This window comes from Agelaius tricolor, unplaced genomic scaffold, assembly GCF_023055355.1.
Source record: "Agelaius tricolor isolate 1412-34295 unplaced genomic scaffold, bAgeTri1.0.p SCAF_1, whole genome shotgun sequence".
Lineage (NCBI taxonomy): Eukaryota > Metazoa > Chordata > Aves > Passeriformes > Icteridae > Agelaius > Agelaius tricolor.
Genome location: NW_027269261.1, coordinates 91,895,871 through 91,967,959, shown reverse-complemented (window position 1 = coordinate 91,967,959; position 72,089 = coordinate 91,895,871). Strand labels below are relative to the sequence as shown.

General features: G+C 42.4%; 1 protein-coding gene across 1 annotated transcript; it reads right to left on the bottom strand.

The window, feature by feature from the left end:
• Nucleotides 1-32,368: 32,368 nt before the first annotated feature.
• TBX18 (T-box transcription factor 18) lies at nucleotides 32,369-56,412 on the bottom strand. Its single transcript, XM_071443682.1, has 8 exons — nucleotides 55,605-56,412; nucleotides 54,635-54,818; nucleotides 53,023-53,124; nucleotides 49,850-50,021; nucleotides 43,348-43,515; nucleotides 42,084-42,148; nucleotides 38,410-38,504; nucleotides 32,369-35,884 (listed from the first exon to the last, which is right to left on the bottom strand). The coding sequence occupies exons 1-8, from the start codon at nucleotides 56,308-56,310 to the stop codon at nucleotides 35,160-35,162; spliced, it is 2,217 nt and encodes a 738-aa protein (XP_071299783.1). The 5' UTR covers nucleotides 56,311-56,412; the 3' UTR covers nucleotides 32,369-35,159.
• Nucleotides 56,413-72,089: the final 15,677 nt, after the last annotated feature.

Genomic DNA, 72,089 nt, shown 5'->3' with positions numbered 1-72,089 from the left:
CTGTGAAAATGTTTTTCCTGGTTTGATTTTTGTAGAAAATAAAGAAATAATAATTTTTCTGACTTGTATGCAATACTTCCTTTAATTTCCTTGCATGAACCTGAGATTTTGTTTGGCTTAAACTGTTTTATTCAATGTAGGTTTTTTTTTTCAATTTCCTTTTGAGAAAAAAATACTAAATATTAGCAAGAATACAATTTCCCATTTGTTTACATAGCCTTAATCATTACATCCTAAGTGCTTGCCAGATTGGAGCCCACCTAAGCGAATGAAATGATCCAAGTGTCATTATGTCTTAAGTTCTCACTTCCCAGCCAAGGTGCCCAGCAGGTCTGTGGGTCTTTTGATTATTCATATGCTCTGAGACAGAGGGAGAGTACTGTTAGTCCAAATTTCATACTGGTTATGGTTTCCTGATTACAGTTAAGAAGCTTTGTATTTTCTGAAAACCAGCCCTAGAAATTATTTGCTTTAAGGATACTCATATCTGCTCCAGATGCAAAGTTTAAGATAGTCTGTTTTCTTGTTCTGCTCTCAGATTCTTCCGTATTACAAAATAAATCTGCAAAATATGAAAGATATACAGTCACTGCTAAATACTGTTTATTTTTAACTTCCTTTTTTTTTTTTTACAGTTTCCTCATCTCTGTTTAGAAGTATTCTTTCACTTCTTGCCTACTTTTCTAGTCTGTGAAGATTTTTCTCATCTTGAGAAATCACTGAAGCTGATTTAAAACATAAAATAGAAATGGACTCTGATTTTTGTTAAGTGTTTGGTCCTTAGCCTGTCAACAGATTCCTCAGACATAACAGCTTCTCAATGCATCAGTAACCATTTTATATTCTTGATGAACATCCTGTACTGGCCACAGAAAACCTGCAAGATACCAGGGGAGCAGATTGTCAAATATATTTAAAGGTAAGAAGTCATGTAAGGCAGTCCTAAGTTTAGTCTGTTTTGGAGATAATGTCTTCCACTAGATTGATTACATACAGCCTGAAAAGTGTGCTCATGCATCCACTCTTGCTGTGTGCTGAAAGATAAAAATCCCATTTGCTGTATTTTATATTGGTGGTCTTTCACACTGGTAATGGAGATCTGTATGTTCCTTGTAAATCACATATATAATGACTGCCAGATAACAATCCACTTAACTGCTGAATGAAGTGTTTCTTAGCTGGAAACTGAGCTGTGCCATGTTCGTGATCCAGCAGCTTACAGCACAAAGCACTGGGTGAGTCACTGGTTTGTCTCCCCACTAAAACAGCACATGCAGAACTCTCTGTAGGATGATGCTGTGGTCGTGATCCAGCACCACTTGTTAGCCAAGCCTCTGTACTGTACTTCAGCTGAATTTGTTTGTTTGCTCATGTTCCTGTATCACCACCCTCAGCGTGGTAACCAAGTACTCTGTGTACATCCAAGACAAGTTATAACACTTGCTTTGAGTTCAGAGAAAAGCACGAGATGCCTTTCCTCTCAGAGTTTCCTGTTCAGTAGCTAGGGTTGCCATCAAACCAGGAGTGTAGCCACTTCTGAGCCCACACTTGTTACTGCTTGTTGTTCAAGGAGTAGTCATTAAACTGCAGCAACAGTACTGCCAGGGCTTCTCTGCCAGCTTCCCTCTGCTCTCCTTCATAAACTATTTTGGTACCTAAATACTCTGATCTAAGGGTGGTAGAACACTGGAACAGATAGAGTCCCCATCCCCAGAATATTCAAGGACAGGCTGAATAGGTCTCTCAGCAACCTGATCTAGTTGAAGATGTCCCTGATCATTCCAAAGGGATTGGATTAGGTGACCTTTAGAGGTCCCTTCCAATTTACACTGTTCTATAATTCTATGCAATTTTATGACTCTGTAAAACCTAGGTTTTATTATCAGGTATGCTTGGAACGCTAACATGCACAAGGCTCTAAATTAATTTTTTTCATTCTGAAATCTGATTATTTTAACCAAGAAATATTCAACCCCGCTACATCTGCAGTGCTCACACCTAGGCTCCCATCCTTCCTGAAGCCCTCACACCACTCTTGCTAGTCAGGGAGCTGGTAGTCTCCAGCAGAGACATGGTTGTCACTATGTAGTCCGCTGCAATGGACTTGTTAACTTTGGGATAAAGAGGAGAATGAGAGGCTTTCCAGGTGATCAAGGTTCAGAAAATGTTTGTTTTTGCCCTTTCCTGGAGAACTGCATGTCCTTTTCTAAGCAGACAACGAGTGCCCCTCAAAAAAATTCCTGTTCATGAACATCCTTCTCCCCAGTTGCCCTGGTGGCCATTCCCTCACCAAGTGGTTACTCAGCTTCTCTTCTTCTTCTCCATGAACCTGCTGGTCCCAGTAAGAGGCCTAAACAAGGATGTCTCCTCAGAGAGGCTCACATGCAGCCACATCCCCAGAGGGGCCAGATGTGGCTGTGTCCCCAGCAAGGCCCTTGTGTGGCCACCTCCACATGGACAAACAGACACATCAGTCTCCCAGCATGGCCTGCACAGGTGGCCAGGGTGCCTCTGATTCGTGCTGGGTGCAATGGCATGGCTGGGCACAGGGCACAGCAGCCATCTGGCAGAACTTGCAGCCAGCCCCGACTCCGCACGCCTGCGCTTTCCGCAGGCTTATCTGAGACTTTGCTTAACGCGGCCCACGTGGGCCCATGTGGGGCTTGGCCTGGTGGCTCATGTAACACACAGCCCTCCATCTGCTGCCTCCCTGAAAAGAGCTTACTCACATGTCTGCTGGGCACTGCTGCCCAGAGGCTGCCTATTAGAAACAGAGCTGTAACTTATTGACAGGGACAACAAACCAGGAAAATCTGAACCTCCCTTTTTTTCTGGCTGCTGAGCCTATTGCCATTACAGGGAGGAGGGTACCCCAGGCAGTCAGGGTAATAAAGCCTGTCTAAATGGGTTTCTTTGTACATCTTTATCTGCCAACAGTATTGCTTGTTATAGATGTATAATGAGATGATTGGCTCTTGCAATTAAAAGATAACTATTGTGCGAATATTAATAAAGCTTTAGTGATGTATAGTTATGTTATTGTAGTTTAGATGTCCTCTGTTCTCCCCATAGTTCCCTTTTCCTCCCTGTATTGTGACCATCAAACAGCCGGGGTTGTCTAGGACAGGTACAAAGAAGGCTGCACATGTGTCCCTTGCACGGGGCAGTTGGGAATGGAAAAGCTTCTTGCTTAGGGGATGCAGCATGGCAACACCTGATCTCCAAACAAGTTACAAGAAAGCAGATTACACCAATAAATGGCAAAGAAGAGCTGACTGACAGACTTTGGGAGGGGCCAGGGTTGGCTGATGCAACTCCCCCTGGGGTATAAAAGAGTGAGCATCCATCTTGAAGATGAACTGGCCATGTAGTATGCACTAGGGGCAGTTCCCAGTGCTGCAGCTTTTTCCTTATGTATCCTTTGTGGTATTTTTGTTAAGGTTTTATAAACCTTTTTAAATTTCAAAGTGAGCAGTTGTTTCTCACAAGCTCAAAATGAAAGCAGGGACTTAGCAGGCCAGGCCTATCCACAGTCCCTCACAAAGGGGATCCAAGACAGGGCCTTTCATCTGAGATTCTCCTGAACTGCGTGGCCACGTTGAGAAAGCCCACGGCCATGGATGGGGCCATTGGCGCTGCCCTCTCCTGCTCCTCTGTGCTCCCTGCCTTGCCAAACTCCGAACACAAAATGGACAAATATTTATTTGCCTTAGATCCTATGGCAGGAGTGTTTAAGCCCAGAAGGTGACAGACATGCAAGTTTGTGTTTTTAAAACACCAAGGAGTTTACAGAACAAATACAGCTCCTCATCTTAAGCTGAATATTTTTAAACAAGGCTGTCATAACGTCACATTTGCCAGCACTTTGCGGCTAAGGCAGCATTGGGGAAAAATGGCTATAGTGCTGTTCCAATAATGGGAACAGCTTAATGTAAACAGAGTTTTTCGTCAGTGTTACACCAAGAACTGCAATAATAAATAGAGCTAGGGGGTAGTCCCACACTTCAAATAATTTGTGGAAACCAACTTCCACAAACTCAGCCCATTTCGTATTTGTGCAGTTGCTGACCATAAGGATGGCAATAACCCTTGCTGTGTCTTGGACAAGTGCCGTGCTAATCACTCCTCACATCATCCCCAGCCTCAGGAACTGAGATCACTTGACACTGCACAAGTGTCCAAACTAATGAATTTCTTCAGCTTTCAGGACAGCCCATTCAGTTTGACTGGCAGGTCAGCACAGCAACTGGCTGCCTGGGTGGCAAAGAGGAGCTTATTTCTGTACCTTCTGGAAGTGCCATTACCCAGACAAAACATGGTCATTTCAGATTTTTATGCAAAGATAAAATCATAAAAATATACCAAACTGGGGCTCCATTCAGCAGCAGTTTAAAACTTTATATTGGAACGTACAGACCTAAAGGACAGAAAATCAACACTACTACAAAAATCAGGCTGCTAAAATTATTAATGCTGTCTCTGAAGATGTCTGATTACTCATTTATTTTCTCATGTTTACAACAGGATTCACCATTAACTCTGAAAGCACAAGTATGACCATGATATTTAACACCAAAACCCCCACAAGTAATAGTGCTTAGTGTAGAAAGAATCAGCACGTTCAGTAAATTTTCTCTAATTTACTTAGGGTTTTCACACTGGATATTGTTTCACAAGGATGTGTGTGAATTTCTTTTCCACTTAACTGCCAATCTCAAAAATAGCATGAGCCAAATAATTTTCTGGTGAAATTTGGCTTGCTTTGACTGTAGCCAGGAATAGCTGCTTTGCTAGCTTTGGAACCAGTCACAGAGTAACTAAAAGTTATGTTGCAAATTCCACAGGAAGGATTTTTTTTCAAGTTTTCACTCCAACAGGATTTCCTCTCTAAGATTTCTCATCTTTGACAAGGGTAAAACATTTATTCCCTGTTTTTACTGCCCAGAAAAGTATGCACAAGCTTGGCAGATTTCAGGGATTTCTTGCAAGGTCGTGTCCATACACATGGAGGTCACCTGTGGTTTTGCAAGAGCCCATACTCCTGGTGCCTGGCAGTGCCACACATGTTCCCAAAAACTCATCTCTGAGAATCTCGTGTTGTTTCACAGTGAATTTGGGCAGCAGAAGTGAGACACATTTTACAAAGAAACTATGTAAGTTATATTTAAAAGGGAAAAAAGCCACATGACAGATGTTGTCCAGGGTGCATTTTTACTCCTGACCCCACATCTAGCCTGCCTTTTTCCCCTACTTTGCTCCTATTATAAGCTAATGACCAATTTAAACAGTGGCAATTAGTAGCAGCATCTAATAGAAACAACAGCGAGTTACAAGCTTTTGGCACGTTCCTGAGACAGCTCTTAAAGATTTGGAGAATTCAGCCCCGTTTGAGACCCCAGCCCAAGTACAGAAAATCCAGGAAAGTAATATTATCTTGCCATGTGTCACTTAGGAACTAAAAATGAATATCCCAAAGAGTTTGATTCCTGGCACTTAGTAGATGGTAAATATTATTATTATTTTTAAACCAATGTTATTATTGGAAAGACATTAATAATTTGAAAATAAGATTAGTGTTGAAAAGACTTCTTTAGTTTTGGCATTTTATAACCTTTAAATCTGGGTAGACTATTCCTGGACAAGAATTTCAGCTGGAATTTTATTTTCATTTTTTCTCTATTTACTCAGTGATCTATTCCAATATACACAGTGCAGCATTGACTTTGCCTTGGGATATCATCTATTTTTTTTTTTTTTATTTAAATGGTTTCAGAGAAATATATTTATTAAGCTCTAACCACAGAAATAAACTAGGCTGATATACCATTCTTTGAGAAGCTCATACATATTCCAGTGGCTGTGGCCATCATATTCAACAGATCTGTGGAAAGGGTGTAATAAATACCTGAATAATTCCATGGATTACTCTGTATTTCTTGGACATAAATGGTTTAAAAACATTATTTTCTTATTTTCTTTGGGGTTTTTCATTTTGTTTTGTTTTGTTTTGTTTTGTTTTGTTTTGTTTTGCCTTGTTTTTTGGGGTGTGTTTTTTTTTTAACTAGGGCGAGTTTGAGATACCAGATCAACACTTCATAGAATATCCCTATGCATCTTTATGGTCAGTTCCTAGTTCTTTACTTAAGAAGGAGCTCATTCTTGATGAGCAACAACAGCAATCAACTACAGAGTAATGAGAACTAATTTCAGGGTGTTTCACTGGCTTTTTACAATTAAAAAAAAAAAATTCACACAATAACCTATAATATGCAATGGATCCCAGATCTGAATGGCAAAAGTAGATAAGACTTCTGCAAACAAAACCAAGCAGAATAGAATGTGCTACATACATACATGCTTGTGTATTAACCACAGCCTGGAACTACATAAAGAGCACACAGAAAATCAATCTGCCATTGCCAGGATGTTCAGAAGAAGGAAGAATTACTAGGAAGAAGCCAGTGATCCCTTTTTCTTCCAATCTTTAGGAGACGGGAGCAGATAAACACTCTGATAAAGTGTCACAGGCATGAAATCATGCAGCAAGTATCTTCAGTGAAGCAGCCACTTTCCCAACAAATGAAATGAGAAGGAGGCATTTGGACAGGAGGAAGCAGATCCACTGTGCACCATCCAGCAGTCCCCACAGCCTGCTTGGCAACCTCAGAAGTGCATTGCCCTTAACAACCTTTTTCCAATACTGACTTAACATAGTTGGCTTGCATCAGGCCTATAATGTGCTGGGTATGTTCTAAAAATAGGACCACATGGGCCTTGCCCCAAGCAGCTCAATATCTAAGATGTCAAGCCCTAGATTAAGGGAGGGGAAGAGGGATAAAACCTTTTAAAAAAATAGTATCAGCTACTTTGGCATGTTATCTAACCACTATTATCTGGGAATTTCTTGCTCAGAGGCATGTTCAGTGTGAGAGAGAGCCAAGCTCCAGGCACCCAGAGGGCAGCACAATCAGAGTTTGAACAGCTGCACAATCGACTGTGAGCGGCAATTCATCCTGACATCTCACAGGGACAGAAGTAATTTTGTGGGAGGTCCCTGAAGAGCTGCTCTGCCTGTCCTCCTTGCCTCAATCTGACCCCAGATACTCAAGCAGCATCCCCATATGGCCAGCAATGTGCATGGGCCCTTGCTGGGTAGGGGACTCCAGGTTCTTCTCTCCCCTCTCCTTCAAAGATTTATGAATTGTGACCAGAGTCAAGCAGATTAAGGTCCAGAATCTCCATTCCTGTCATTCAGAAGCTGTTCACATTTATACAGCACCTCCCTATTTGTGATTAAGATGCTTTCCTGGGAAATGGAAATTCGAGCTCATCAAGACTGAGCAGGGCACTGATACCTCCCATTCAATTCTCTGCCTCCTGGCCAAGGGCTGCAATACTGGAACACTACCAAAAGATAGGCAGGGCTGGCAGAAGCTGCCTGTTTTCTCAGGTCCTGGGTTTGGGGGACTGTCTGTGTGAGTGGATGCCAGGTGTGCAGGTGGCCATCAGTGACTCCTTGCAGCCCCAGCCAGGTGTAACCACTGAGCACTGCAGCCTCTCTCTCCCACTGCACAATGATGGAAATTTCTGCACCTAACTATGGAGACTGAATTCCTCTCTCAAGTCTGACACCTAATCCATAAGCATCTAAATACTTTATCTCATCTAGTTCTTAAATAGAATCATAGAATCATAGATGGATTTGAGTCTGAAGGGACCTTTAAAGGTCATCTAGTCCAACACCCCTCCAATTAGCAAGAACTTCTTCAACTAGATCAAATTGCTCAGACCCCCATCCAACCAAATGGAATAGAACTTTTTCAGGATTGACTGAAGGTATTGCAAAGTGCAAGCATAAATTGCAAAAAAATTCCATTCCATTTATCCCTTAAATATATTCAAGTATTCCCTTCCTTCCCCTCACCAACTTCCAGGAAGTTTTACTGCTTTTCTCTAACAAACTATACCCTCCAGGCTATGTCTCTTGAACACAGCTCCTGTCCTGCAGTGGAAGGTGCCCTGTGCCTGTAAGAAGTTCCCAGTGCTGACTCTTGCTGTGCAGCACTCAGGGTGGGTGCCTGGAACCAGGCCATGGAGCACATGCTCCTGCCAGAGCACCTGAGCCAATATGATCACAATTTCCATAGGCATGGGTGATGCTGTCCAAAGCTGACAATTTCAGAAGAACCTGCATGATATAGCCAACTTCCTAACTTATTTCTGAATATATCTATCTAACTCACTTTTCTTCAGATCTCTCTTGATGAAAAAATAGTATTCTGCAAAGTAAATCTTGCTCAACTGTTTTTTAGTCTAGTCATTTCCAGTCTGAAGCAGATGGGGAACATTTTGAGTTTTAAGTGTTACTTTTTTAAAGAGAAAAGTTTAAAAAAAACCCTCTCTTTTGGCCAAGACTACATGGAAATAATCTGTGGGTAGCTAGAAGTGTTTCTGTTCTTACTATTATTATGATTATTATTACTGAAAATCTGAGAAAATAAAACAGAAAATTAAAACATGGCAATGCAGTAGAGAAAGGTATAATATGGTATAGCCAGTGTTTTCCAATTTCTGGAGTCCTCTAGTCTTCAGAAACAGCAGATGAACTCCAAGTATAAGATTTCAGGTTTTTAAGGAGAAGGATTGAAGGATCAATAGAACTAAAAGAGTGATGCCTCGTAAACATGCCATAGGATGAAGTCTGTCAGTCTCCATGTTAGTTGTTTTTTTTTTCTTGGCTGGCAGCATGAATGACAATGAAATGCATTGTGAATTTATGATCTGTAGATTCAGCTGATAGACATGCCTGAACCTTTTTTTCTTATCCTTTCCTAGGTTTCCATCCTCATGGGCATGGGTGTTAAATGTTTCAAATGTTATGAAATTTTACACAGACTGGTGGTTAATGAATTTTAGAAGTTGTGAAGCTCAACGGTGTTGTATTCCTAAGTTCTCTTAAAAGCCTCATTTACCCCCTACAGTCAGTGATGTTGTGGTAGGGAGCCAAAGGAAAACAATATGAGTTCTGATATGTGCTACTTAAAAAGAGTGTATCCATACTGGCATATTAACATGCAAATTCTATATGTGGGTCTGCCAAAAAATATAAGTGTTCCATCCAATATATATAAATACAGTCTACTTCTCTGAAGAGGCATCATTTTAATCAAAAGTATATTTGGAGCATTTCTCACTAAGAATTTATACTCCTCTTTTCAGTGTTTATATTAATATGAAACAGATTGCCAAGTTTTAATAGAAAGGCAGTTATCTTCTTTTGCTAGTGGATTAAACACAGGACATTTGAATTTCAGTGTTTAATCCAAGAGCATAGGTGGCCCAAGTGTTTTTGTCCTATTTCAATGTCCAGTTATAACACCACGTAGACAGAAACACATTTCTGTCCATACATAAAACAGCTGGTGTTCACAGAGGGGATCAGGAGGAGATAAAGAGTTTATTAACTTCTGTCCACATCAGAGTGCAACACCTCTTCAGAGTACCTATCAAGAAATAAGTCTGCCTCTCAGAGTTGACAGTTCCTCATTATTTCAAGGAGGTCTGAAGATTTAACAGCAAAGCAAAACATAACTTGATGCTTGCGCTTATCAAATTTGTATTTTGACTCATACTAAACAAAATGATTTTGTATTTGAACATCCCTACTTTGCCAGTACAGAAGAGGTGATGTGGGTCAATTATTTAGCGCTTTGAACATCCTAATTTTTCCATGTAGTTTGCTTTGCTGACTAAAGCAATCACATGGCTCTATGTGAGGTGGAAGGCTGACATGTGGAAAAAACCTGGGATGAATATGATGAGTGGGGCTTACCATTATTTTCATGCTGGGATTTGTCCAGATTTAAGAGTCTTCCCAAAATCTGCTGTAACAGTTTCAAGCAAAGGCTTTTGTTGAGCTGTTGGTGCTTGCTCCTTTTTATTTAGCACTGCAAAATTGATGAAACTTCATTAGATACAGCAAAAAAATCCCAAACTGGGAGTGGGTGTCAGGGAACAGTGTGAGCTTCTGGCTGCTCTGTGGATTTACTAATTGCACATATCCCCCTGAACCCCTTATCTTGTCTTTTATCTGAGCTCTTCCTGAGTTCAGGTGACAGGGTTTTGTCCTTTAATTGGGCAGACCCTGAGGTAGCAGGGCAGTGCACTAAGCCTCCTTTCCTATGATCTGAGAAGCTTGCTTTCTTCCTACCAACTTTTCCAAGCCTAGTACAAATGGGAAAATGCCTGACCCTCCTTAAAGGTGCTGGACCTGCCATCTGAGCTGACACAAATGCACGGCCATCCATCACAGAGTGTTGTTGGGGAAAGCTTAGCTCCCTGCTGATGCACAAGAAAGCCCACATTGTTTGAGGGTTTAAATAACTGTTTAATACATTCAAGCTTGGTTTTGCTGTTGTTGTTGGGATCTGTTTGTTCTTTTCAAAAAAGCTAGGGTTAACTTTCAGAAGAGTGAACTCTAACTTTGTGAAGAGCTGCAGACAAATATACTGGGGCTGTGTTTGGACTGTGTTTGGAAGCATGTTCAGGCAGTTTTCTTTGTCTGAGGGACCGTGCTGTACTTTGAAAACAATTCTTTGCATGCATGTGAAAACATATTTATGTGTATCAAAGGGTTTTATGACATAAGGCAAACTGAAACACTAGAAATGGAAACCTGATGGCAATTCCTTTCTATATTTCTTCTTCAAAAGCTGAAAATTTGGCAAATGGACTAAACCCACACTTAGTAATGAGGGAACTATAGCAAATAATTGCAGGTGAAAATGATCCCCTGGTCATGCATGTGCATACACAATGAAAGCTGGCTTTTAGGTATATGTGTAGCTGTTAAATGATAACACTCTATGTGCTGGGGAATCACAAAGATGTTTATTAAATGATTTTACTTTCTGGTAGAAAAGGCAAAGTAGTGCCACCATATTGAATAACTTTTTAGGACAACAGCTGATGACCTAAAGAGGATAAAAACTGAATGGCTTGCAGAACAAATCACTCTACTCACACAGCTAACTGTAAATTGCAGGTTTTTATGATCTGACCTCTGAGTTTAATTCCTATAAAGTAAAACTGATTCTTAGGATAGATCCCTACCCAGAAACTCTTTTAGAAAATTAAGTTAAAATAAAAAAGAAGTTTTGGGTGGGTTAATTTTTTTCCCTTTGTTCCCCAGCTGATGCTCACAAAGGGCTCCCAGCCCTATCCATCCTCTGATATGTGGTGCTCTCAGGCCAGTCAGAGCTGCTTTTCTCTTCTTCATCAATAGATGTCAATAGCAAGCTTCCTTCTCCCAGAGACTTCAGCCATTTCAGGGCTCTCACCACAACATTAAGGGGGAAATAGTCACTCCCTCCCCAGCAAGAGTTCTGCTGTTGGGACAAACTTTCAGTTTGTCCTTAGAGGCTCATTCTTAATAGGACCAGGCATACTTCCATATTTTACGCTCTGAGGCTCTGAAGCTGAGCCAATGTTTATGAGCTTCAGTCATCTAATGACCCATAGAATCCCAAATTTTGATGCAGATTCAGTGAATTCAACAACATTTTTCAGATTTGCGGGAACACGACTCAAAGTCAGCCCTTTCCTTGATGAGTGCTAAAGAAAGCACAAGTTAAAAAAGCTGGGCAGGGCACATCTTTTTTGTTTCTTCTCTCTTTCCTTGGTTTTGGTTTTTGATTTCCACACATGAAAAGTTCTGTCCAAGAATGGCAGTTACACGCAAAATAACCTTGTAAACAAATGACTACATTCTCCAGCCACGTACACTGAAGGTGAATGAAATTTAAATGCATTTTGCTTATCCATTAGCGTAGCACTGCAGAGAATCAAAATCTGGTGATGATGCTTCTGATATCCTCTGACTTCCCTTCATTTCCTTCCTTCCTCCCTTCCTCCCTTCCTCCCTCCCTCCCTCCCTTCCTCCCTTCCTCCCTTCCTTCCTTCCTTCCTTCCTTCCGCTGCAAGGTAGCAATCCGCAAGTGGTACTGAGCATGACAAACTCCAAGAAAGAGTCTGGTAGCAAACTATATCTCAATCTGCTGTGTCACTTGCTTTGCCACTTTCCTCTCAGTTCCAGCTAAAAATAAATAACTAAGAAGGTGGTGGTAGCAGCAGCCAAGAGGGCAGAAATGGCAATACTCTGTCTCTCTTATATCAGCCAGGCATTTGGATTGCTAGGGCAGGCGCCTACCAGCTGAGTGCACTGCCTGCATTTTCCTGCCGTTCTCCTGCCCAAAGAGCAGATCACAAATCATGCCAGTTGTTCACAGAGGCACCAGCAAATGTCAGCGTGCCTTGAGTGCAACAGCCAGCAGCCCTGCTGAAGCTAGCACATAGCTGTGATGGCAGCAGAAGCTGGCACATAGCTGTGGTGGCAGGAAGTCTGTGTCATAATCTTCTTCTGAACAGCTTCTATTTTATTATTATGTTTTTAGATGGTAAGTGGAAGAGTGAACTCCAAAGAGTTATGGAGGATTCAGCTACTGATAAATGCTGAAGTAAAAAGAGTTAGTGTCTGAAAATCCAAGGACCTCACATCAGAACAGCTTTATGGCATCTCCTATTGCCCTCAGATATATTTGCTTTCAATGTTTTGCCTTTCAAGACAAGAATTTTCCAAAATATTCCCAATTTCCTTATCATGAAGATTTCTTTACAAAGATGCAAGGAGATAAGATATCTAAAAGAAATTGCAGGGGTTTATTCTAATCAGGTATTTAGAACCATATATAAATCGCTATTGTCCCCCATTTGGTCTTGCAATGCAAAATTTGTTATAATGGTAAATCTATTACATATTATTCTCTGATGTTGCTATGTGGCAAAACAGAGACCTTCCAGGAGCCAAAGTAGGTTCTTAGGCTACTCACATTGGCATCTTGCTAAATGCATCCTTTCACACAAGACATTGTCCTTTCTCTGCTAGGTTAGGAACTGACTAAAAGCATCAACAGCTGGAATGTAAGGAAGAACCCAAGAACACGATGCTGCTGGAATAAGAAGAAGCCCTCAAGGAGAACAAGCTTAGATTTGTTACAAATCCCATCTCATCACCTTGATTCTCTTACAGAAATCCTGCCTTCTTCAGGAAGGAGGATCAGAGCTCCCATTTCCTATGACTTCAGGAAGTTCTTCATTTCAGCTTGATTAAGCTGATGTCTGGGTGTGCAGAGAAGGCTGCCTTTGTGGTGTCCGAGCAAGAGATCAGATGTTGTCAGGGTGAGCTGGTCTCCAAAATGGAAAAGAATTTCCACCAACCTGGAATTCCTTATTTGCAATGAGAGTACTTGAGCTGCCACCAAAGGCTTTTGAAAGCGTTGACTTCAGATTGCTGTTCACACAGCCTGAGACCCCTGAGCATGTGCTCAAAGTGATCCCTCCCCAAAAAGCCCATGGAATAGCTGATTCTGCTAGACTGGCTGCCAATCCTCAGTCACAGGTGGGATGCACTTTAGTGGGGCCTACCTTTGCCTATAAAGGGGACACATTGCTCTTGAGGCCCTCAGTAATACAGGACTTTCCTGATTGAATTCTTACTTGCAAGTCAAAAGCTGGCATTGAATCAGATGTGCTCTATATAAATACCCAGCCTTCAATTAAAATTTCCCGGAAGAAAACCTTTATCACCTCGGTTATTTCAATTGCCAATTAGGTTTCTGTCTTCCAGATTGGTTTTTTTTGAGTCATTGAAAGATATTGCATATTTATGTCTCTTACCAGAGTTATATTCCCTATAAGTTATAATTAGGGGCCCTGTAAATTCTTTCTGACAAGCTAGAGAGACAGAGTTGTAGGGAAGTCTGAGTTGGCACATTTTCTGGATCTTAAATAATTATTGTTAGAACTAAGGAGGAAGTAATTACGGGTGGTAAAGTCTTTATTTTCTTTCTCTCTGTCTCTTTCTCTTATAATGAAAAATACTGAAATCTTCAAATTACTTTCTCTACTTAAGACAGAAGGAAAAATCAAAATAACTTTTTTTTCTCCAAGCAACAACTCAAAGAAAATGGCATTGGATTATTTTTTGCTACAACAAAAGACATTTGCATCTGAAAAACAAACAAAAAAAATACAAATGTCTCACATTGATTAAAATGAAATTAATAAGTGGTCGAGAAAAGTTTCATAAACCATGATTTCCTAAAAACTTTTGAATTTTTCTGTGATTGACAGCACATTCAGAAATGTTGAACAGAGATTTTGCTGCAACAGGCAACTTTGACCAGGGCGAGTTCAAGTACAGGCGTCACAGTGGCACAAGGCTGTGCTGCTTTTTAAAATTTCCACCCCTGATGCTGATTTCTGCCACAAGTTCTGTCTTTCATTCCTGTTTTGCATCACACTCTTCCTTTGCAGGCACTTTGGCCAACAGGCATCCCCTGACTCAAAGAAGTTCTGCAGGGATGTGTTCTGTCTGCCTGCCAGCTGAGCACTCCTTATCATCGCAGCCTGTCAAAGATTCCCTTGTGTTTAGCAGCAGTTGCTCTTGCTGCTCCTCTTTCTGGTTGGTAGCATTGTTATCTCCTCTGCAAGAACAGTATTCATGTCTGTCATTTCAACAACTCTGAATTTCTTATTTTTGTTGGGATGGATGGCAGTGCTGCTATTCCTGTTTGTTGTACACCCTCCAGGACTGACATGATGACTCATTCTGGTGTGCTCTGTGATTGCCAGGTCAAGTTCTTTTCATGCAGGGGAGAGGCTTGTAGAAAGATTGGATAAGGAATGTTGCCCAACTAATGCCCTAATAATTTAGCTTTCCATGATGTGACTGAACAATACATCTCAAAAGTTTGACATATAAGATGATTTTATTTGAGTAAAAAAATGAGCAAATGGAAAGAAACAGAAGTTTTTACAGTGGCTTATGGAAGTATTCCTGTGGCTTTTCCAACAGTAGCATTGGAAACACTGTGGTGATTTGATGCAGAAGAGAAATATGAAGGTGAGTTTGTTGAGCATGGAAGGAAGGATTCACACCAGTCACCCTCGGTTTTCCATGTAAAATTCAAATGGCCAAGGAAACGTTTGTGACCATCAAACTATTTTCTGATTGGAAATTGTTATTCAGCTGAAGTTATACAAGAATTGACCAAAAAAACTTGGGGGATTTTTGGCTTGGGGAGGTGGGGAACATTTTTACTTTTCCTAATTAAAGGTTCATTTTTCCACCAAAGTGTAAACAAGCTAACACAGATCTTGAGTCATAAATACAGGAATCTAAGTGTAGTTTGGCTAGTCCATACCAGAGATCCATCCAGATGAGTGTCCTTTCTCCAAGAGTGTCTGTAGCAGATGTCTAGGGAAGGCAGCAAGAACTTTGCACGTCTGCAATAATATTTCCTCAAAACACAACCTCAGTCTCACAGTAGTTGTAGCTTAGGGAGTGTTCTAGTCTGGAACTGCTTTTTTGTCTACTGTTTTCTGCTAATCACCAGTAAGCATCCAAATCAAGGTGTTCCACAGCTTACCACTGACTTATGGAAGAAATAGACCCGTTTTTTCTTTTACACCCATTAGTTCCATAGAAGGTCTCATTGTTCTGTTTTGACTGCTTTTGTGTTGCAAGAAACAGTGGATATCTATTTCCTATTTGTCTTCTACAGCAGAAGCATGATTTTAGAGAGCAGTACTGTATCTCTTGTCAGATGTATCTTGTGCTCTCCTCAGTTACTCCTTACAGAAGCTGTGCCCTGCTTTGACAGCTCTTTGCCAGCTTTTTCCCAGCTCTGTTACACTTGTGAATGCAGAGGCCAGAACTGTATGCACTGCTCCAGGCAGCACTACCACAGGCTCTTTGGCAGTGTAATCATAAGTGGCTGCCCTCTGTTTTCAGCCAGTGCCTAACAAATATTTATTTTTTCATGGTTTCTGCAAATTGAGATGGTGTCTCCATGGAAGTGTGTACTGTAACACAAAGATCTCGTTTGTGCAAGGCTGTGGCAACAGACCTTGAGACCCACCATGAACAGGTAAAACTAGAATTGCTTTTTCTTTAATGCATTATTTTACATTTACCTACATCAAAGATCTTCTGTTTACTCAGTTACTTTATCTTGTCAGGTCCTTCTTCAACCATGAAGAGGCCCTTGTCCTTACCACCCTAAATAACTGACTATCATCAGTGTACCTTGTCACCTCATTATTCACTCCTTTTTCCATATCACTTATGAACATGTTGAACAGCACAGGCCAGTACACAGATCCTGCAGGATTTCACTCTTGACTTCTCTCCACCTTTCATTCCTAACCTTTTCTTTCCTGTCTTTTAATCAGATGAGACATGTCAGAGTTTTGGTTCTCATCCCATGGCAGCTTAGTGTTTGTAGCAGGCATTGGTGAGGAAACCTTGCTGAAAGCTTTCTGGATTTTCAGGAAGGAGAATACAGCTTCACCTTCCCTGATCTGTGTGCTTCAAAGAACTAATATGAAAGCTTGTAACTGTAAGCACTGAATAAGTGGAACAAAACCTTAGACATTTTTTTAAAATTGAGATCACTCTACACATACTTCTCCTTGCAGCAATCAGCTCTGCCATGTCTGCCATGTCTACTTAGCTGACAGAAGACAGTGATGCTTATTCAGCCTCAGCAATATCCTTTCTGCTAATCCATACAGCATTACAAGACTGAGTGTTGTTTTAAGCTGTGACATTTTTTGCTCCACAGTATAAGGCAATTGATTGTACAATTGACCAAAGGCCAAGAAGTGTGTGGTTTGGTTGTTTGAATGATACCTCCTGGAAAATAATCATCTTTTCTGCTCATTATTTTGGACCTAAAACACACCCTGGATAAAAATCCTCACTGAAGTCTGCTTTGAAAACACACATACCACATTACGAGCATGTACTAGGCAAAAATATTTTTGACATGTATATACACTCAGAAGATTATTAAAAAATATTCAGTTTGATATTATTTGAAATGAGGGAAACACTGAGGCATGGATATCAGGAGTTTTAATCAAAATTCCATTGGGACTTCAATTTGGGATTGAAGCTATACAAAATATTTGCATCTGAAGCAAAATCCACCAATATTTGGATTTTCATCAGTTCTGCTTGGATGAAAAACTGTCAGGCTCTGCAGTTTTGGCAGTCAAAAATTGCTTTTCCTAAATGTTAACTGTGTTTCCCACCCACTGGAAAAATTGCAGAAGACCCAGGGGGGCTTCTAGCTTGTATAAAGCCAAGTGCCAAAGAAAAGAACTTCCTCAGGGGTTCCTTGTTTCTCCTCAGGGGTAGTCTGTCACCTCCAAACCTATGCTTCATTTCCATGGAGGAATAATCCCTTATGGCAATTTTCCATGATTCTGCCTTGGAACAGGGCAAGTCCCAGCAGCCACGGATGCTGCAGTTTTACAACTTTGTTTAAACATCTGCTTAGATTAAGAAAATATTAGCACAATACTGGGCACAATGGTCTTTCCATAAAAGGGCTGTAAAATGTCTCTGCTCACAATGTATTGTTTTCCCCAGTATGCAAGGGAGGGAACCAATGGCAGGTGTAAAATTTCATGGTGTGTGTGTATTTTCCCAAAATCCTTTGAGGAAAATGTCACAGCTTGTGCCATAACTTCAGAGATGCAAGAATCTAATTCCTGATGATTAGTGTTCTGAAACCTTATTGCATGACAGAAATACTGTCTCATTCTCCTTTCTCAGCTTAGAATTCTCACATATAAATCTACCAACAAAGTTGTCAACTTTTATGTTGTTTTATTAGCTCAAAATATCTTTTTTTTTTATAACAATAAATTCTTTAGAGAAGAGTGTTAAGCAATTACCAGGGGAAAATCCAGCCACTTTTTCTCTTTCTGTTTTTCATCTTTCTAAGACCAACTTTGTTAATACACACTTTATGTTTCTAGATATTTAGAGAGTACATCCCAATTATAAGTAAAGTTTAGAAATTAATTTTTAATTCATCACTGATCCCTTCACCAAATGTAAATGAACTATGTTGTGAGACTTGCTCATGCTGGCCATGTGCTGTGGCTACTATTGCAAGATGGGTTTTCATTGAAACCTTGGGGTCTGTGACTGACTAAAATAGGAAGCATTGCTGCCTCCTGCCTGAGGAGATGACTCCTGAAAGTGCAGAGCTGTTTCCAAGATAACTGTTCAGGAACTTGGGGCAGTTATGTGTGCATTAGCACCCCTCCTTCTCACGGACACACTCACATGGGAAAGGAGGGAGGGCACAGAAGGAAACCATGCCAACTTCTGTATCTAAAGAGAGGCTTCTGCTAGTGCATAGATGAGTTATTGCACACCAATCTCTGCCCTGCAATTTCAATAGAAGGATAAAGTAGTGGTGTTGTGCAGTGGACGATACACATAAAGAAAAAAACATATACATCCTTCCCATATACACAGATGAAGGCAAAACCAAAATTGTTGCACTGAATTGAGCAAGATTTAATTTTTGCCAATATACAGACCTCATTCCTTTTTTTATTTTTTTTTCTTTTAGGGACTACTCAGCCATGGGAAGTTTTTGTGTGGAAATTCAAACCTTATTCTCCCCTGTATTTTAACTATAAGACTGTCCTGCCTGCTAAAAATAAGTTGACTCCAGCCTGAGCAAAGTATTGGACTGAGCTTTGTGTTAGTAATGAAATCTTATAGCCCATAAAGTTTTAAGTTTCATTGTGAACCTTTCACTCTGTTCTAACTTCATAATTCCTTGAGAGCCTTATGCTGAAATATTTTTCCTTATCAGTTTATGTGTCTGTGTATGTACGTGTACATACTCATAAGTACTCATATAAAATAACAAGTTATATATGTAAACTTTATATATATAGAATTTGAAGGCAAGATTGTGTGGCTATTGTGTGGTATGAAATAGAAACAACAACATTACTCATGACTGATAAAACCATGAATGTTTTTCTCAAATGAGTGCAAGTACAAGGTTTCAGCCAAGCAAAGCTGGTACAAGATTAAGATTAAGATTAAGAACATTATATAAATGGAGCTGTAACTGGAAGTTTGACTTCAGTCTTAACTGTAACAGTCAAAACAGCAGCAATGTAATTATTTCAGCACAGATAAGTAAATATACAGGGCTACTTTACTGCTAATGAGTTACACTGAGTAAAGTAACAACTATCCACTCTATGGACACTACCATTATTTACAAAACTACAGAACTTTTTATTGATACAGTTCAATTTTTGCTAAAAAAGCAGGAAATAGAGGGACAATCACACCCAATTCTTAGTTATAGTAAGCCTCTTTGAGGTCTTTGACAAAGGAAAGGGATTTTAACTTTGTGAAATTACGGATCTCTGCTCTCAGGATTCTGTAAAAGGCACAGTGTAGAAGCTCTAGTCAAGCCTGGTTTAAGAAGAGGCAGCTGAGTTGTGTTGCCAATGCTCTTTTACAGTGCTGGAGGAATTAGGCCACACCTGATGTTCAAAACACTAAGGTTTTGGGTTTCTGAACAGACAGTTGTGCATGTCCAGCACCAAGTGCAAAATGTTCCCAAGTGCCACGTCAGGAGGAGAAATAGAAGTAGCTCATGTTCAGCCCAGCAAAGTTTAGAGGGTGTTGCTCCAGGCACAGGTATAAATGTCACTCTGTCTAATGGATAGCACCTTGCAAAGCATTGATAGAAAAGCACTTCCTTTTCCAAAGAAACCACAGGACTGGAACGAGCAAATCTTAGACAAATGACAAGCAGTTGCTGTGTGCAAGGCCTGGGCTGCTGTGTGTTATATATTATGCCTGTGTGTATGCAAGGAGATCCTTGCATACACACAGGCATAATACGTAACACACAGCAGCAGTATGAGAGGAAGTCAGAATCATTAGCACAGAGGTTTTAGATAAAGTTCATCCCACCTGATTACAGACATCTTGTTACATCTGAGCTGGGTTTGTGTAACTGTCTTTTATAATTCTGTGAGAGTTAGCAGTGCTTGTAGAAAGTTTATCTGACCTGCTTTATATATCTTCTTTGGGGGAAAAGGAGGAATGGAAACCTAGAAGTTTCAACTTTCTGCTGTGGGCTATAAAGTAGTGACTAGACAACCATCCATGTGTTGTAGCTATGTATGAAAAACACATATAAAACCTGTATACATGAACAGACCCCCATCTTTTCAAATGGTGGCTGCTCAGTTTGTGTTTCCCCAGCTGCTGGTAAAGCTTCCATGATACAAAATTACATGACCCTGGCATGGCATATTCATGCACACATGATATATTCACATTTCACTCTATTTCAATATTGTTCTATTCTTATTCCAGCCTTGCCCCTCCCCACACCCCAAATTCTGCCCCTGGACATATCCTAAATGATGCAGGAAAGATAATGGCAGTGGTGAGCTGATCCTTAACCTTGCTTGTTCAGAGAATCACTTTCGTGTGTCACTTTGATCTGCAGCTTAGGCATCCTGTTAACTAAAAGGGGCAGGAGCAGCAGCAGCAAAGGTGGTTTCTGCTCAAGGATTTTACTTAAGAAAAATGTTCCCTTCCACTCTAACTACTTCTCCTTTCACACTTGCCTCTTTTTTGATTCTTAGTTAAACACAGATAAATGTTTCTGTATTTTAAATCTGAACTTTTGCAAGCATCATGATAGACAATCATATCCTTACGAAAAACACAGCATGGTTCTAATTAATTTTTTCAAACATCAGTATCTCAAGGCTTCAAAATATTTTTCTTTAGAAATGCTAATCATCAATATATAAAAAAAATCTCTGAGTTCACTGAAGTCTAATTGTTTGCAAAGATTGTAAATCACCACCAGTTAGAAATCTGTTTTTTTTAAATGTCCTTTGTTTCCTTTTTTCTACTTTTTATTTGTGGGGGAAGGTATATGGAAGTAATGAACAGTATTTTAGAGAAAAAAAAGCAACAAGGCTGACAGTTTTTTGGGCAAGTTTCAGCTCGATGTGATTTTTTAAGTCGTGAAGACTTAGAAACCCTCCCAAGTCATAGCTGACAGGGAGAGACAAAGCAGTATCTGCTGAAATACATTCGCTTTCCCAAAACTTAGATGCTTCACATTTCAAAAGATTGCAGAGTGCAGTGTTATGCAAAAACTTGCCATTTTACCTTTTGGGATAAGACAGCAGTGCTGGCAGCTAATAATGTACCACATCAAATATACTTTTTTTAATAGGAAACCCTTATAACATAGCTTGGTCTTAACACCTGGTGTATAGAAATAGCCAACCCAAGAACAACAAGATCTTAAGAACATGTGGACAAAATCTGCTCATGTGCTGGCATTTTAATTATGCTTGCCCTGACCCTTTTCCCATGTTCTATAAAACAGACCAACAGAATGGGGGATGGAAGAACCCACCTCAGTAGCACCACCTCAGCTAAAACAGATGAGCACCATGTTTAGAATACTATTAGTAAATAGAGTTCAGAGTACTATTAGCAAATAGAAACAAAACAAAAAAATATTGGAAATTAACAAGGAGCTGATACTCAAAATAATTGTGTAAAGAGCTGTCACATAGTTCCTCTTAATAGCTTCAAGGACACCTTCCTCTGGCTTTTAAGCAGGGTAACAGGCAGTGTTTCATGATTTTATGGAGTCAGACTGTTTCTCTTCCCATCCTCCATGCAAAAGGCGAGCAGGGTGAAATGGATTACAGGGATTACAGATGCTTGTGATCGAACACACCGCTGAATCAGGGGAAGCACCCTCCGAGGCGATGAATTCCAGCCCCCAGATTCAAACCCGAAAACAGCCTGGGTGGAATTATTCCATTTGGAGTGTGAATGGAAGAGCCAAAGTTCAACACAGCCAGGACCCTGCTGACTGCCAGGGCACCTCCCCAGGCATAAGCACTATGCGAGGAACCCCACTGGCGCAAGCCAAGGACAGCTTGGCGTCACTTTTCCAATGGGGAAATTGTACTGCATGCAAAATGCTATCACATTGCAAATTCTCCAGCTGAAGGTGCCAAAGTGAGTGTTTTTTCTTAGAGTTCAAGCACTCCAATAGTCAAAGCTTAATCTTACCACTAATAGCGCTGCTTTGTCTTGTTGGCAGTATTTTCTGAAAACTAATTAAAACAAACTGATAGCGAGTCCACCTGGGACATGTTTTTGCCTCAGCGTCTTGTCATTTAACAGCTGAATGAGGTTATACAGATTGCATCTAGGAGCATAAAAATAACCAAAGAAACAGCACAGGGCTTATTTCCTCCAATAGTAACACTTGAGCTAGTAGTGATGATGGACTGAGCAGAGCGTGGATTCCCTGCCCTGAGCCTCCAACCTGAAAGAAAAGAAGCAGGTTAGCCAGTGATCCAAGCCACAGCTGTCCATAAAACCTTGTGCAGAGCAGTAAAGAAGGGGTAAATGCCTGAGCAGTGCTGAGAGGTGGTTGGGGTACCCATAGGCTCCTCAGGGATGATCTGAGGCTCTTTCACAGGACAGGCTATTGCAATGACAATATGCTTCCAGAGAAGTGCCACTGCAATACACATCCTGTCTCTGCCCCCACCTCGTGTCAGCAGGAGCAAGGCAGCACCTACAGCCCTGATCCTCAGGGAAAGCAGTTACCTGCCCTTACCACTCTGCTGCACCTCGCTTGGAGTGTGAATTCCCAGCTGCTCCAGTATTAACATAAAGCCTCTAAGTCTGAGCAGAGGAAGGAAGCTGAAGTGGCAGGGACTATGACAGATGTTGCGAAATGTCGACTTATTCATAACAGAAAGTCAGGCAATCTTCTGAAAGCTTTTTTTCTTTTCCCTCCCCCCCCGATTTTTTTTAATGTGCAGACTTCAAAGCAATGAATTGTGGCATCTGTAACAGCTACCAAACCGTGCCAGTTGAAGCCAGTGGAGCACAGTCTACAGTGATAGAATGCAAGTCATGCAATTATTCGAGTTTGCAGTCCTGGTTTTTGAAAAAACATATGGTCTGCAGCAAGGAAGCCAGGATATTTTAAAAGAGCTCCTACAGGGTTTCAAACTTTGATTTTACAGAGGTGTGGGAAAAGAAGCAGACTCTGATATTTAAATACATGTGTTGTCGTTTTGCTTATTGAAGAGAGCTGTGCTGTGCTTTTACATATGCAGGGTGTATCCTGAATTTCTAAGACACAGGCAGCAACATATAGGTATTTCACACATTTCCTCCTTTTTGTTGACATTCAGGGAAGCAGGGTGCAGTATTAGACCCTTAGTGGACAGCAAGTGACGTGAACAGCTTTTTAGAAAGTCTAATATCTCAATGTGAGAAAAATCTTCCTAGATATCCAAATGAAACTGTCCATCCAAGTATTCTTAGTCACCGACTATATTCTGAAGCACTGTTGTCAATGCAAAGTGAGGATCCATGAGATCCCATCAGGACTTACAGGCATAAAACCTGGTGACAAAATAGTGTCAAATGCTCTGGTTGAAATAACTGTCAGGTCAAAAGGGATGATGAGTATCTGTGCTGTGTCCTTGCCTGTTCACACTGAGGGCTGCCAGAGCTGAAAAGCGAGCCTAGCCAAGCTGCAATACCAGGAACTCCAGTCTGCATGTATTGATGATTTATATGTGCAAATGTCCCTTCAGTCTCCTCATTCCCTCTCAACCATGAAGTCTTCTTAGTCTAAACTCCACCTTTTAAAAGACCTGAACCTCCAAACCAGGCTTCTGTGTCAGCATCTGTCTCTGTCTCCAAGACACTTTCTTTTAGGTTTGGTACCTATATTTGCTAAAACAGAAAGAAAGCTATTAGCTTCTCTATGGCTTTATCTTTTAGCTAGCTACCTACAGTCCTTCAAAAGCCCTTATCACTATTGGATGTTGAAAAGCTAATCCTGGACATAAAGCAAGCCTTATATAAAGCATAAAAAAATCAACACTAAGCACCACCACAACCATGGTATAGGATATTTCTGTTTATTACATGAGTTATAACTCTGTTTCCAATGCCACTTTTTTATTGTCTGCCTTTTAAATATATTTTAAGTATCTATTGCTTGAGGCTAAGCTCCCAGGAAGTGTGGGACACCTTCTCTAGCTTTCAACACCAGAAAGTATCCCTGTCACATCTGGTTTAAACCTACACCTGACACAAATCAGAGCCCTGACTAGTAACTCCTGCAACAGGTCCAGATTATTTGACTGAGCTGCAGCTGCAGCAAAGCCCTTTGACCTCAAATACAAGGAAAGATATTAAACCTGTTCTGAAAAGTTGACTGGGTTGGCTTCAGAGTGTGAGATCTTAAGTACATATTTTTCATGAGGAGGAAAGAAACAACAGTTAGCTCAGAAAACTGGATTTGTTTCTTATCAGCAACCAGGTGCTGGTGCTTTATGGGACTACCCAAACTCTTTACCACATGGTTGTTTAAGCTTTCACCAATACTCTCTATCTCCAGAGTCAGGATCTTCCTACACACATCATACTGGTCACTCAATTCTCTCTGGTTTTGCAGCAGTCATCCTCTATGAAGCTTCTGCAACCTTCTACTCCATGTCCATGGTCTGAGAAATTCAGAAAAGAGTCATGCAGGACAGGAGACCCAGCAAAGCAGTTTTCTTTTGAGAGGCTGAGGGCCCAACCACTCTGCTTTCTGTTACACCCTTGCTCAGAGATTCTGAGCAAACTGCCTCAAATTTTCTTCTGGTCTCCCTGGAATGTTTTCACAAAGGAATGTTGAAAGAGTTAAATGCATATTGCTTGGCTACAGGATCACTGAAGAAGGTTATGATAGATAATGCCTGCTAATATACGAAGTACATTAAAAATCTATGCAAGAGTAATGCTATTTAGACTCACGTTGAGTGTGTAACTATCAAGAATGGGATGGTGATTATTGAAGCACACAATGCAGGAGCATTTCCTAGCAGAAAGAGCTATGGCTCATGAAATCATCTCTAAAAGAAAGTTATCAGCAGCCAGGTCTCTGTCAACTGTAAAGCAAACAAAGTATGTTATTACTGACACAGAAATTACTTCTATCTGATTTTGCCTTGGCCCCCAGGAGCTTCCAGTATTCACATGGTTTGTACAGAACTGACAGATATTTGGAAAGTCGCTCCCCTATTCATAGCGAATCACTAGTTTTAAATTGTGCTCCCACTCTAAACAACTTTCTTCCTATTTCTGAACCATCAGAGCCTTAACTCGTACTCCCGTGCAAAGGGTCCTCTTGCCTAATGGAGTGTATTGGCATGTAGTTGGTAAGTCTCATCCTCTGCAAATTGCTGCAGAGAAGGAATGGAAAAGGATGCACTCAGAAGTGGTTAAAGTTCCAAACCACTGTCACGTGTTTGGATTCTTGAATCTACTCTTAGAGCTTGGTGCCTGCTTATAGAATAGAAGCTGAAGTTTTCCATTTTGCAGCCTTGGAAAAGACCTGAAAAAGGAATAATTTATATTTGATTTGGTTTTATGCATCCTACAGTGGTAAGTTAGGAACCTTCTTCACCAGCCATTATGTGCTTAGAAGAGATTTTTGCCTCTCTGGAGAATGAAGCCACTCAGCTGAGGTAGCTTAATGAATCCTTTTTGCATTACATGAATTTTGCATGTGTGTAGACAATCTGCATGTACCGGATCTTGTGATTATACAAACTCTCAAGCAGCAAAATCCCAACAAGTACAGCAACAAAAACAACTAAAACACAGTCTTTCCAGCTGCAAATTTGGTGTGCAGAAGCACACATGTAGGAGTGCAAATCAACCCCTCATGGCTGCTTTCAACTTCCTTTGAAGTCAGTAGCAAAATTCCCATTGAGTTCAATAAGAACAAGAGGCAGCCCTTGAACTTGTAAAAAGTCCTCATGAGGTTTTATAAGCTCTTTATACAAAACTTTATTCTAGCTGTATATGAAATACATTTTGACCCCATATCCACTCACAAGCTTGTGTGGCTGGTTGAGAATAATGTGACACCTCCACTCTGCCCAGGCTGTGACTGTCACTCAAGCCCTGGCTGTGCAGATGTCTGAGGGATTTCAGGTTACCTAAGCAAGTTTTGCTTTTCAGAGAAGAGCCACTAAAGAGAGGATGACAGCTCAAATAGCTCATGTCCAGCTATTCAGGAGCAGGTTAGGTCAAGGCTACTTTGATGGCCAAGGCCAAAAGTGGCCACTGATCCAGCCTCCCTCATGACACCAGACACATGACAAATGTACCAGCTAATTCTGCTTAGTTTTGTGGTAGTCTTGGACACAAATCATCACAGAGTATTAATACCAAGACTAGAAAACCTGGCACAGGGAAAGAATTGCATTAGAGCTGTTCCCTTTCACTCTTTTCTGATCCTGTCCAGAGAGTGGTGATGGGCAGCTATTCCTCTGCTTGAGGGTGCTCAGCTGTGAATTCTCTAAGGGATCACTCATGTTGCTTCAGCTGTTCTACATTTATATGAAGTCTCTGCAAATTTGTGAGACAATTTGGGAAAATTATTATACTTGGTACTTTGTCTGGTCTCCAGCTGACTCAGAAAGCATGGTCACTGTGCTTAACCAGTACTGACAGAAGTAATGTTTTAGCCAAAAGCCAGCTGGCAGAAAGACTACCCCAAAAATATGGAAAAGATGGTGATGGGCAAATATAAACACTGTTGGCCCTGGCAGCAGTAGAAGCTTCAAGGCAGTGATTTATACCTCTGTCATCTCTCAGTCTGGTGGCACCCAGATTAGGAGATCCCTGTAGACCAATCAGGAGAAACTCTGGGGGTCCCAGGCAGCTCCATAAAACTGCTGCTCAGAGATTCCATAGTGGCTCTAGAGAAAAGAAACCACTTCTGCCCAAATGCTGGGATCATGAAGATGAAATGCACGAGCAAGTCAACTCAGTCCAGACTACATAGCCCTGTACTTTGGCCCTAAAAAAAATAAATTATCAGACTGATTCACAATTCATATTCTCATCTTGAAAACTGCCTTATGGGAATTTCTCTACAAAATATGCAGCAGGACAGAGACCAGAAAGAAATGGCTGCTTTATGGTTGATTCATCTACAAAAAGAAGAATCTTCTGTTATTTAAAATATTTACACAAAAAGAAATTTTCTTGGATTTTTGAAATCTCCCTGATTAATTTGTACCCAAATACTGAAAGAACTACTTCAGGAAGACAGACACTATCATGTCCAGGTATTTAAGTCCTTTGATTATCTGGAACAAAGGCAAACGTTTTGTGGAAAAGTACACATTAGTAGGCTGAATTCATTAAATGCTAGTAATTTTAGCCCAGGTTAAAGCATCTGAGCCCTCAATGGGTTCAAGGGCACAGTATTAATCAACAAAGAAAGTTTCTAATCGAATTTGGCCTTGGGAAATTTTCTTATATATTCTTTCTGGGTGATGTTATTGTTTTTGGGGAGCTTATCTACTATCTTGCTGGGAACAACGATCCACTTTAATAAAGTGCCTAAAATAATGTAATAAACACACAGCTTATATCAATAGCATCATATTTCCCCACACAGTATTTGTGTGTGGTTTAATTAGATGGAAGGATTACAGGAAAAGTTTGTGTCATAATGATTCTTTAAAGCGAAACCATAGATCAAAGTTCATAGCTGCCAAATATACAACTTTCAAAACAAGCTCAAGTGCTGCTATTAATCATGGCTGCTGGGGGATTTGATGACAAAGATTAAACTGCTGTAAAGGATACTGCTGTGCATCAGATTCTTGCAACTGTCATCAAATAGTCTGCCAGCTATTAACAGGTCAGAAGAGTTGTCCAGCATTTACCATGGGTGGCTCTGTCACTGCAGTTGGTGAGGCTGTCTATGCCATGGTGACAACCAGTGACACCCTCCCAGGCAGACTTTTGTGGGTTGTTATTTTTTATAGTGTGGCTGAAGCCTTAAGGTCTGCCTGTAGAGCAAACAAGAGGGAAGCTGCACAACCTCAGCCTCAAAGCCCTGTATCCTCACAGGAGCATCCCTTGTGTGGAATATTTTCTCTCTTATTTTTCACATGGAGCACCTTCTCCTAACTGCATGTTAAGAGTGCCCACCTGTGGAGCTGAAGTGTTGTAAATTCACTCCTAGTTTATTTCTCAACAACCACTCTGCATAGTTAAGCCCTCAGAGAGGACCTCAAGAAGCAGCTTTTGTCCTATTTACAATTACACCTACCTTCTCTCCTTCCACACTGGATCATGTAGTACCCCTGTGGGAAGCTACAGCTCTCACTTACCCCAAAACATAATATGAAGGAAGTACACAAAGCATTCTTTGCAGGGTGGGAGCCAGCAAGCTGTGGGCCACCAGCTAGAGCTCTGTGGTGGGTCATCGATGGCCATTAGATGGAACATAGAGAGCTGCTAACCTACAGACCTAAAAAGTGCTGCTGTCTCTGCCCATGTGTAACAGTGAGCTTGAGAAGGGGCCTTTCTGAGCTTCAGCTCTGCCAAGGCTGAAACTGGTATCACTGTCTTGCACCGAGCTGGTGGTGGAACAGATGTGAATGACATTCGCAACAGGGAACTGGAGATTCAAATCCAAAACCACAGATCTGACTACAGTCTTCAAAGTTGAGGGAATCCAAACAGCACAGCTGCAGCCAGCTATAAAACAAACTTATCTATATAATGGGTTTAATTCTAATTACATCTAAATATCTGTCATCTCTGGGAAAGTTTGAAGACACATCTGGCTGGAAATTTATAAGCATCATCTCACCTTTGCTAATAGCATCTTTAAAAAAAAACCAAAAACCAAAAAACAAACCAAACAAGAATGCAAGAATGTTAAGACTTAAAATGGATGACATTCAAACTTAGAAGCAGTTCAGCTTACCAAAAGCTCACTCTACCTAACACTTCACAGATCCCTCCTTAATCTAACTGTTCTGTTCTCTGCTGAATGCAAGGATGTGACACCAGACAGACCATTTTTAGATATTCATGATGGTATATTTTGATGGCTTAACAGTCCTTACTTATAAACCAGTCTTCATTTTCCTTATTTTTTTTTCCCAAGGCTCCTCTCTTTCCACAAAAAATTTAGTGTGGGACTGGAACCTTCAGTGCTATAGCATATAGATATTTAGTCCACTTCTCACCTTCCCCAAAATGTTCAGGAAATTAATACACCCAATAATAGCAAAGTGAAATAAATGTCTGCTTAGATAATTGCTTTTATAGTCACGGTAAGATGCTTTTTAGTTACCACCACAAGGGTAACTGGATTGCATGGTCTTGGCCTGTAAAGAGTTCTCCCCAAAACCTGGTCTCTTAACACAGATTTGAGGTCTGTTTAACACTTGTGAGACTCCACTTCTGCACAGGATTACTAGAACCACATAAATGGCATTTGCTTACACGTCCTTGTGTGATACTGACAACACCCTGCCTGAGTATGTTGCAGGGAATCCCTGGTGCTCACTACATCCATCAGTGAGGCCTTATCACACACCAACAGCAAACGTCTGGGGGATGTATCAAAGGGCCTTTGCAGATGTCTCTGGAAGCATTAGTGTCCATATTGCACTTCAAAGAATACAAAGACTATCTGGGAACACTTCCCTGAATTGGGACCCATTTTTCTGCTTTTCTGGTTTCAGCCATCTTACATTTAAATATGGCATCTGGTTTTCTTCTTACTGAGAGCCATATACCAAGTATAGCAACCAGGAAAGGGTGGGGAGGTGTTTTCCTTTGGGTTACTGAAAAACATTGCCTGAGGAATGGAAACACTGCTTTGATTGTGATACAACCTCTATTTTTATTACTTTTCTCTGTAAAATACAATAAAAACATTGTGGGAAAGTATATAGTCAATTATCTGCAGTGGAAAGGATACACCATCCATTGGCAGGGCTTCTGGGGGAAGGAGCAGCAAGTTGCAACCTTGTCTTGTCTTTCAGTCTATGCCTCAAAAACTTCAGAATCACAAATTAAAAAACAAAATACGAGAATGTGAAATGCAAAAAGCCAGTTATCCATCTGAAAAACATCACAAATGGACAGAAAAATGGCCAAGACCATTATGACTACAGCTGCTGTGTGGGTAAAGCACTCTAGAACAGAAAGGGGGATGTCTTAGGGTCTGGAAATGTGGTATCCATAAAGCTCAAGTCAGTGGCAACATTACCACTGGCCACAGTGGGTCCAGGTTTCCTTCAATGTGCTCTAAATTTATTCTTGGCTCTCTATTATAGCACCTAAATAAAACCAGTGGTGTGCAAATGAATATAAGGGTGTGGATTAGTCAAAGTGGCAGCGGCATTGACAAAGGCCAAGTCTGTCTGGGTTATGCTTAACTTTCACTGCCATGGCCCAGCTTTCTGGTAGAGCAAGGATTTTCACATCACACTTCAGCCTTCCTGGCTAGCCTTTGATGTCAGTTCTCAGTTTGGGCTACAGCCTCCTGTGAGAGGTGCACTGACATGTGCTTGGATAGAACTGTACATTGTGGGTGCCACCACAGCACCTGTGACATTCCAAAAGTGTGTGGTGGCACTGCAGGCTCCATTTGTGTGATCTCCATGCCTCCTGCCACTCTCTGCTGCAAAAATGGAGCCCAGGTGCTTGTCTTGAAACCTGGGTGCTACCTCCAACATTTAGAAAGGCCTCAAAGCAAAAAATTTGAAATTTATCCATCTCATGGAAGCTTCATGTTCATTCTGCAGTAGTGGAAGATATGAGATATTAACTATTTAAGTGCCAATAAACCTCTGAAAGTGACACACAAATGAAATTCAGGTGAGTGTTTCTATACGCCCACAGTATTTGAGCAGATTTACTGATGCTTCTTAAAAACATTTACTTTATGGACTTCAAATTCCAAAATTGAGGTAGAAGATTCAAATTCTCATTTTGTTGTAATTGCTCTCTTTGGGGACCAGATAACTTTTATGGTCAACTCAGCACTGCTTTTCAAGAGTAAGTGGTGAATACATAGGATTTCAAGAATAGGTGATGACTGCAAAGGACTTCTTTTTTTGGATAGCAAACATCTTTTCAGAGGTTGAACACAACAGCAGTGACAAAAGGCATTTAAAGCAAATTGAATTTCCAGAAATGTTATTTCCTAATGATGCCAGTCATCACATCTTAGAAGTGTGTGTCACCTTGTCAAGTCAATGTTTTGAATCAACCATGTAACTGAGGAATATGATGGAATATAAGGCAAAAATGAATTTTCCTGTAGTATTTGCATGTATCAAATTGACATATCTACAACTTTGTGTTAGATACAAGGCAAAATATTGAATCTTGAGGATCACATTAATGAAGAGCTCAACTGACAAATTAACAGGTTTTGTCATCTGAAGCACAGAGTCAGCCCCAAAAAAGCACTAACTCATTATGATGAATTGCAACCTTTTTAAGCATACTTCTATACAGATTATTTAGATATATTATCTTTACAAGAAAAATATACCCATATAACTTGTGAGCTACTTCTGAGGATTATTTGTATTTTTTCTGTAGAAGTGCTTAAGGTACAGGCTTACTAGCAATAATGACAACAATGTCCATGACTTTCAAGTTGCTCCAGTTGTCTCTCTGCTGAAGCAGAAATGAGCCCTCTTAGAGTCTGATGGTGCTAGAGAAAAAAATAAAATAATAATAAAAAAAGGACTGTTGTCTTATTAAAAACAGAAGCTTTCATTCTCCCTGGAGGCCTGATATTTATGATCAAGCATTTCATGTCTACTTCTCTTGCCCTAATTCTGGTCATTTGCAACAATGCTGGTGTTAAGTGACTACGAAACCCTAGGCTCTGAAGTAATCAGATTTTCATGCCCTGTGCGCTACGTCACATGGAATCGTTTATTGCAGTACAATAGGAAATAAGGCCACTGTGCCTAACAGTATCCCTGGAGGGAGAAATGCTGCTCATTGCTGAGTAACAGTATACCCACATGATTATTGGTTGTAAATTCTGCCTTCAAAATCAATGGCTTTTTGCATTTAGAACTAGCAGAACCAAAGGGCAATTACCAATGAAATACAGAGAGAGAAAAAGCTCAGAGTACCAAGCTCCTGCTCAAGAAACTGGTCATGTGGTAGTGCTAACTTCTCAGATCCAGTTGATACAGGGCAGCTGAACTGGTCTTGGCATCTGGGATAACATGGGCTGTGAGAAGTACCAAAGTTCCATCACTGGCTAAAGATCCTGGCAAGCAGCTCAGTCCCTTTTCCCCACAAAAAACCTCACAGCTCTGCTTTCAGCCCACTATCTCCTTATACACAGCATTTATTGGGACGATTCTTTTGCATAGAAATAACATGAGAGGTTCAACTGCAGGTGGTTAAAGAATTGTGGACTTGTTGGGCTTGATGTATTAAGTCTCTGAAATTCAGAACTTACCTTTGAGTCACTGCCTTTGGTTTGAAGCTGTAGTGAAAAAAATAGGCCCAAGCCTCTCAGTTTTCCAAATGTAGTAAAAAGTGTTTGAATACACACTTTAATATATTTTCTGTGGCACTTTTGTAAAATACAGATATATAATTATAGATATAATGCATATATAGCATTTACTGTATCGATAAAAAGCTAGTCTTTTCACAATGACAAACCAGTATTTACAATATTATTCAAATTTTAAGGAACAAATAAAACAATATTGTGTGGTTATATGATAAGAATAATTTGAGGAAAAATAAGAGACCAGTTCTAAGAAATTACCAGACAATAAAGTACATAGGCTTGACAGGAGCACCACTATGGAACATCCATGCACAACCCTTTTTTTTTTCTCTCCTTATAGGAACATGCATGATTTAGCTCTTCCACATTTCTACCTAGTCACAGCTCTTAAGTTGATATGGCTATTTATGTTTTTTCAAGTATGGATTAGTTGTACCATCTTTCCATTCAAGTGTTTTTCCAACTGCAAAATTTGGAAGTTTTTCCTAGATCAGGAATAACTATACACAAGTTACTTCTTAATTTAAACCAATAGAGCTATGACAATTTGCATAGCTGAAAATTTTCTTATCATCTTCTACACACCTTAGAACCATTTCACAAACCAATAGCATGAGTTTGAACAGCAATTTTAGCATTGCAGGTCTTTTCTAGGAAGTTTGCATCAAAGGACACTGCACTGCCAAGACCAGCAACAGAGCTGAAGTACATGAATTTACTTTTTTATTCTCATATATTAACACCATCCAGCCATTCATCTGTAACATACTGTCCACAGCACAGTAAATGTAAAGATGATCTTCATCTTCAATGTACTGTCACCCCTTCCTCAGAGGAAGAGAAGTGCTATCATCACATTTTTCAGAAGAAAAAAATCTGATAGAGACTGAGTGAACTTAGGTTTACTCAGAAAGGTCACTTAGAAAGTTTAAGACAGCAAAGAAGCAGGCCCACATCACCTAAATTGCATCATCTTCTCTTTCTAACTTTGAAAAAGAACTTTATATGTATCTTTAACAGAAACAAATACATAACCAATAGAAATGAAGCATTCTTCAGGCACAGGCTTAAAGATTGCTGTTCTATTCCCAGATAAGAGGAGGTAGCAAGAGAGCTGTTTCTGCATATATTATTTCCATCCCACTGAAGAAATATTAGCTGAAATGAGTCTTTTTTGAAGTGAGAGTGGGTAAGCCCACTATTTGCCTGAAAAGATGTAAGAATGCGTGAGACACATAAAAATTCACCTTCACCAAAAAAATCCAACAAACATAAACCTGAACGACCTTAATCTCCTTTAATGCTGACTGGGGAAGCGTTTTCAAGCACATCTGTACCCACCTTAGAATGCCTTTACATCACCTGCACAGTATAAATTAGGATTGGCATACTGTTGGAGATGACCTGTTCTGTCAAGCACTAAAATTTGTTTTCCAACCCCTGTGGCTCAGCTCTGACAGATGGGCAGCTGAGAGGCAGCTGTTGCAGAAGGACTGATACACACCTGGGCTGTGCAGGTGCAGATGAGGGCAGAAATTTCACCATGGTGTCTCCCTGTGTCCTTGGGACTTTGGAGAAGTCTGGTCAGGAGCAGATGGTGATCTACATTCTTACAAGTGCCATTTAGAAACCAGGGGTGGGAATGAAAGAAACTTCTCCTATTCCAAGACAAAACCAGAGCAACAGGAAGGCAGCTATGACAACGTTCTGCTTCCAGAAACACTTTTGGGCAAACTGGCTCATCTACCTACTTGATACAGGTGATGCATTTTTGAAATACTGAGGATGCAGGACCTATTGCCCTTATTAAAAAAAAAAAACAAAAAACAAAAAACAAAAACAACCAAGCAAACACAAAAGAAAAAAACCAAACCCAAAACATGTCACACAAACAAAACAGGTAAAACCAATAACGGAATTTTTCATCCTGCTCACTTCTTTTTTTTTTTTCCTAAATCAAACTGAATTTTCCTTTAAAAAAGTAAAAATACAAAAACAAAGATACATTAGAATATTCTACTGTCCAGTAAATGTCTTATAGGCAATATTTATGGAGGAAAAATATGCATCAAGCCCTACCTTTGACAAAAATTAAGCACCCCAACATTAATTTCATACAAAGGAATGCTGCTTCTAGTGCTGTTGACTTGAATTATTCCTATCACCACAATTTGAATATTCATTATTTGTCCTCAAATATATAACCATAAATCTAGACTGATGCTGAAAAAAACAAATTCTAGTGAGAATGATGTGCCATTGATAAGCTAAAACCAGCATATCATGAGAAGGCAAACTAATCTTTCCATTTACTTTGTAGGCTGGATACTTGATGCTTAGCACTAAGAAGTCCAAATAACCTTTGTATCCCTTATAACAGAAGAAACTTGTAAAATGCCTTTGGTGCATCAGCTTATTGTATGAATGTTTTAAAGAAACTCGCTAGTACTATAGAAAATATAAGTGGGCTTTTTTGTGTTGTTTAATACTCCAAGTGTCACTTCATTCTTTAAAGGGGTTAGAACAGAGGAGGGGGAAAGGGGAGGAAGTCTTACTTAATTTGTTGCATATGTCCCAACGTGTTATACAACTAAGTGTATTATACCAGAAAACTAAAGCAGTCTGCACTGTAGCAAACTCTGTGTAACTCAAAATAGAAGAATAATCTGGCCAGAAGCAAGTCAAAATTTCAGTGAAACTTCCTCTCATATTATATATACACACACTTTACAAGCTACATCGAGTGTCCTTTCATATTCCAAAAGAAATACATTGCAGACACCAAACATACTGTACTTTTACTTAAAGGCTTCATCAAACCATATGTGCAGACACTTGAGAAGACGAGAGTGTCAAGCTTCCTAGGGTCCTAGAGTCAAAGAAATTCTGCTGCCCCCCACTGCTAAGTAAGTGCACTCCTTCCATGGGGGGCAACATCTGCCGATCCGTCATGGTTCCACTTGGCGAGGACCCCAAGAAACTTCCTTGGGAAGAAACGATTTTCTCAGGACTGGCAGCCAGTTTAGGGGATGTGGAAAAGTTATATCCATAGAGCGCACAGGGACTGTGCAGTCTAAACGTGTTGTAGGAGCCTTGGTGGGTCTGGTTAGTGGTAAAGGCATTGCTGGATGGGGAAGGCATGATGTACTGGAGCTGTGGAGACATCCCTGAAATCTGCATGGATAAGCCAGTCTGCGGGCAGCTGAAGGCATCCCCGTCACTGCCACTCATGGACATATTCACAGTTGTGCTACTGGACACGCCGACGTAGGAGGGAGTCCTTGGGGCAGCGAAGGTCTCGCCGCCCTGGTTGGTGAGCCGGTTGTAGGTCTCAGCCAGGGAAGTGCTGTATCTGTTCAGGGCCAGGCCCGAGCGCGCACAAGCGGTGTAGTCAGCTGGAGCAAGGGTGCACAGCTGGCTAGTGTTGGGGCTGAGGTGGAAGGCTGGAGAGGAGCAAGGGGAGCCTGGTAAAAGGTGAGGGTGGGTAGATGGCACTCCACTGCCAGATCCCTGGAGTAAAGTAGAGGAACCTGCATTTCCTGGAAGAGAATATTACAGTGTGAGAAGCACATTGGGAAAGGTCCACTTCCTAGGTGAAAGATCAAGACCTTTGTCTTTTATAATAACCCTTGAGATGAAATCCAACTCATATTAATTAAAAACTTGTACAGACATGTGCAGGAAAATGTGTGAGTGAATCACATGCATGTTTCTAAAGAAACAACTTGACCAAGAAAGAGAATTTAAGTTATGTTTTTACAACCATCGCTCAGTAATTAGGGCTCCTGTCCAAAAGGTTAACTGCTTCTTATATGACATGGAAGAAAATTTCATGGCAGTTAAGACTTAGCCAAGTGAGTACCCTATCACAGGAAGCCTTCTTAAAAATTATGATTTTTGGCTTGTCTCTGCTCTTGCTACAGTGCAGAAGGTGTTTCAGTGCCTGTCACTGTCTGAGCACCAGCTGAGGAACAAGCTCCTTTGCTCAGAGACGCTCACAGATAACAGCTTTGGGAAAATTCCCAACTTCAGAACAAAAAAACTTCTGACTTCAAACCAAAAAAATTCTGAGAACAACCAAAAAATTCAGAACAACTTCAGGAAAAGTGTGAGCTGAACACTGCCCATAGCTGCTTCAGCTCTTGAATGGATAGGTTTGCAGCAAACTGTTTGCAAATTGTTCATTTACTGATATCAGAACTTTATATTACAAATACCAGCGCTGAATGCTCCTGAAAGCACACTGCTTGCCACAGGTGAAGTCTTTTCTCAGGACTAAAAGTTTCTCAGCTGCAAGGAAGATTTCCTTTTCTTAAAAGATTGCATCTTCCTGAAAACTGAGCATGGAAAAATTAACTGGGGCCTTTTACAGTCTCCCATGCAGAAGACACTAACAAGGAAGACCTCCTGTTTATGAATCACATTAACAATCCGACAGCTTGTTGCTGCAAAGAGAGAAGTTCTGTCAGTAAGTTAACAGATTATCATAATAGGTGAGCTAGTAAAAAGAAATATACATTATTAAAGAACACTGCCTGCTGCTGCTTCTCTGTGAACAGGACACCACAATCACAAGGCATCATTAGGCACTACCACATTACAGAAATGATAAGACACATTTTTCTTTTAATCTCTTTTAATTCTTTTAAGTGCCCATCCCCTACCTGAAGATGGGCACTTTCAGTGTTAACAACCAGGACAAATTTCTAATGGGGTCTTTCACAAAGTCTCTATGTCCAAGGTATAGATGACTAAAGATTTTGCAAGTTTCCATTCCCAGAATATCAAGGACTTCAACAATCTTCTTAACCTCGGACACCAGCAGAAAAGGAAGCAAGAATCTCACGGTGGCAGCAGTTCCCCTGCTCCCAAACAATGCTCCTACACACAAACAGCCAATAAAGCTGCTCTGTCTCCTAAATGGATTAACTGCATCATCAGTTGCCTTTCAGTCTTACACAGTCTGACAAGGTATTTCAGGTCTCATTCTGTCTTCTCATTAAAGGCCTTTTTGATGAGACCATCCCTCACCCCCATGCTATGCCCAAAACTCTGACAACAACCATCCAATGTGTCTATGATTTGGCACAAACCTTCCTTTTAGTTCCCCACATCAAGGACTGATACACAAGATTTCTCAAAGGAGTGAACCAAAATGCTGACAAAAGTGATTTCTCTGAATTTCTCTAAGTTCTGGGTTTTTGCTCTGAAGATGTTTAACAACTTTTCAATCAATACATTATCAAGAAACCAGACTGGATGTTTGTCAATTTGGTAGCAGAAAATGCAAAGAATTGGGAGCAATACATCTGATTTAGCTGGGAAAAGGCCAAGAGGTTTTCTATGTGCATTGGAGTATACTCAGGAAATAAAAAAAGTCAGAAAAGAGTACAGAGATTCCGCTCTCTGTCCAAATGGGCCATTTAAATATTTTTCTCATTCAAGACACTACCTGCACAATGGGGAAAGTGGAAACAAAGAGGTTTCCAACAAAGAGCGAGGAGCAGAAAAAAGCAAAACTGAGAGGTGATCCATTTCTTTAAGCTCTAGGATGCCGATAAAGTTTGTTGGCCCATTTACTAAACAATTTTCAGGTCTTTAAGAATCCAGAAGGGGTTCTAAGAAGAAAACAAATTAAGCTTCTTCCTATTTACTCATTACTTAAGAGAACATTTCTTCTCTTTTTTTTTTCCTTGAAAGCACAAGTAATTCCTACACTGCAGTTTGCATGTGTACAACAGAAGTCATCTGTAAGTGATCTCTACGTTTTGTGTCCAGCCAGAGCATAACACTAAGGAGTAGGCTACTCAATCCTTTAATAACTAGCATTCTTCTCCACATGTGATCTGATTTTTCTTTGCAATCTAACATTTTTATTCCCATGGTGGTTGAGTTAGCATTAGTTTTCTAACTTAGAATAACTGATGAGAGGGGATGGCTCTACTGTGGTTAGTTGGTTGTTTTTGCCTTGTGAGTGACACACTTACCTAAACTTTCATAAGGTATGATGGGCAAAGTTTCATCTTTCGTTTTTGTTTTGAAAGAACACAAAGACACTCGTTACCTTGTTTGGGTATCCCAGGTATGTCTTCAAATGTAAGTGTCCTCAGAGAAGGTCTCCAGAAGGCATAAGACTCTACCAGAGCTTCCAGTCCCATTCTATTTAGAACAAAAGAAGCATGGTGTCATGAAAACAAGCTGTATTTTGCCACACGTCTCTGAATACTCCACCTCAGAAACATATAAACATTTCAGGATTATTTTCAAGTTGAATTTACTTTTTAGAAAAGAGCCTTACAGCCCGTCCATGAGACCACAGGGACCTGCAACCACTGGGCTGCACAAAGTGCTTTCCAATTCCACAGGCCTGGCTCTCTATTTCAATATTTTTGGCCTTTTGGGAGGGCTGTTTGAGTGAGAAGATTTAGCTAAAATTATTTTAAGTGTTTTGCTAGTATATTTCTTAAAGAGATCATCCCTCTGGCAGTTTTTAAGTGCCAGAGGGATGATCTGCTATTTCTTCCTAGAATAAAGGTGATCCACTGGCAACTTCTATTAAAACAGGATTCCCAGTCATTACTGATGAGCTGGAAAATCGCACTTGGAACTAAGCAAGGCAAGGATGTACAGCTATTTTTCTACCAAAATCATGTGTAAAAAAAAATGTTGTTTTGCTAAGCAAAATACCTTTAGAAACTAAAAGTTTTCATTCATTTTCTTGCAACAGTGTCCTGAGAAATCAGAACTGTGTAGACAATGGTGTCAGACACTGTTCAGAAAACTCTCTGCTTCCTGAAGATAAAGGCCCATTTGTTTTCTGACAATTATTTATGAATAATACACCTCAGAGGTACACAAACTTAGAGGTACAATTTTGGAGTTATTTTTGGCTGCTGGGCCCCAGAGGCCTGTTGAGTGTCAGCATCAGACACACACCAAATACAAGTGCTTGCCTTTGAGCAGCAGTATTTGTAAACTTGAATTATGCAACCCAGTCTGAAGCAACCGACATGTTCTGATACTACTCCTTCCAGCAGGAACACAAATGCCTGTCAGGAAACACTTATAAAGCGTTTATTAGCTGAACCTGGCCTAAAAAGATAGCCTTAATTTTCTGCAGTAATGGTGAATTTTTATTTCTAGTTAAAGTGGAGATAAAAGCCACCTCCTGGAGGAATGTAGCCAAGGCGATAATTTATACAAGATGCCTTTGAAAAATTTCCACATTTTATCAGCACCCTAATTTGTGCTATCAAATGCCCAAGTTTATTTAACAAAACAGTTATGTTTTTCCCCAAAGTATTTAAAGGGAGAAATTCTGGTCCTTTCCTGAGTAGAAGTTTTTATAGGGTCAAACTTAAGGCCCAACTGAAGAATGAAACTATTCTCAGCACCTAAATTCTGTCACACTTTGCAAATGCACTGGGAATGTTTTTAAAAGGTGAAGCTACTGATTTCTGTAAAATGGCCTGTGGGACTGAACAGGAATGACCTAGAAGGGCATATTTTTAATTAAACTGAATTACTGCATGCAGCAATGCAGAGTGAGACAGCTGCATAAAAACAATATTGAAAAGTTTGGTATAATTTAACCACAATATTTTTTTAAACTTGTTGCAGACTAAAATGCCTCAATGATAAACACACCAGCTAGAACAATGAGGATAACAGAACCTTAACATTTAATTTCGGTATTTAGTAGCAGAGCAAAATAATAATCCACTGAGTATACCAATAGAAATTTTCCCTGACAATTAAAATACTGAGCTGAATTGCCAAACATGCTTATCCAGAAATGCAGACTACAAAAGAAAACAGTGATAGCGACTTCAGTAAAACAATGTCAATTTGCAACAAACAAGAGTTTGCAGAGTCAATTCTGTAACGCGTGTGTTTGTAGATTAAAAGCACTCAGACCTCATCTAAAGGCTGCTCCAAAACATTTTAGAGATGCTGACTCTTCCTTCAGAACTTGCCTTCCTAATCCATTTCCATAAAAAATAACTTTCAATCAAAATACCTTGCTTTTTTTTCCAATGCCTGAACCAGACTATTCCTAGCAGCCAAACAAAAAACCCCTCTCTGGAGACACCCAGTCCCATAACTGTATTTGTGTGGTTGCAGATGCAGCACTATTACATCATCCTCAGGTAATTCCAGAGCTGTCCCACCACATTACAACCTGTTCAAAACTAATTTCTGAACAATTCTTTCCTTGCTGTCTAAAAGGATATCTTCTCTTGTTTCTTATGGAAGAAATTCTAAGTCCACCTAAATTTGCACTTTTCAGAGGATCAGGGTTTCGCACTTCTTAGGAGATTCCATAGTACTTATTTTATAGTTCTGCAAACAGCAAGCACAGCAGAGACACTGCCCAGGAGAGAGAGAGCTTTCAAACACGGCACGTATGGCAACCCTTCTTCTTCCTAAAGTACACACAGCATGTTTTGCTTCTCCAGTCACTGCATTTACCTGGAAGCTACTGTTCACTTCATTTCTAACCAGAAACCTAGAAAAGAGGGCAAAGCTCTATTTGTGTGAGTGGCCAGAACATGGATACTTATTTCTTGCTAGAAGACAAAATCTCAGACATACTAAAAAGAATAGAATTCATGTAAGTCTTTGCAACTACGTCATCCCTTCTATAAGTAGTCATTTTCCAAAAACTACTGTCATTTACTGTCCAGCTTCAGGTTTTATGTAACTTGGGTTTTATGTAAAACAGGCTTTAATGCTGTAACTTCTGCTAACAGAGAAGCTCAATAAAACAACTATCAAAAAGAAACTCTCTGATCATTCTTACCAGCACAGTTTGCTCCCTTCTCTGCAAGGCCTGGTCATAAATATAGCAGCTGCAGACACCAAACACAATGTGGTAGCTGGAACTGATGTATACTATACACCACAATGAAATACTGCTTGGTTTTTTTTTAGCTGAAATGGTTTAACATACAATTCAAAACAGGCTTAAGTAGCTTGCAATAAACAGTCATTGGATAAAATACCTCATTGGCACTGGCAGCCTGGACCAGACCTAAGTCTCCACTTTGCACTACACAGATTTCCCACTGCTATTTTGAAAGATTCATGGATCAAGAGAGAATAAGCAATTAATCAGTCCATCCACCACAGAAGAGGTGGAAACCAGGCTCAGTTCAAGGTCTTCTATAGCCTGCTAGAAAAGGTATTCACCTAGGAAGAGGATTTAAAACTCCTTAGACTAAACAGACACTTGAATACAGGTCTCCCACCTCCTAGGCAAGTGTACTAAACATAAGGTTACTGCACAAACCAGTTTCTCCCCCTTAATGAGGAAACAAGCCATTAACCCATCCTATGAGCCCCTTACTTGCAAGAGAACCTGAGCATGTAGTTTGACAATGGTATCTGCAACTTGTCTCCAGCCAGGAGAAAGAGGAGATTTCAAGCATAGCCTGAAATCACGGACCTGAATATGCATTAAGTCCATTTGCAGCCTCCATGGTGTGTCACTGCTTCCACTGAAAGGAAACTTGAGCACATGAGTCAAGCCAAGTGCCAGTCTGTTCCTGACCTAGATGGTCAGAGGTGTAGCAATGGCAATTCACCACAGAGAACATTGCTGGGAAGTCTCAGTGGTCCCTCAAGGAGTCTGAGTTCTCAAATTAGTTTTTCTGTAAGTGCAGGTGTTGGCTTTGAACAGCCTTCACAAGCTGATTCTGTCAGCAGGAAGAAGCCCAGCTCCTCCCCAACACCTACCTGTTACGGCCCGAATCTCTAAAGCCTTTGGCGAATGGGTTCCTATCAATCTTCAGACGAGTGATCTGTGAATATTAATAAGAAAAATTATTGCCTGTAAACTCAGATAAGTAGCACAGAAAACAGCTCTCCTGACAGAAAAAAAGCTGACAGAGGAAATATCTTCATATTTGAATGGTTTAAGATTGCTGTCCTGAAACATAGCAAAATAAGGACCAATCTTCTGATCATTATTTTTGCACATCCCTGGAGATGCTAATAGGTATTTAAAGCTGTCAAATGGCATTAGGAATTACTGAGAAAAAACTTCAGGCAAATGTCATTCTTCATTTAAGAGAGTTCACTGTCTAACTGCAATAAAATTTAAATTAAATTTTATTTCTGTACTGGTCAAGAGGGGAATGTGAAAAGAGAGATTATCTCTAGGTTATTATCCTCCATGGAAAAAAAAACCCAAACCAAACCAATCTACCAAAAACCCAGCAAAACACACCACATCCCAAATAACTGTAAATTATTTTAATAAATGGGAAAATCACCAAAAACTTATATTTCAGTATTTACATAGCTCTCCTGTTCCTCTCTCTGTGAAGTTATCAATGAGTATTTCAAAATTTAAAAAAACACAGCTGCAATAATTTATATGGAAGTAATAAAATGTCACAATAATAACTATGTATGCTGAAACTTAAACGAGAGGTAGAAAGAGCTGAGTGATACAACCTGCAGTTCACTTTTGACTTTGAATCCATGTGGACCCAGATAAATTGTCCTTAATAATATAGGCTGAATGCAGTTAATAAAAACAACTACAACTTTCTTCAGAACTCAGCTTCTCTGTTAAGGTCCTGGGAGTATTAAAAGCACTGGAGTCAGGAACAGAAGTGCTTTAAAAAGTCTAAAAAGTCTTTAAAAAGTCTAACATATCCACATTTAAAGGTACAGAAACACCTTTAAAAACTAGACTGCTCTTTGCCTTGTTCTTCAATACTGTGTTTATAATCAAGACACCATTAAGCATGCTAATTGGACTGTGTGATCTTCATAATAAGAAAGATTTTTTTTTACATGCAGCATCTCTGAAGGCTCACCTATGGCCTCCAGGCACTGCAGCAATACTAACAGTGAAAACTACTTGTAGCAAAAAATTGATAGTTCTATTTTCATAAGTGATATAATGACAGCGTCTACTTTTCTCCTATCTCTTACATCTCTGGTCTGCTCTGAAAAGCCCGTAAAGTGCTAACCAGAAAGCCTGAATTACCTGTTGATTTTGGTATGCTGTGACAGTAGTGAAGACTGTCTCAGGGAAGGAGAAGGCTTTCACCCCCTCTCCCGAGGGGATGGGCTTGACAGGGGACAGATCATCGCCGCAGTCTTTTCGGATGACGTGGACACGAGGCTGATATTTATGCATAGAGTGAAGGATAATCTATGCAGTCATGCAAGGAAAAAGATAACATTTGTTAGAAAGGACACCCTGCTGTTTCAGGACTAATAGCTTTTTGGAACAGGTTATGGTATGTGTTTACCATGCCACTTACTGGAAATCAAATGTTTTCCTTAACCTCTGAAGGTTCTTGTTACAGTAGTCTAATCCCTGTGCATTTATGTTATTACCAACCCTAAGCTTTTAAAAATTACGACTCAGGAGCTCCAAATTCAGAGATTGGCTTATTTGAAACTGGCTCAAAAAAAGGAAAAAAAAAGAAACCCAAAAAACAAAAACAGAATTCAGGAATGAAGTCTAGGTCCCACAAGAATTATGAAAGTTTTGTCACTTTTTTCCACTGAAGTCTGGATTTGACCTAACAGGATTAACAGCAGCAGAATTTTGCCTTTTGTTTTTGGAATCTTCAGGATGTACTACTAGACCAATTTTTTTCCTTATAGCCCAAAGGCTGGAAACAAATCTTGGTTGGAACACAAGCTGAGACTCTCACACTCTGAAGAAGCATAAAATTAAGAGTAAAATGATAACAAAATCCAAAACTCTAAAGTGTTAATAGCAATCAATCCATAAAACAGACAGTGAATTTCAATTAAAAAACCCTCCCAGCATACAAAAAACTGAATCAAAAATAAATCATAAAAGAGGAGTGGATGCATACTGCATAAATTAAACACACAGACACCTCTTGGTACTTTACCTCAATTTTAAAGGAGATTTAAAATACAGAATTTTTCCTCTATTTTACGCCACTTCAGCTAACCACTATTAAAATAAAAAATTTCAAGAAAAAAAAATTGAAGTTCAGCTATTATTGTTGGAAGACCTAAGAAATTAGTAACTTGATAAATAAATAGTCCTATGGCTATTGGCCTGTGGAACCACTAATCAACATTCTGGGGAAGCTTTTTAATTTCCTGCTCTGTGAGTAGGCTCAGAATGTGCGTGTGCTCAAGCACTCAACAGAGCCCCTATGTCAGACACCATGGAAGCTCATTCACCCAAATTATATAGAGGACATTACATTTGTTTGGATAAACTAGAGTTTGGCTAGTTTAATACACTTGGTCCTGGCCAGATTACATGACCCTGTTTTGGTAAGGCCAGTTTCTGGATAATCAGGGGTTTTATTAGCCCTTAAGTAAGGTTTTGACAATGACATCACAGGCTCCAATTAATTTGCTCAGGGAGTGCCCTATAGATGTTCTCATAGGAAGTCTTTTTCAAGTTTCTGAACAGAGCAAGATTTTTTATTGTGCAGAAGTGTTTTCTCTTTTACAACACTCCTTTCAGTTCTCCAATGGCAAAGATCTACAAAATGAAAATGCAGAGAGGACAGCACATTCCTCACCCTGTTTCCCTCTGAACACCCAGTGGTACCAGGGGAGATGCTGGTGCAACAGAAAAAGAAATTATCAAGAAAAGATGTTGCACAGTTCAAATCCACTGCAATTCTGTGCCTTGCCATTTGTCTGGGTGCCACTGAGCATGCCATGTTCTCTCCCACATGGATTACTTCACCCCATCAGCTCTGTGGTGCAAACCACTGCTGGCTCACACATCAGTGATAACCCTGGCAGCTACAAAGAGATCTGCTCACACATCAGAACAAATGATATCAAAGCAGCACATGGATGAACACCTCCCACTGCTTATCTGGGTGGCTATTACAGCTAAACTGATCCATGTCATCTCCTCGGAACAAGCTGTCTGGCCTCTGTCCTGTACTGAAATTTCCTGTGCTGACATGCTGTTTTGGCAGTTAGCAACTCCATAGCAATATCTTTTTTTCTTGATTTTGTACCATGTCTTCTAACAATGGGATCTTTGTTCATGATCTGAAGGACTCCAAACTCTAAATAATGCATAACTGCAAAGCCCTTGTGAATTAAAATGCAACATATGAAGAAAGGACATAAAAGGAGAGAGAGATGCAACATCTCCACTCCAAAAACAATCTAGCTCTATTATTCAAAGCATCACCTAAAGCTACTGTGAAGAAAAAGCTAAGGGAAAGGAGATTTTGGCATTTCATTTCACGGGGCTTTCACATTTAAAAGCACCAATGGGATGTAACAGTTTATCTGCAGTAACAGCAACTTTCCCTTCATGCCCTTAAAATCCAACACCAAAAAACCCCAATCGGAAATCTCGCTGTGTTCCCAAATATGAACTGGCATTACATTCAACTCACAGCTGAAGAGCCTGCCTCTCTTCACAAAGTCCTCACAGAACAAGATGAAAACACTTCATGCGGGAATAAACCTCTCACAAAAAGTAAAATTAAACTTTGGCCACAGCAGCTGTCAAGAAATCATGATCAGACAGACGACACTGCAGCAGGGAATCCACAGGTAGAAGGCAGAGCAAAGGCCACGAGAACACCTGCAGCCACACAAAGCTGGGATTACCTTTGCAATGGCTTTTGAGAGCTGCTGCCACGATGAGGCCTCAGAGCTGACCCTGAGCATGAGCACCACCATGGCACAACCATCTCAGCCAGAACAAACGAGAGCCAGAAACTCCTTCACAGGGGAGACACCACCAATCCTCCAGCCACTTGGCTGTGCCAAGACTACACGGTCACCTCCCCACTACCGACACAGTCCTTGCTGCTGTTTTTGCCAAAAATCCTTTATCCTCCCTCCAAAGCACAGGCACTCAGGCTGTCTGCAGTTAGGGAAGTGTGTGGGGCTGAGGAGTACAGATTCCCTCTGTACTAAGACGAAAACTGCAAGTGCAAATACTAATGTTTCACAGCTTTTCATTGTGACAAGAACATATAAGTGCCCATTGACTGTAAGCAGAGCTCGCTACTTGGAGCCAAGTCTGGGCAGAGTTACAGTCCGCCTCTGCTTCCAGCCTCGCCCCACTTTCAAATGGGGAAAAAAACCCACCCCAACCACCAAGGAACAATTAACACACTAACAGCCTCATTTTCACTAAAAGTTAAAAGATGTTCCGCTGCATCAAAAAATACTCAGTTGAAAAGCATGGAAAATAGCATAAAAAATGTTGAGTTTTCCCCTCCACTGAAATTCAGTTTAAAAACTGCATTGAAATAGAAAAATTAGCCAGCTCTAACCAGCCGGAGGGAGAGACTGCTTTTACAATGAAGCACTCATTCCACAGATGAGAGAGGGATGAGAGGCATTAACAAACAGCATCCAGACCATGCACTTTTCAGTGACAACTGCAGAATCCAGGTTTACTTTTCCTTAGTATCACAACTTAGATGAAACACATAAAAACCATAGTGTGTGTCTTAATGACTCTATGGTATTTCCAAGGCAGGAAATTCACTCTGGAACTTCTTTTGAGATCAGAAACACACAAGGAAAACATGTCTGTACAAATTTTGCTTCATCTCCACAGACTACAAGTGGAACCCATGTATCAGAGAGTGTCCTGTGTGCAGATACGTATTTCAAAAACCTCTGAGCTCAGCAGCACTATAAAACTGCACAGTCACAAAGTCCCACTTGAAATGCTGATGAAAACAGCAGCAGGCAGCATGGAATCTGGAAAGTGCTTGAGCAGTGAGTCTCTTAGAGATGGCTGATCTCCTTTCACAGAATGTTAATCTCAGGGCAACACGATGCAAGGGGAATGAACTGCTGCCACCAGCTACTGCCACAACATAAAGACTGCATACAAATTCTACCTTAGTGCCTGTTTGCAAATACTCTCTCTATTCCCACTGACATGAACCACTTCCCTCAGAGATCTTGAGAGTTAATACTCTAGAATAGGTAAAAAGGCTCTAGACTGACATAATGCAAGCTCCCTACCTCAAAGCCTTCAAGATCAAAACCGACCCCCAGGACTTGAACACAATAACTCTGCAAAAGCCTACACCTCCAACAAGCACAGGAAGCATAAAGGAACAGGTTCAACAAGGATTAAATTGCCAGAAGCAGAAAGCAGGGAAAGCGTTCCCAAAGAACAGCAGCTAAAGGCCAATGCTGCTTGGTGGAAACCCCACTGAGGTTTCTCTGAACCCCTCTGCCTATGCATGAGAGGAAAAAACTACTTTCTAATAATATAAAATATACCCCATGTCCCATACAGGGGTGGGAGAGTCAGAACTTCTGATATAAGAGTAAATATTGGAGAGACTTTACAGCCTTGACTCCTAGCTCTTCTAATTCGCCATCCGTCCCCTGGTACCCTCCTGAGAAAAACGGTTTCTTCCTGCTTATGAGAAACAATTGGTTTTTTTATATTCATCACAAAATATGATTATTCGTTTTCCATTATTGCTAGAGGCATTCAGAGGCTACATAGCTTTTTCAATACAGCATTCCACACTACCATAACTTTAAAAGAAAAAATGTACCCATTGGAAGAGACACTTTTCTGCTTTCTGCTTTTGCCTTTTCTGGTAATTATGAATGACATGTTTGCAATTTTCCAGATTTGAGAAATATGAAATTATTTTACAGTCATCCTTCTTTTGTCCTTTTATTTTAATACTTAAATTTCCATTTTGGGGAGGAGGGGCACTGCCATAGCTCTGAATCAGTTCAATGTGTCTCAAGTCACTGTACTTGAGGTTTGCTTCACTCGTTTCCAAGCCAAAATACTTAACTAAAGACCAGAAAATTTATATCCCCCCGTATTACAAATAATGGTGTGCTGTGTATACTACACAGGTTTCAGTTCAGAATAAACACAAAGCTAAAATCTGGGATGGAAAAATAGAATAACATAATTCTCTGCATAGCTGAGATTTTATCACAGGGCAGTTTGCAACTGCAAGTGCACGGATGGACCACACAGTACCCGCAGATCGTCCCTCTGCACCCACTGAGTACAAAAGCCCGCTCACTGCTGGAAAAGCAACATTTTATCCATTTGCATCTTCTTCACTTTCAAATCCCTTACAACAGACTCAGGATTCAGGGAAAACAAGTCCCACTTGAGAGGAATCACAAATACACAAATGCTGGGGAAACTAAGGGAACTTCATGTGCTAACCTTAACTCAAATGGACACGGCCAAATAAGACTCCATAACCGTAATTCTGGAAAAAAGCAATATAAAACCTCTTTTGTACTATCCTAAGAAAAGCACTGCTAGCTTAAGGAAGAACAAAATAAAATAATAAAAATTATTGCACAAATGGAAGTCTTTTTATCCTTGTTATCACATTTGTTAGGTCAGCCATGCGCCTGTATTCCTGCCTCTGATCATTGCATTTCCAAACACAAATTAGGGGGAAAAATCTCAGACTATGTATTAGCAAAATACCTGGCTCAATGTCACAGAGCTACAACCATACTGAAAGATGAGTGTGGTATCTTTGTGCTCTGTGCCAGGTATATTTTCTTTCACTCCTTTCCTTGAAGGAGAAAGTATCCTGGTTAATAAATTGGGTTATGCTAAGGACAATGGAATCCACATCCTGTCTCAGAACTTTCCTCTAACATCTTAAAACTCTACAACTTGGAACTCGATGCTTCTTCTGAAAGGATGCCAACATTTGTCATTTATTACAGGGGTTTGTAAAATCAAAGACTTCACCCCGACTAAAAACAATCCTCATTTTTTAATTATTTCTTAAGGTGTCAAGTAAAACTATATCAGGGATTGCTGGAATGATACTGGCTTACATCTGTCATGTTTCAACAGTTTTCAAGAGAAAAGGAAATATTAACATAACACATTTTGTCACATTAGATAATGTCATAACTAAACAATTTAGAACTTGCAAACAGAACACTCATACTGCACACGTCTTCGCCAGCTTTTCCAGAAGTAATGAGCCTCAGCTGTGAAAGGGTCTTGCTTCATAAGGTATGCAATAAATCATCATCGGAGCAAACCCAGCTCCCATGTTATTCGTTTTGGACTGCAATTATTAACACCTCACGGGATTTCACACAAACATTTAGGTTAAGAAAATACTTAAGTGTATTTTTATTCATGTGAAGGTATTACACACTATTAATGTTTCTCCTAGCCACTTGTGAATTTAAGAGTCCTTTTCGATCGGAGGAGAAATTGCGAGTAACACGCTCGGTGGGAAATACTGAGAGCAATTCTGCCCCTCTGTATTAGGCAATTTAGCCTTGTAAAGTCTTACTTTGCAGAAGGAGTTCTCTATTTGAGGGGGGAGTAAAACAGCAGGCTCTAATAGGCAGTTAATTATCGGAGCAGAAAGTTAGAAGCTTTTAGATGTGGACAGTGAAGTTCCAAAACAACTCTGAAAAGTCAAGCCTATTTCTGGCACCCCGCAGCTGTACGTCAGAGCCTCTCAGGGCTGAGCAATGTGCCTACACATAATGCCACCGAAGAAAGAGCAAGTACTCACATGCCCTTGATCATCCAGCTCATTATTAGTAAGCTTCAGTTTGTCAAAGCTGATCACTTGTCTCATCCACGTCTCCCCTGAGGCGGGTGAATCAGGGTGAATATAAACACGAGGCGGCACCGGGGAGTCAGCATTGCCAGCCACCATCCACTTGGAGCTATGATAAACATACCTGTAAAAAGAAAACAAATACCTCTAACCACTAGCACCATAACAATCTATTAGACCCATTCAGCATGAATAAATTAGGGCCCATGCTTATAGCAAAAACCCATCAATTAACAAAACATGAAAAAGCACAATTTTGCATAAATAAAAAGAAATTTTGTTTGTTTGTTTGTTTCAAAACATAGTCCTGGCACCTGCAAAAATAAGGTTAAAATCCATGCTCTGACCTGACCTTGCTCTTCCTAAAATCAGTCACAGTCTCAACACTAGGTTTCAAAATGAGCTTTAAGCTGGTGTCGGTTCATTGACTCCTACAGCTCTGCTCTGAAAAGGCAACAGCAAATAAGGAAGAATCTGGTCCTTCTTTTATCAAATTGAGTAGTAATTCCATATCTGGAAGATTTATCATGTTGAGTCTAATATAAGACTCTATAAATAAAGTTATTGAAGGGAAAGAACATTATGATAGAGAAAAGCAATGAAATTATGAGAAACTATGCTCTTGATATTTCGGTAGACCATATTAATAGGCTTAGATGGTATTGCAAAAAGGTTAAAAAAATGAAAACATGGAGTCTGTATTTCATTTGATAGGCCAGTGCTGACAAGATGATTTTATAACAAAAATTGTGTCTGCTTTGGTTAAAAACCTATTTCGAAGGCAGGCACTTCACAAAGCAGTTTAAAAAGCATTAATTGAAAGTTATCTTTTTCAAGTACAGTAAAAACCCAGTAATTCAGCTGTATTTTTAAATGAAAACAAGAAAGACTTCATCAAATCATATATTTGCACAATTCAGTTCCTTATTAGAAAAAGACAAGCAACACAGTCAGAACAGAAAACAAAATGATCCAATGCAGGTATCGCTCCATACAATTCAGATCAAGCTGCATAGCTAAGATCTAGAATGGTGGAGAAATTCTCTCCTGCAGACAAATTCTCCACCCCAGATCACTCTTGTAACATTTTTCATTTATTTTATATTTCTTGATTTATACTAAATATATGCTTTTCCTAGAAAAGTAAATAAACTTATAAATGCACATACATAAAAAATTCAGTGATAAATACACATTTTGAGCTACAGCATAAGCTTCCAAATATTTATAAGGTCAAATTCTGCTGGAAGTCCAGACCTATATGTAATTTTCTTCATTTCCATTAGTTTTGCTATTTGCTCTGTCAGCAGTCTAAAGACTAGGCTCCATGTGACTGCTGTCATTTCTATGAAATTTACAGATCTGCAAGACAGTGTGTGAAGCTGCACAAACAGCCAGAGTTGAAATAACAGACAGCAAAAAAAATCACAGAATAGAATGAGAAGAGGCACCAAGTAAAACATGTCAAACATTAACATTTAGTGGAAAGCTTAAAGGCATGAATACATGATAAAAACTAATACATACTAATACATGAATAAAAAAAAATTCTAATTTGCCAACTGAGAAAATACCGCCCTTCCTACTACTCTCATTAAGTTACTTCAGTTATCTGGGCACCATGTAGCACACTGTGAAGACAGTGTAGGTCAGTATGACTGTAATTATTTTAAATGAAATGAGGTTTAAACAATTCATACTCAGTATAACCGCTTGTAATTTTTAGTAGTAATATTTTAATAAATTTGGAATTATTACCTTGGTTTTTCTATGGATTTATGAATTGTTCAGACCTTCTAGGAATTATACATTTAGATAATTGTTAAGCAAATGCGCACATGCAACACAAAGGAAAGAAAAAAAAGCTTCCATTTGAACTGCACTGCACTGGTACAAGGAAAAAGAAGCTTTTTTTCCTTCTATGGCAGACACAGGAAATACTCCCCTGACTGTATATGTTGAGCATCGTCAGCCCTGGTATCTGGTGCCCCTTGTTGAAAAACTCAAAATCAAAAATGGTCCTAAGAAAGGTCTTATACGCCACACAAGAAAATGACAAAATAGCAGTCAATGAGGTAAGTACAGGAAAAACACAGGAAGGCATTTGCTTAGGAAACAAGGCAGCATTCCTGCAGAACCAACCTTTTAATCATGGTCTGAAATATTCCTAGTTCTAGAATTAAATCTGCAGTGGTTTTCCCTACATTACGCTAAGTATAGGTTAAAGCAATCAAACCTGCAATTGGTAAAGACCTGATCCTGTCTCCTCTGAGCTACTCTGGCCAGGCTTCCCCCCGGCTACTCAGGAGCACGGGATTGCATCTGGAAAGCAAGACCTTGGAAACGGCTTCAACTCACAACAGCAGCTGCTGCGGGCCCACTTTTGCAAACGTTTCCACAGAACAAGTGGCTTCTGCAGAGCCTAACCAGCTCCCTCGAAACACAACTACCCTCAAAACACAACTACCCTCGAAACAGTGAGAGCTTCAGCACAAAATTACTACTCCTAAATGTTCAAAGAACAACCTCTTTTGTTCCTCACATCATTCTCCAGACAATAATGCCATTAATTCTTTAAATAACAGTAATTAGAAACATTACCTTTTTTAGTTTAAGCAACCAAATATCTCACTTTTTAAATTAAATTCTATAAGCTATTTGAAGCATGACTTACTTATTAAGTCACATCACATAGCTTGTAAGTTATTTAAATCAGATTTCCATGCTATTAATGTTATCAGTTAATGGTAATACCATTTGGCACTAAAAAAATGTACATTTTCATATTTATTGGTTAATAGGAAATAATCCCTACTGTCAGGAGGAGGAATAAAATATTATAACATTTCCTGACTGCACTAGAACTGCACTCTGAAAGCCAAACTTGAGCATCTGCCTGCAGTACATACACAGTGTGAGGCAAATGCAGCATAAAGAGCTTCAACACAAATTTTAGTTGCCTTTGGTACAATATGGTCTTCTAAAATACACTGGGATGAAAATAAGAACCTTCAAGGAGAGTTAAACATGATCTTCTGCTAATTTATGTTGTGTTAATACTTTCTTCCAACAGCCAAGCACCCTATGGCTTACATCATATGTTTTTTGCCTTAAAGTCACCATACCTGTATCTTTTGTTATCCACTGGCACAATATCCATAGCAATGTAATACTGCTGATGTGGGTCTAAACCTGAGATCTTCACTCTCATTGCAGGAAACATCCGCCTGAACATTGGAAAGAGAGAGGTCATTTTTAATATGAAACAGACTCGGGAATGGTTGTTTAGGAAAAGTAACCGCTTCGTGGGATTTTTCTCGTTCTTCTTTTTAGCCTACAGAGTCCTTTTGGACGATTATAGTTACATAGCCATGAAATGGCCCATTCGATATGTCAAAACAGATTTCTAAAGTGCATTTACTCGAACAATGCTTTGTATGTTTGGGGATACGCTTTGGGAGTACAGCTATTACCACATCATTTCAACTTTATTGTTAGACAGTAAATCATTTGGGTTTGAGACTTTACTTTAGCAGTACACACATTTAAAACCCATTTGAGATATTAGTAAGAAATATATTCCTGGAGATGTGCAAACACCACCTCCACCCAGGAAGCCCAAGGCTTACAGAAAGGCAAATTGCCATTAAGGTTCAAGTGACGCCAGAAAAATGGTGTATCATTGCTGTAGCAGCGAATTAGAAAGCTAAATCTACGGTGATACAATTGTAACACCGCAAGGATGCAGTTATAAAAGCCAATGTGCCATGCTCTAACCCAACAATATGGTCTTTATTGACACGGGACTTCCTGTCTGCAACTTACTAAAGGTGAAGTGCGAGAGCTACTCTGTCTTTGAAAGGTATAGTAAAACGTCTTTATTGAAAGCAGGTTCTTTATTTGAACCTACGAGCAAATTTCTGAAAAAAAAAAATAAATAAAACAAAAACGACGAAGAACCAAACGTTCAAGATTTAGATCCTTCTGTGGAGAAACGGATTAATTAACCAATGAGGTGGTTTGAACATAAAACTGCCCTTAGCTCTTAGCTCGGCATGCTTTTTATCAGAAAATTTCATTCTTGAAGCACTGAAAAAAAAAAGTCCTAACTGCACGCTAGTAAGATACTCTTCTGCATTTTATAAACCTGAAAGTTATTCCAGTTTACTCAGTATTTGCTGTTGTGATAAAAAATATTAAAAAACAATCCATTAAAAGTAGTTATTGGAAACAAAAATCGTATTCCGCCATTTCTGAATAAGCAGGAGGGTAAAAACCTGACTATGGCTAACTAGTTTTTGCTGTTATTTCAGTGCACCTGTAAGATAAAACAGAAATTCCCCGACTGGACTCTCTTAAGACAAATGCAGCTTTGTGCTGTTTAAGACTGCGTTTCAATCATTAATAAAGCCTCTCTGAAAATGCAGACGGTAGCATATGGATTCAATAAAATATGTTTTTGTAATTTCTAATAAGTTCAAATACTTTTATACTTCCCAGGTTTTTACCATGTGTATCCCCTGGAAAGGGGAAAAGCTTCCCCCCAGAAGGGCACGGCGCTCCCAGACCTCGCCCTAATGAACAGGAAACCCGAAACGCCACATGCTCCCGTGCCCATCTAACATTATCGCCATCTACCTGCCTCGTAAATCTGGAGGGTTCCCCCGCTTTGGGCCCGCTTTGATGTGCCCGCCCGCCCCGGGAGCGCGCGGGTGGCGGCCCCGCCGTGCCCGTTACCTTCCCGCCTTGGTGATGATCATCTCGGTGCCGATCTCGTGGAAGCGCTTCCAGAGCTCGGCGCCCTGCAGATCCACGCGCGGCGCCTGCGGCGTGGGCAGCGGCGAGCCGGGCCGGGAGCCCTTGGGGGAGCCGCTGGGGGAGGCGGGCGGGGAGCCCGCCAGGAATCCCTCCTCGCAGCCGCCTGCGGAGAGAGCGGAGGAGCGATAGCGGCCGCGGCAGCTCCGACTTCGCCATCGGGGTGTCCCTCAGCCCCGGCCGAGCGGCCAGACCGGCGGCAGCGACGGCCTGCCCGGGCCGGCCCGGGCCGCAGCCTCGGCTCCGGGGAAGGGGGAACCCGGGCGCCGGGACCGCGGCAGCACGGCCGGGCTGCCAGGGAGCAGCTGCCCCCATCGCCACCACGCCGTGCCTGGGCCAGGGCGGGCGAAGCCCGTCCGGGGTGCGAGGACGGCGACGCATTTCGTTTGGCTACGGGCTTCTGCTCCGCAGCGTGAAACTGCATATAGAAAATTACACACACACATATATGTAGGTGCTGTGTGTGTGTCTATGTGTATACATACAATTACAAATATATATATATATATGTGTGTGTGTGCGTGTGTGTGTATATATGCACACATAATTATATTCATCGTTGCATACGCACTTTCAGCAGCACACATACACATATGTGTCATATAAGCTTTTGCCTTTCCTCGGAAACAGGGCTCGGGACAGCCCCCCGCCGTCGCTCCACCGCGCCGCGGCACCGACAGCCCCGCCGGCAGCCGCCCTGCCCGTGCCGGCGGCCGAGGGGCGCCGCGGATCTCACCGCCAGGCCAGCGAGAAGGGTGGTGGGTGCCCACGCAGCGTGGACAGACAGAAGGGATAGCGGGGAATGAAAGCGCCGGTCGCGGCGGGGAACGGGGATGCCGAGCCCAGCCGAGGAGCGGGGCCGGGGCAGCGGCGGGAGCGGGGCGGCACTCACCGGCGGCGGCGCGGGCGGCGCAGCCCAGGTCCATGTCACCGCAGGTCCTGCCGGCAGCGGCGGCGGCGGGAGAGCTCTTGGCGCAGCAGCCGCTGCCGCCTTCCTCCTCCGCCGCCTCGTCCTCGCCGCCCAGCTTCCTCCGCTTGGGCTGCCGCGGCGGTGGCTGCTGCTGCTGCTGCTGCTGCTTCTCGGCCCCGATGAGAGCCTCCACGGAGAAGGCGTGAGCCTTGAGGCTCATGGTGGTGCCTGGCGAGGACCGCCGCTTGTCGGCCATGCCCGCCACCCTAGAGCCCGAGCATCCAGGCGCCCCGCGGCCGCCGGCACCGGCACCCGCGCCCGGCCCGCCTCGCCGGCCGCCCTCCCGTCCTCCCGACCGCGCAGGCAAGGGGCTGGGGCTTTTCCTCGCCTTTCTTTTTAAATCCGAGTTATCAGCCAAGTTTTTTTTTTTTTTTTTTGGGAGGGGGGGATTGTTTTGGGGTTTTTTTAAGTGGAAAAAAAATTCTATTCCTTTCTGCAGATGCGTTCCTTCTCTTCCCCTCCTCCTCCTCCTCCTCCTCCTCCACGTTCTGCCCCGTCTGATGGGCCAGGCAGGGCTGACATGGGTAACAAACGCTCTGCGGACACAAATTAGGGCTTGTAATTGAAATTTGTTGCCTTGATCTGTCAGCACTTCCAGGCAGGAGACCTGTGGGAAGAACTCGCTCATTAGTGTCACTGCGGCGGCGGGGGCCGGGCGGAGCCGCGGGGCGGGGGCGGCGCGGCTCGGCCGCCCGCAGCCCAATCAGCGCCGCCCCGGCCCCGCCGCCCTTCCAGGGGGCCCCGCCGCCGCGGCCGGGGGAGCGCCCCGCCGACCCGCGCCCGCCTCCGCCCCGGCCCGGAGAGCCCCGCGCCCCCGGCCCGCGGCAGATGCACCCGCAATGAGCGCCAAAGGGACACCCCCGCCCCCAGCCCTACCTCCCCCCGAAACGCAGAGGGAAGGGGGGGCTCCCCGGGAGCGCGGCGTTTCGGCCGGGAAAACCGTTCGGACGTTAAAAAATGACGTTGTGCCCTGTTTTGCTGTAAGGAATTAGGAATTATTGCTGTTTCTGTGGCGCTTGGAGATTCATCTCGTTGTTATTCAAGCTCTGGCTGCAGTGAGGTTCCAGCGTAGCATCCACAACCTCCGCTAAACCCAACCCATTAGCGCTGAGGCTGCAATAAAACGAGATTTAAACCGAACCTTGTATGAACATCGAGGCATCTAGCCACAGAAACTTTAGTAATAATCATATTCAGGTGCATAAAATAGTCACAGGGAAAATCCTCTTTCGTATCTTTCCAGTGAGTAAAAACTACTGAAGTTTTGGAACCAGATATTCTTTTCTTTGCATATCCAGGGACATTAAAAAGCTAGTGAGATTTTTGTTGTGTTTTCTTTTTTATATATATATTTTTTTTTCCTTCTCTTGTTGGGACATTTTTCCCTTTTTTTCTTTTATCCTCAGAACTAAATGGAGTGACTTGCTCCCTTGAAAGAAACAGAATAGAAACCCTCCAGCTGTAAAAAGAAAATCAATGAGGAATATTTCACTGTTTAGAGGACTAGGATCTCAAACTCATTCTGCTTTGGGCAACGGAGAGAAGGAAATTCGTGATGTGGTTCGCCTGTGTCACAGTCTTGGAGGTCCTGTTCGGGCCGTCGAGTGGCACAGCTGAGATTTCTGATCGTAATCTGAAACGGAAATAGCTGCCATTTAGGAGACGTAACCGTTTCCACTATCGCGTTTTACCTACCCGTAAAATGCAAATTTATCGCTAATTTCAATAGCTGTTTCATCAGAGACTGTGAGGAATGGGCTGATTAATAAATATACCCTAGAGATAAATTATCCCTTCGAATAAGGTTATCAGCGTTAAAATTGTAAAAGTACTTTCCAGACGTGAAAAATTAGGTATGTGACAAAAATATAATTAATTAAAGAAAAAAAATAAAACAGAAACGAAACCGCCGTAGGAGCACTAACTCTTTCCACATTGGAAGAGATGGCAACTTGTCTGAGAAAAATTCGTCACTACGAAAAAAATTGCCCTGCAGTTGCTGCCGCTCTGAATTGATAGGAGAGCAGAAAATGCTTAATGCCTGTCACCGACGAACAGTGCTGTGGAGTTAGTTTATCTTTACATTAAATCTGGGACATATTAACTGCTCCGTGGTCTAAAGTCAGTCTGCTCTGCCTTTCCAGCCGTGATTGAATCTGAAGGAAATCAGATGTGGGGGAGTGATCGAAACGTGCTAAGATAGAGGATCTTGCAGGAGTTTAAACGCCGTCGCGGTGGAGATGAGATCGATAGAGGAGAGGAAGGAAGGAAATGGATGCTATCTGTCCGAGGGCGCTCCCGCAGCCTCCTTTCCCACCCGCCCATCTCCGACGGTACCTTCCGCCGCCCCGCTCCGCGCTCTCGCCGCCCGCGGCCGCCGGGCCACACACGCCACCGCCACCGGTGCCACGGCCCCGGCGAGGCCCGGGGAGCAGGTACCGACCTCCGCCGCCGCGGCCCGGGAGGGGCGCGGAGGAGCGCGAGAGGAGGAGGAGGAGGAGGAGGAGGGCGAGCTCCGCGGCGGCGCGGCCCGGGTGCGAGCGACGGGGGGCGCGGGGGCTTTAGGGCGAGGCTGAGCTACTGGAGAGACTGGGCCGGGCGCGGAGCGCGGGGCCGGCCCCGAGCGGCCGCCGGGACCTGCCGGCGTAGGGGCGACCCGCTCCGCTCCTCCGCCGGGCTCTCCGCGGCGCAGCTCCGGCGAGGGCGGCTGCGGCGCGCAGGCAGGGACGGGGACGGAGCCGCGGTGGTGCCGCGGAGGTCCCGCAGAAGCCTCTGGGCACGGGGTTGTCGATCCTGCCCGTTTTTTATTCTTTTCCCTCCCTCTAGAGCCAGCCGCCGCGCGTTCCCGCCGAGGAGACCCTGACCCCTTGCTCCGCACCGCTCCGCACCCCTCCGCGCCGCACAGCGGGGTGCGCGCAGCCTGCCCGCTCTACGGCGGATGGACAGATCGCTCGGATTGTTTTTATTTTTAGAGGAATGCCCCTTGTTGTTGATTTTTTTTTTACTCCTTCCTAGATTTCTGTAGGTTGCTATGTGGCATGTTGTTTTCATTTCTTGACTTTTTGAAATAACTACTTGGATTTAAATTTATCGAACAACCTGTTATCCATATGTCTGTCCGATTAATTTTTTATGGGATGATGAAAGAGAGAAGAATCTATATATATAGTGATCTGCTAATGGAATAATATATATATCCAAAACACCTTTCTGGGGTTACTTTTATTTCCGGACTTTAAAATGCAGTCTGGGTTTTTAGGCAATTGGTGAGGCAATGCTTATTGGATGTAGGAGAGTAACATATTTAGACTTCAGGGGAAAAAAAAATGTATCGTTTTCCACCAGAAAGATATTCTCCTGTCCTTCCTTCGAAAATCTTGAGGGGCATTTACAGGAAGGTTATGGCCATGTTCTGCCATTCACAGTGGGATTTTTGGAAATCTTTGCTAACATTGAAGCCGGACGCCACCAGAGAGTAAAATACCCACAGGGTCCTTTTCCCTTCAAAGACATGATTTTCTGTAACTACCCAGCAGGGATCCATAGAAGCGGTCACTAAGGAAAACATATTTATATCATTAGCCTCTTCTTCCCTCCACCCCCCCAAGTGAGCCTAATCGCTTCACCCTAAGGAGATGTGGCGTGTAAAACTGACAGCAAGGAGCTGACGGGGGCTAGTCAGTCAAACATTATCAACCCCAGAAAAAATTATAGTCGCAGATTAGAAAATAGTCTGTAAACCCTTTTTCTGTACATCCCAAGCGCACCTTCACCCTCGTCTCTCTCCCTTGCCCTGGCTTGCTGCTGAGCGTGTGTCGAGGGCCAATTAGCACTTTCAGCTCTTTTATAACGGGGTGAACAGCAAGCCTAGAGCGACTGTCCCAGCGACACAGATGACCCTCAATAGGGTTGAGAGAAGGTTAAGCATGGCTTAAATTTAAAAGAGGCAGGAAAGTTCCGTGGAGCCCTCACGTCCCTCTCCACCGGGGATCCTCCGGCCGGGCTGCTTTCCCCGCTGCCAGGTGGGCTGCAGCCCGAAGGAAGAGGTGGCACTAGGGAGCCGGCAGGAACGGTCGTCCGGAGCGGCGGCGGGGCTCTTTATTGGTTTCCGATGAGAGCGGCCCGGCCCCTGCTCCCACTTGTGTGTGTCACCTTCCTCGGGTGCAAAACGAGCGCGGCTCACAGCGCGGGGCGCAGGCGATCCCGACTGATCCCACGCCGGGCCCAGGCTCGCAGTGCCCCGGCGGCCGTGGGCAACCCGCTGATATTCGTCCCGGGGTCTGTCCCGAACACACCGCCTCCTGCACCCACTCGGGCTTTAGCTTTGCGGCCGAGCTGGAACGAGAGGGAGCCGGGTCGGTTTCCCAACGCTTGCGACTCCCCGGGTTCAAAGTACATGACTCGACTGCCGGGTCCCACAACGAGCGGATGCCGAGGCCGCCCTGTACCCAGCCTCCAGGACCGCAGAGCATGCAGCATCCCGTTCGGTACTCCTAGCTCAGGAGCCAAGAAAAGGGAACAGTGCTGGGGAAGGGAGGGGGAGCCCCCCGCGCTTTCGTCGCGCTCAGAGCCCTTTGTCGCCTGGAGTGACCCAGCTTTAGCCTGAACCGCGGGAAGCCTCGTTGCGGTTGTCGCCGGTCGCGCCGAAGCCAAGCCCAATCTGCCAGGAGTGTGGCCACGGCGGCCCTCAAACAGCCTCCGCGAGTGGGGTTGGGGAGGGGGGGGGCTTATCGATACGGCGTGGCAAGATTTGCTCCCGCTGCAGCATCGCGGGACGGCCGCGCACCGAAGGGGGCGAACGGGTCCGAGCCAGCCCGTCGCAGCCGCCGACGGGGCGCGCGGTCCGGCGGGCGGCGCGGGGCATCCCCCGCGCGGTGGGCACCGGCCTTTCCCCCTGCGCCCGCCGAGCCCCTCGCCCGCCCGTCCTCACCGGGCGCTACCCCCGCAGCCTCAGGTCTCCTTTTAAAACTTAGGGGGAAAAATAGTCTCTCCCCTGCTGCGGTGTATAAATAAGATCAGCGTACGGAAATAAACGCTCAGCTAACCGACCGGCTTTCCGGACGGATGAAAATGCTGAGGAACGACATTAAAACATTGAAAATACAGTTTCAAGGCATCCGTGTTAAAATTATAAACATTCTGGTGACTGCGTTTTATAGCGCTTCTATTACTATCTTAATTCCTAATTACACAGCCACGAGTATGAATAGTTTTTAAGGAAATCTCCAGCCTTTAATACGCCGCTCCCACTTATATTTATTGTTCGTTTCAGACAAACGATTTTTAAAAATAGCCTTTTCATTACTTCAGTCACAAAACAAGCATTTACAAACGCTAAATGAGGGTTGAAGAAACTTCTGGCTTTACTTTTTTATTGCTTTCTTATAAATTTAACTCATATTTTCATTATTGTCTCAGGAAAAAAAAATGAAAACGTGCATGGAATAAAATTAAATCAGGTAGCTTTAAATCACTGTAGTTTGGGGTAGAGTCGCTAATTGGAAATATTTATGTTTGCGAAGCTGGGACTACAGCAGTAAAAAGATATGGTGTATCCCATTTTTATCATAACGTGGGTCTATGAGAACATTTATATCATACCATTGCAAGAAATGATGTGTAGTTAAACAACATTTTTTAAGCAGGGTTTGTGTCTTTTTATGGCAACCCTCAGTCTTTAGTCAGGGCTAGTTCTCATATTACATGAAATGTACTTTAAGAAGTACTACCTGCTCCAGCTGTCCAGGAAAAACTGAATTATGGAACTAGGAAACATATGGCAGTTGCATATTGCACGAGTAAGGTACATATGAAAGTTATAAATTTCTTTTTTAAGTAACCATTGTAAACGCATTTTTATAGGTTTCACAGTATGTATTACATCTGTAATTTTAATTTTTGCAATATACCTTTTTAAAGATATCTATGTTTTCTGTACTCTGGGGGAGGAAATGCAAAGCGACGTTTACACGTTTAAAAAAAATGCTGCATGCACAACAAACAAGGCAGGTAAATAAACGGGGAAGCGGAGCTTCCTCACAATGGAAAGGACACTATGCCATCTATTGGCAAAGCAGTTATTTACAAAGCCAAGGGTACCCTAGCGAGTATTTTCTGTTCTTTCAATGTTGTAGAGTGTCCCAGTTGTAGCTTTCGTGTATTTTAACAAATAAATAAAGACATGTCCACGGAGGTCCAGGGAATTAAAAAAAAATTAAAAAGAAGAAGAAGAAAAAAAAAAAAAGGAAGAAAGCAAGACAGTCCGTGAATTTTTACTTCACAAATTAGGTCATTAACTCACAGGGGATTTCGCAGCTAATTGCGAACTCCCTTCTCGGGGCGCCCGAGTAGGAGAGATTTAACTTTTTCGATTATTTTATTACTGAACCGTATCAAAGAAGGCTTTTTTTTTTTTCTTCCTGTTTTGTTTTTCCCCCTGTGTTTTCAATGCAAGGTTACCTAAGGACTTTATGGCCAGGAATCGGCCCAGCAGGCTGCTTCGGAAGCTGACCTTACGGTCTCTGCTCAGTCCGAGCGCTATGCGGGGGTGACTGCAGGATCGGGGGCTCCCCCAAACGCGAGCCTGCCCTGCCAGGCGCTCCAGGGCTCCGTGGGACACGGGCAGGGGCAGCGGCAGGGCAGGAGGGGCGCGGAGCAGCCCCCGCCCTGCGCATCCCGCGGGCAGCGCCTGTTCCCGGCGGCAGAAAAGCTCATCCCGTAGGAGAGAGCTCCCAGTGCTTTCCCTGTTTCCAGGAAGGCGAGGGAGAAGATATTTTCTCCATCAGATATAAATAAACCGAAATAATCGGGCAGATGTGAAGGGAAGAGTCAATTTTTCCTGTTCCAAGCGTAGACCAATTTGTAAACGAAAGTCCCTGTCTCTCCGTCTTGAACTGGCTTTCTTCCTTCTTCCCTTCACTTGCTAAGGACTCGGCTTTTTCCCTGCCATGACTAGCCCACTACTGCTCGGTGGGAAACACGAGAGCCCTTTGTTTTAACTTTTAACGTTGTAATCTCTCTTTCCTGTGCCGCAGAACCCAGTTTGGCCCTTCTGTCCTAGATGTGTGAGTCGGGGGGCGGGCGGGCAGAGAGAAATTCCTGGAAGCACCTGTATTTCTCAGCTCGAAAGGTTAATCTTTCTCCACACAGAAAAAGAAAAAAAAATCCCTAAAATAAAAAAAGACACAATCCCCTCCGTCTAAAACCAGACCCCAGAGGACAGGAAAATATAAAATCCAGACCCTACACTCATATCCTTTTACTGCTCTTCTCGGTGTGAACGTGTGAGTAGATGGTGTTTTACAAAGTTGTCTGAATTTCATGAAAGGCCGTTCCTGTGTTTATATGCGAGGGGAATTGCACTGTCTCGCTGACTGAAGCGCACCTTCGCCGATTGCTCTTTACCCGAGCAGTGGGACTCGGCGCTGGGAGCCCGAAGGCTTCGCCTCGCAGCCTCACGCCCGGATTTTCGGATCAGCCCCGCGCGCCTCTGGCTGCCGAGGGAGAGCAAACACTCTCATTCTGGGGCAGCACTCGCTTTCTGCTTTTTTCCCCTCCCCTGCAAACGTCCCCGAAGCCCGGGACGGTGATGGGATGGGGGCACCACGCACTCCGGGACCCTCCGGGACGCGCCGTGGGTCCCCGCAGTCCCGTGTCCGTACTGGAGCATCAGCACGGCCCGGAGCCGCGCTCCCTCGGTTCCGCCTGCTCGCTTTTTGGGGGCAGTCGGCCTGGGAACGGCGCCCGGCCGGGACGGGGACACCAAAGAAGCGGCGGGCGAACGCGTTTTCGGGGAGAAAGATGCAGGCGGGTAGGCTGTAGGGTTAGAAAGGCATCGATGAAGGAAAAAACTGAGCTCCATATGGGCAGCGATTTTTGAAGAAGGCATCAAACACGCTTCTCTGCCTTGCAGCCCACGCACGGCGGCTCTCCGCGCCGCCCCGTCTGCAGCGAGGTGCCGGCCGAGCCCCTGAGCATGGCCCGATGCAGCCTGTCACCCGAATGAAGGGATTTGGCTCGACAAAATTAAATTCCTCCGCAATCAGGCAGACCAAAACGCTTTCAGAGTAACATCCAGGAGATCATTTCCCCCGAGTTACCTATCAAGTGTTGCATACAAGATGTATCTTTTAAATATAATGTTTTTCTCGAGGATGAGCTGAAAAGGAGACAGTTATTAAAACTGTGCCAGCACTCTGCTCGTAATTACCCGGGGAGCGGGGCGAGAACGCGGCGCTAGTGGGGGACTCAAGAAAAGCGGGGCTTTAAAATCGCTATTCTTTAAAGTTTGCGTGGGTAAAGCCTCTTGGCGCCTTTTAGTAACAAACAAATGCCTATGTGTATATTCAGTCACATATACATAGTAACAGAAATCTATATATATGTATGTCCAAACACATATATACACATTCGTGTATATCGATTGCACTATTCTGTATTAAATATAGACATGCCTTGCGGTTCAGATTCTTTCAGTCATTCATGTCTGTAGATAAACTAAATTATTTCCTTTAGTGTTTTCTTCTTTCACTCTATTCTTTTTTTCTCCTTTTTTCTCCTTTTTTTTCCTTCCTTTCTCCTTCTTTCTCTTTTCTCAGTGGAAAGTGCACAGTAAGTGTGAAATATACATCATCGCCAGAGGAATTTGTCTTGAAAAGTCCTCTCAGCCCCCTGGTGTTCAAAGACTACAGGATGATTATTGATTATTGCACTAGATCAGAGCCCGCATGAAACGCCAGGGGAGCGGAACGGACCGGCGGTGAGGGCCCGGCTCCCGCCCGCGGTACCCGCGGCTCGCCGGGCCCGGGGCTCCGCGGGGCCGCCGCGCTCCGCACCCGCGGAGGACGGGACGAGCCGCGGCGCCGCCAAACGGCTCCGAGCCCCTTGGGCACGGCCCGTGCGCGCCCGCGGAGCCCCGCGCAGCTGCTCCGCTCTCCCCAGCCCCGCGCTCGCCGTTTGCTCCGGTCCAGGTCGGGCAGCAAAGCGCCCGTGGTGTCCGTCGGTCCGGCTGTACCGCCGGTGCTCAGGCTGGGAGTACCGGACCGTAGAGACAGTTCTGAGGTGTGTAAGTGTGTGTGTGTGTGTGTGCACAAATATGCACACACGCACAGAGAGGGCTTCCTCTGCCTGCAAGAGGCCGTATATTTAGAACGATGAGCTCTTGGACATGCTTAGCTGTTCTTACCACACTCATGTACCCTGAGATCCATTACCTGTTCCATCACTGAAGGGGCTGAAGGGAATGCTGAGGTGTGGGGCGGAGGCTGAGAAGCTCACTGGCCGGAGAGCACAGCGGGAGCCCCAGTGCCAGGCTACGGTGCAGGACGGAGTGAACGCCTCAAGCACCCCGCTCCAGGGGATGTGGGGCTCCGCCACATCCCTCCCCCCGTCTGACCACAGCTGCCTGGGTGACTGGGGTTCTCCCAGTAGGGGCTGTAGGTACCCCTGGCCTTTACTGCCCGAGATGGGTGCAAACTTCCCCCCGTGCCTTGGAAAGGGTGAAGGATTGACTGGCGACTGCAAGCGCTCCAGAACTGCTGCTTCTTTGCCCAATGAAAAACAGAGAGAACGTCTTTTGTCCGTACAAATTGACCAGCAGTGAGAAAAGATAATGCTGAACGTGCTCCATTCATCTGGAGAGCGATGGTGCTGTTTAGGGAAGGGGATTGTGGACGGCAAATAAAAGAGGAATTTTGGAAAGCGCCGTGACCTTGGGCTTTAATTTACAGCAAATTTTGTCTTGTATATAAACAGAAGATTAAGTATATTGTGGAAAACTTCAAATCGCATTTTAAATTTTATTATTTTTCTCTTCCTTTGGGCTGCAGACACTTGAATTCATGACAATCGAGAGGATTTTCTGTATGAATAAGAACATCAACAACCCCATTGTGTCCTGTCACTGTATCCTGGTATTTCTACATCCTCTCTGAGGTTCACTTTGAAATTTGGAGGAATGTGATCTGGGAATTAGGTTTCAGACCATTTTGTTTCCATTTTGCAAATGCAAAGATGCTACAGTGAAACACACAGTGGTTTCTATTTCTTCCTCTCTGTAGGCATGTTTAACTCTCATTGATACTGATGTGAGTTATGCACATGTCTAAAGAGGAGAAGGGAGTCTTAGATCTTTTTCTCATCGTTTACATGAGATCAAAAGAAATCAAATAGAGTTAATGAAGGGCCAGATGGTGCTTTATTTGTGCTCTGGAAGAACACAGTAGAAAAGAATGGGAAGGAATATCTGTAGTTTAACCTGGCGAGGAGGAGGAAAACTTATTATCTCATTTAACGGGCACTGAAGCAAAAATGCCGTATCTTCAGAAGTGGGAAAGGTTTGCTTGTTTTCTCTCCCTCAGTAGATTTTGGATGCAGGGCTAGGGTTGTTTTTGGAAGGCACTGATTGAAGGGATTCCAGACTCTGAAATCATTCGCATTTTGTCTTTTTTGGAAACACAAATTTCTTTGGACCGGGCAATTCTTCAGGTTTTGCTTTTAAGCCGTAGGATATGGGTGCTCCTCTAGTCCATGGAAAATGTGTAATCTAAGCTGCTATGAGGAGGCAGGGCTGCAGAAGTAGAAGAGCCTTTGATTTGGATCCTCACTGTGAGCAAGAGTTTGGCAGGAGAGGCACAGGATGCAGTAAACTTTACCAACTGTGCACAGAGAGCAGCTCATATCCCAGAGGATGCAGACAGGGCCAGGGCCATCCTGTGCTGTGCCTCTGTGCCATCTCACAGCCCTTGCACCTCGCTGGTGGGTTCGCAGCTCAGGTTGCCCCCAGGATCTTGTGGGAGGAGATTGTAGCACTGGGCATAGCTGATGACCAATTACTTTTGCCTTCACTTATGGTAGGGTTATCTGAAAAGAGAAGAAAAGCTTGTTTCCTCTGTAGACCTTACACTGATCCTGGCAGGCTCTTTCTGATATAGAATACCCCAAAGGGTCCTAATTGGTAAACGTGAGGGAAAACAGAAGTTTTACAGAGGATTACCCCTGCCTGTGATGATCTTGTAGGGATGAGTCTGTGGGGGCAGTAGAGGCCATCTTATTATTTGTTCTCTGTACATCCCATCATTGTTTTAATGCATGACACACCTATTCAAGGATAACTTAGCACCAGACCACAGATTTCCCAATAGCTTGATGTCACGTGTTGGCCTTGCATGATAGTGTAATGCCAGTTGACCAAAAAAAAGGTCACTTTTGTATTGTTCCCCAAGGCTTCTTTTGTTGACAAAGTATCTCTCAGGACTTGGATGGCTTTGCAGTTGAACTGAAGGCCTGGAGGCTTTCCTGTTTTAAAAGCAATGGGAAGAGATGCAACCAACATCTGTACATTTGTTTGAGGATGCCAGAAGTTTTTTGTGTTTATGCCTTATTCTCAGAAAATTGTATCAAGAGTACTTTAATAGCAGTAGAGCCACATCTACTCTTTGCCCCCTGGTACAAACCTAACATCACAGCTGCAGCTGACATTATTTCCACCTGCTTTAAATGTGTTCATGTGCCTCTAATCCTGTGTGCAGCTTCACATTTGTACCCATTTCCTGTATTTTATAGGCACATGTGGTATGTCGAGGTTTGGAAATGTAAGCCCTCATTTTGTGCTGCTAGTATTCTAACATTCATTTTCCCTGGCTGTACTCCTTGCTTAAAAAAAAAAAAAAATTCAAAAAATCCAAACCAAACCAACCAACCAACCAACCAAACAAACAAAAAAAAAAAAACCAACAAAACAAAAAACACCAAACCAAAACCAATTTTTTTTCCCTGTTGAAGTTTAAACAAAACTTTGAGAATTTTCTTGATAGTTTATGTATCTAGCACTTTTATTGAGTGAGTGTGCAGTAATTTGGTGGGTTTACTAAGTAACTTGACAGTTAATGGGATACATCTGCAACAGATTCCAAAATAACTGGCTGGTTAGAAATATGGAAAAGACTAGAATTTTCACTCCTTTCTGTCCTTGTAAGAAATTCCTATCTGCTCCAGCTCCACAGAAGTCAAGATTCCATTAAAGATCCATGTATGCCAAGAGCTGCTACCAACAACAATAAAACTAATTAGAGCTGACTCTTCCAAACTTTCTATTATAATAGAAAAATATTATGGATTTTAATCTAGAGCATTTAAGAAGCCAAATTAAAAACACACAAAACCATGCATACACCTGGAGCTACACGGTGGCTTTTTGAGGCTTGAGAGCATAAAAAACCCCTCAACCATGAAAAAAAAAAAGAGCCCAGACTTCATTTTCCACAGACAAATCAGCTTCTTCTCGTCAGTGACCCATACTTGTGTGCGTACCTGCTCCTGTGCAAAGCAGTATAGCAGCAGCAGTAATCCTTCAGCTGCTGCACCATGGCCCAGAAGGGCTGGGAACCCTTTGGTCTTGGGGAGTGTAGACTCAGTCAACTGGGGATGGAAGTCTCTAAGAGGAAAACCCTAACAAGCAATCCCATATCCCTGGGAAAATTTCTGCATTTCCTAAACTGACTTCTTCATGACACAACAGCCAAAAGCTAGTCCACTCTTTACAGTAAGGCTGATTTTTAGGGATGGCCTGCACTTCAGGGAAGCCCATGGTAGTGTGAATCCATAGGAATGAACAGGATGGGGGAGGAAAACCAGACATTCATGCTGGAGATACTGTTTGAGTGGATGTATCTAGTGTCCTGTGGTTCCAGAGGGAATAAAGAAAAGGAAAAAGATGAAGGAAGCTGAGCAGAGCTCTCCTGTGAGTGGCTTAGTTGATCTAATATCTTCACTGCAGCTTCATTAACTTTAATCTACAAAATTTTAGATGGCTTCAGATAGGTATGTCATGGTAACAAAGCATATTGGTAAACAGCTGAAATGTCCCAATGCCTTTCATGACACTGATGTGTCTGGACTTGCAATGTGTGCATCACTTTTCACTTCTTGGGGTTAAAAAGTTGATAAAAGGAAGAGCCACCTCAGATTCCTTCTGCAATTTGTGAACAAATTCTCTATAGTGCTTTGCCAAACGTTGTATAAAGCCCCGACATGTGTCTGTTTATTCATTAGAATTCAACAGAAGGGTAGGAACATAGTGCTAATGTTTATGTTTCAGTTAAGGAATTAATTTATGTTGCCTCACTTAAAAATATTCTCCTCACAGAAAATATAAGTCCAAAGTTGATTTATCAGGTTTAAATTTAAGAAAACTATATTGTCAGAACAACCACACATTCCTTTTTGCACCACTTTTGAAATCTGTTTCCTATTACCATCTCTGCATCAGACAAATACAACCAAGTTATTTACAGGCTGTGAAAGATACTAAATCTTTTCTGAGTAATATTACACTGGATCACAAATTCTCACTTTTAATAATAATTGACAACAAGCTAAAGTGAAGGATATTCACAATTAGTAACAACAGCACATAATGCTCTCCCAGTGCCTTGTATCTCCAAGACCCAATGCAGACCTAAGCTGCTGAAGTCTCATTAACATTTACTTTGGAAGGATGTTAAGTATTGTTATCTCCTGTTTACAGATGGTGAAAGAGGCTCAGTAGGATTGTGACTTGCCTAAAAAAACTTAGAACAGTTTAATTGCAGAAGCCAGACCAGAACTCTCAAGCTCTTGGCTCCTACTTGTGTGAGAGAGCGAAACACAATTTTAAGAGCATCCTGTGACTTAAGGAATCCCAGTTCCAGCACACACCAGGGCTTGAGCGGCGCTGGGGCAGTGCAGCTCCTCAGGGGCACTTTGGGCTCCCGGCTCCCATTAACTTGGAGTGATTTTGGAGCTCTTGAAAACTCCTTTCAGTCCGTGGAGGGAAATGCACAACACCTGTGATTCATAGAAGGGCGCACGGAGAGGCAGGGAGAGGGCTGGAGCAGCAGCCAGCTCCACGTGCGGCTCAGCCGCGATTCAGAAGCTGCGGGGCCGAGTGCTGAGCCTGTGCTCCAGGGCTGCGGGGCCGGGGGAGCCGGCAGCAGCGCTGCCAGCTCTGCTCACTGACATGATTTTCTCGGGAGCAGAGCCAGGAAAGATCTAAAGACAAAACTCCAGCCCTCCAATAAATTTCAGCTTCGCCTTTGGGAGGAAGCCCTCCTTGCCTGGCCCCTTGTGCCGTGCCCCTACACCTTCAGGAGAAGGGAGCAGCTCAGGTGGATGCACATCCCCAGGCTTTCTTCCTGGTCAGCCCCTGCTGCCATGCTCTGAATGGGAAAACTGGGAGCAGGAGGATGGGCAGAGAGCAGTGGAAATCCCTGCAGGAGCAGATGTACCAGTAGTGTATTTGTGTATGTGTGATGGGAATACAAGAGTGGGGAAGCACAGTGCGGCTAGGGAAGCATCCCCTCGGGGCTGGAAATGCAAAGTCAGATAGAGCTGGGCAGCAGGGGCAGGCAGGGAGCACACCTGGGGCAGGTGGAAAGGGGCAGGAAGCAGCATCTCTTGTTGTTAGATGGAGAAGTGCACTGCTGCAAGGCATGCAGGTTGTCAAACAAAGCAAAGGCCAAGAGAATCCATCAACATCTAATGCCCAAAGACCTGTGACAAATATTTGTGTTGGGATTTGGATTGGGATTGGAACTGGCTGTGAAGCTCTCACCCACCTGCATGCAGCCTTGCACCCCCATGTACACCACAGCCTTTGGAGATGAGGAAGTGAAAGGAATTCAGGCTCAAAGGAGGGATCAAAGCCATCCCAAATGCATGTAGGTATCTGGCAGTGTCTGTATCTTGCTGTTATCCAATTTGTTAACTTTTTCCTCTGGCAATACTGGTGTACAACTGACCGGAAGCCTGGAATAAGAGTGGTTAGAGCTGAGGAGGAAAATTTCTTCTTCATCAGGAAAGAGAGTGGATGTTGCATGAAGTTGATATTGCTTCCCCAAAACACTGCTGAGAAGGGAAAGAAAACCTTGGATGAGGGAGGGGATGCTGAGGCACGTGCAGGGAGCTGGGCAAACGCCAGCTCTGGGGAAGGAAGAACATCCCTGCAGCCTCAGAGGAGGTGCAGCCCTCCTTCGACAGCCAGATACTGAGCCTTGATTTTCATGGCAAGGTTTTAGACTTGCTGCCTTGGCTATGAGTTTTGGCCTCAGACAATGCTCAAAGGGATGCAGAAACCATTTACAGTACAGTCTCAAATTTGCATCTATGTTTGGAAATGCTCAACAGCTTCATCACATTAAAGCATTTTAGGAAGGTGTATAGCTAAGCAAATACTCACTGCTAAGAAGATCTTGAGGTAATTCTGAGTAAGGAAGAGAGGCGTCCCTTATGTGGGAAAGACTACCAGGCCAGAGGATCAACTTTCTAGGCCAAACCCCATTAAATTCAAGGGAAAAACAACTTTTAGATGGCCTTGTGCCTACACTTAGAAATTTAATTGAATCTGGAATAAGCTTTATAGACTGAGGGACTCACAGCATGAGATAAATTGTTCACTGCAGTTATGGCAAATGCAAGCAGTGAGCTGGCCAGCTGGTTCTATCACCAGTATAAAGAAAATCTAGTCAGGATAAGTCAGGTAAAATATCTAGATGGTGGAATGTCACTCCAGGGGCCAGGATGGGGAAAGGTTAAGGGTCTCTGAGAAAAAAGTTGCTTTTTAATGTCCTTTTTGCTTGAACATGTTAATGTCCCAGAGGCTTATTCTTTACATAATTCTGTTTGCACAAGATGAAGGGGGTACCAGAACTTTGCCAGCTTCATATAGCTCATTGCAAAATCCTTGAAAATACTGTTTGAAAATATTTATGCAGAAAAAAAAAGCTATTTCACACATTTTGAATCAGCAGCCAGGTTTTAAAATAAACCAATCTGTCCTCAGAAATTAAAAGAAGAAGAAATAAAGATCAAAATTCACAGTCGGTGTAAATTGCCAGACTTTTCAGTGAAGTCAGTGCAGGGCTGCCAATTTAAACTAACAGAGAAACCAGTCCAAAAACCATGAACGTGATTTTAAAAGTCTTCAAAACAGAGTTTCCAAAACATTACGTGGCCACACAGTACCTTGCAGAATGATAAAGCGTGGGGTCAGTCTCCAGGTGCCCTAGAAAAGAGAATAAATGGCAGCACTAGGACTGAGGAATGTTAAATCTGTTTAAAGAGTACCAATAAATAGCATGTGTCAATCAATAATTGCTTCTCCATTAAAAAACTGGCACAATAACTAGAGTTTTCTCATGCTAAAATAGTTAAATATTTCACCAAGTCCATGAAAGCTAATTGAATACTTTTTTTTTTTCATTCTTGATATAAATTAATGAACAAAAGAGCTGTGGGCTTCCATGTCTCTCCAGCAGATCACTTGTCTGAACCATGGAAAACTTCTTTCAGACAGGCTCTGTTTGGCATTAACTCCTCTATAATACTTCTTCAGGGCACTGTACAATTTTTAAAGGTGTGTCTGAGAGCCAG

What these genes read in the sequence shown, in the direction of transcription:
- TBX18 (XM_071443682.1), bottom strand. Translation starts at nt 56,310, where the DNA reads ATGAGCGAGTTCTTCCCACAGGTCTCCTGCCTGGAAGTGCTGACAGAT. An exon ending in GTGGATAACAAAAGATACAG is followed by an intron (nt 50,022 to 53,022) that starts GTATGGTGACTT and finishes TTCTTTTTACAG; the next exon opens with GTATGTTTATCATAGCTCCA. An exon ending in AGCTGGATGATCAAGGGCAT is followed by an intron (nt 43,516 to 49,849) that starts GTGAGTACTTGC and finishes ATGACTGCATAG; the next exon opens with ATTATCCTTCACTCTATGCA.